The 72,089-nt window shown below is 48.7% G+C and overlaps 1 protein-coding gene across 1 annotated transcript; it reads left to right on the top strand.

The window, feature by feature from the left end:
- The first annotated feature begins 17,019 nt into the window (after nt 1-17,019).
- On the top strand, nt 17,020-50,164 carry LOC139268005 (netrin-G1-like). The gene is made up of 5 exons (XM_070885970.1): nt 17,020-17,262; nt 38,972-39,615; nt 43,596-43,772; nt 48,833-48,855; nt 49,859-50,164. The coding sequence occupies exons 1-5, from the start codon at nt 17,020-17,022 to the stop codon at nt 50,086-50,088; spliced, it is 1,317 nt and encodes a 438-aa protein (XP_070742071.1). The 3' UTR covers nt 50,089-50,164.
- The last annotated feature ends 21,925 nt before the right edge of the window (nt 50,165-72,089 follow it).

Consider the following 72,089-nt stretch of genomic DNA (forward strand, 5'->3'; position numbering starts at 1 on the left):
GGGACAGTGTATAGGGAGCTTTACTCTGTATCTAACCCATGCTGTACCTGCCCTGGGAGTGTTTGATAGGATAGTGTAGAGGGAGCGTTACTCTGTATTTAACCCGTGCTGTACATGTCCTGGGAATGTGTGATGGGACAGTGTAGAGGGAGCTTTGCTCTGTATCTAACCCGTGCTGTACCTGCCCTGGGAGTGTGTGATGTGGACACTGGGTGATGATATGGGGAAGTGTTCCTGTCCCAGCACCAACATTAGCAACAAAAGCAACAACAACTTGTATTTATATAGCACCTTTAACGTAGTGAAATATCACAAGGCGCTTCACAGAAGTATTATGAGACAAAAGATTTGACCTCAAGACACATAAGGAGAAATTAGCGCAGGTAACTAAAAGCTTGGTCAAAGAGGTAGGTTTTAAGGAGCGTCTTGAAGGAGGAAAGAGAGGGAGAGAGGCGGAGAGGTTTAGGCAGTGAGTTCCAGAGTTTAGGATGCAGGCAACAGAGGCTCGGCTACCAATGGTTGAGCGATTATAATCAGGGATGCTCAAGAGGGCAGAATTGGAGGAACGCAGATATCTCAGGGATGTTGTGGGGCTGGAGGAGATTACTGAGATAGGGAGGGACGAGGCCATGAAGGGATTGGCAAACAAAGATGAGAATTTTTAAATCGAAGTGTTGCTTCGGAAGCCAATGTAGGTCAGCGAGCACAGTGGTGAGGGTGAGTGGGACTTGGTGTGATTTGGGACACGGGTAGCCGAGTTTTGCATCACCTCTAGTTTACATAGGGTAGAATGTGGAAGGCTAGCCAGAAATGCTTTAGAATAGTCAAGTCTAGAAGTCATCATCATCATAGGCAGTTTCTCGAATCGAGGATGACTTGCTTCCACGTAAAAAGTTCACGGGTGTTTCAGTGAAGGATCTAAATTTCCAGCTCTCAAACTAAATCTTGAAGGGTGGAAGATGTCTATGCATGGATTTTTTTAATGTATGGTGGCCGTTGCACACCAGCCACCACACGGGCTTGACAGAGCTAGCTCTTGGTCCAGTGGCAAGGATTAACCAAGACGACTGGAGGCCAGCTGTGCTGCATGGACCTAGTGCGCATACAAATCGCAGTGTGGGCTGGCCCATGCTGCCCCTGGGCCCTCAGCTCTTCTGGGCTCCGAACTCACGCCTCTCCTGGGCCCCAATCACGTCCTTCTTAATCTCTCGCTGCTCCTTCGCCCCAACCTCATCGCTCCTGCTGTACCTGCCCACGCTCCAATCACCGACCTGGATCTTGGTGATGTCCCTCTTCACTGCCTTTGCTCTCCTGCTCCAGCACTGTAAAGTCCTGTCCCCTCAGTACAGATTCACACGAGGCATGTAGTGAAGTCAAGGTCACTCTGGACCTGCACCTTTATTTCAGAGCTCTGGAATGCTGCACTTGCCTGAGACCTGCCCTTATATACCTGTCTCTTGCAAGTGCACCCCTGGTGGTAAGGTATGCTGGTGGTTACAGGTCATATCTTATTACAGTCATGTATAGCTTGTTAGGATACAGTTATATATAATAATGTAAAATACATGACATCACCCTCCCCCAAGGTCTTATTGTCTTTATAGGCTCAGTCTCTCAGGTGATCTACGCTCTCGCGTGGAGCGTCTTAGTTGTGGTTTAGTTGTTTGCCTTGGTGTCTGTTTTTCTTTGGGTGTGGTTGCTGGTATCTCGCCTGGGCTGTCTGTTTCGATTGGTGTGATTGTTGTTGACTCGCCTGGGCTGTCTGTTGGGATTGCCCTTTCCTCAGGTTGTTCCCTCTCTGTCCACCAGGTGTGGTGCGAGTTCCACATTGTAGTCTGCCTCTGGTTCCGCAGTGTTGTTGGTAAATCTGCTTTTGACTTGGTCTACATGCCTCCGGCAGGTTTTGTCATTGTCCATTTGTACTACCAGTAGCCTGTTTCCTTCCTTGCCCGTTACTGTCCCTGCAAGCCATTTGGGACCCCTGCCATAGTTTAGTACAAACACTTTGTCTCCTATCTCATTCCATCTCCCCCTCGAATTTCTGTCATGGTACTCAGTCAGCTTATGGTGCTTTGCCTCAACGATTTTGTGCATGTCTGGGAGGATTAATGAGAGCCTTGTTTTTAAAGTCCTTTTCATCAACAGTTGCGTGGGGGGAATCCCAGTCAATGAGTGCGGACGAGATCTGTATGCCAGCAGCAGTCGCGACAGGCGACCCTGCAGCGTGGGACCTTGGATTTTAAGCATGCCTTGTTTAATGATTTGCACTGCTCTCTCCGCCTGGCCGTTGGAGGCCGGCTTGAATGGTGCCGTCTTGACGTGATTTATGCAGTGGTCAATTATAAAGTCTTGGAATTCTGCGCTGGTGAAGCACGGACCATTGTCACTGACCAATATGTCAGGGATTCCGTGCATTGCAAACATGGTGGCGAGGCTCTCTACAGTGGTGGAGGTTGTGCTCGAGTTTAAAATGGTGCATTCGATCCACTTTGAAAATGCATCTACAACTACGAGGAACATTTTGCCCATGAATGGGCCCGCATAGTCTACGTGCACCCGCGACCACGGTTTAGTAGGCCAGGGGCTCAGTGGAGGCTCCCTGGGGGCATTGCTGAGTTGGGCACAAATGGTGCACCTTCGGACGCAGAGCTCCAGGTCCGCGTCAATACCAGGCCACCAGACGTGGGATGTGGCTACGGCCTTCATGAGAACGATCCCCGGGTGCTCACGGTGGAGCTCCCGGACAAATGCCTCTCTGCCTCGCAGAGACATGACCATTCGGCTGCCCCACATCAGGCAGTCTACTTCTAGTGATAGCTCATGCATGCGCCTGTGAAAGGGTTTTAATTCCTCGGGGCAGGCATCGCGAGTCTCTGCCCAGTCACCGGTTAGGACACATCTTTTTACTAAGGATAACGGGGGGTCGCTGGCCGTCCAGGCTCTGATTTGGCGAGCCATCATGGGCGAACCTGTGGACTCAAAAGCATTGATTGCCATGACTATCTCACAGTCCTGTTCATCAGACCCTTCCGTGGTCGCCAGGGGTAGCCTGCTCTGCGCGTCGGCACAGTTGTCTGTGCCTGGTCTGTGCCTTATGGTATAGTCGTAGGACGCCAGCATGCGTGCCCACCGTTGAATTCACGCCGAGGCGTTGGCGTTTATTGCCTTGCTCTCGGATAGGAGGGACGTGCGGGGCTTGTGGTCGGTTTCTAACGCGAACTTCGCCCCGAAAAGGTATTGGTGCATCTTTTTGACACCGTACACGCACGCGAGCGCCTCCTTCTCTACCATTCCGTAACTGCGCTCCGCCCGCGAAAGTGACCTGGAGGCATAAGCTATGGGTTGTAATTTGCCCGCACTATTGACATGTTGCAAAACGCACCTGACCCCATACGCTGACGCATCGCATGTGAGAACTAGCTTTTTACCTGGGTCAAAGAAACTCAAAACACTGTTGGAACACAGATGGTTGCGTGCCTTATTGAAGGCGCGTTCCTGGGCGTCCCTCCAAAACCAATCGCACCCCTTTCTGAGTAGCACGTGGAGAGGCTCCAGCAGCGTACTTAAGTTCTGCATAAAGTTCCCAAAGTTATTGAGTAACCCGAGAAAGGCGCACAGTTCTGAGACATTCCGGGGCCTGGGTGCCAGGCGAATTGCTTCTGTTTTGGACTCTGTTGGGCGGATTCCATCAGCGGCAATCCTTCTGCCCAAAAATTCAACCTTGGGTGTGAGAAACAGGCACTTGGATTTCTTGACTCGTAGGCCGACCTGATCCAACCGCTTTAGTACTTCCACCAAATTACGGAGATGGGCGTCGGTGTCCCTGCCCTTGATGAGTATGTCGTCTTGAAATACAACCGTCCCCGGGATGGACTTGAGCAGACTCTCTATGTTGCGCTGGAATATGGTAGCTGCCAACCTGATGCCGAATGGTCATCGATTGTACATGAAAAGGCCTCCATGTGTGTTGATGGTGGTGAGTAGCTTGGATTCCTCGGTCAATTCTTGCATCATATACGCAGACGTGAGGTCTAATTTTGAGAAAAATTTACCTCCAGCCAATGTGGCAAATAAGTCCTCCGCTCTGGGCAGCGGGTACTGGTCCTGTAGGGAGACTCTGTTTATGGTAGATCTGTAGTCCCCACAGATTCGTACGGATCCATCAGGCTTCATAACTGGGACGAAGGGACTTGCCCAGTCGCTAAATTCCACAGGTGATATAATGCCTTCCCGCAGAAGCCTGTCTAGTTCTTGTTCAATCTTTTCCCTCATCACGTAGGGTACAGCTCTGGCCTTGTGATGGACCGGTCTAGCATCCTGTGTGATGTAGATTTTGACTTTGGCCCCTTTGAAAGTGCCCACGCCTGGCTGAACGAGATGTTCAAATCGCTTTATAACTGTTGAGCAGGAGGTCCGTTCCTCTAATGACATGGCATGGACATCATCCCATTTCCAGTTTAGTTTTGCCAGCCAGCTTCTCCCCAGCAGTGTTGGGGGGTCTCCGGGGACAATCCACAGGGGAAGTCGGTTCACTGTCCCTTTGTGTGTGACAGCGAGCATGGCGTTGCCGAGGACTGGTACGATTTCTTTGGTATAGGTCCTTAGTGTGGTGTCGACCCTTGTGAGTTATGGTCTGTCTCTTTTATGCAGCCACAGTTGTTCAAACTATTGGGCGCCCATGAGAGATTGACTCGCTCCCATATCCAGCTCCATGTTGACAGATATCCCATTGAGTAGTACCCTCATCATTATAGGAGGAGTCCTGTTGTAGGAGCAGCGGCCATTGATCGTGTTGACCCGATGTACATCGGTGTCCCGGGTACTGTCCCCACCATCTTCTTGTCCGCTTTCCGACCCATCCGATTCGTATACCAGCCAAGCTGCCGTTTTTTTGCACATGCGGGCCAAATGCCCTGTATATTCACAATTTCTGCAAACAACCTGCTGAAATCGACATCCCCTTGATGAGTGCCCACCCCCACACCTCCAGCACAGACCTGTTCCATTGTTCAAAGATTTTCCTAAAAATGAGCTGCGTCTGGCTGATCTCTCTTGAGCTTCTCTCAATTTGTAGTTGATTGCTCGCATTGTGGGTTGATGAGATGTGAACGGCCGTTCCTGTGGCCCTTGATGGCTTCTGCCTGCTTTGAGAACCTGTTCTCCCAGTTTTGTCTGTGTGTGGGGGTAGCAGCTTGTTTAGTGCTGTGAACTTCTTGTTTCAATATTTTGTTAGTTGTCGTACCTGCATTGTAAATCAACCTCGTTTCTTCTTCCCCAACCAAGAATGTCTGTGCAACCAGTGCAGCTGCCTCTAAGGTCAGGTTCTTGGTCTCTATGAGCTTTCGGAATATGCCTGCGTGGCCTATTCCTTCAATGAAAAAGTCTCTCAGCATTTCTCTCCTCAGTTCATCGGAGAACTCACATAAACTAGCCAACCTCCGAAGTTCCGCCACGAAGTCGGGTATGCTCTGGCCCACACAGCGACTGTGGTTGTAGAACCTGTGTCTGGCCATGTGTAGGCTGCTCGCTGGCTTCAAGTCATCCCTTACCAGTGTGCTCAATTCTTCAAACGACTTGCTTGCTGGTTTCTCGGGTGCCAACAGATCCTTCATTAAAGCGTATGTTTTCGAGCCACAGCTGGTCAAGTGATGGGCTCTTCTCTTGTCTGCCTTATCGTCGCCTAACCAGTCTTTGGTTACAAAGCTTTGCTGGAGCCTTTCTATAAAGTCCTCCCAATTGTCTCCAGCATTGTATTTCTCATCTGATCCGTTGTTCGCCATTCTGTGGATTCTGTAATCCCGTAACCCGTCGCCACTGTAAAGTCCTGTCCCCTCAGAACAGATTCACACGAGGCATGTAGTGAAGTCAAGGTCACTCTGGACCTCCACCTTTATTTCACAACTCTGGAATGCTGCACTTGCCTGAGACCTGCCCTTATATACTTGTCTCTTGCAAGTGCACCCCTGGTGGTAAGATATGCTGGTCATATCTTATTACAGTCATGTATAGCATGTTAGGATACAGTTATATATAATAATGTAAGATACATGACAAGCACGTGCTGCTCCCTGGAGTCGTATACCACCATGCTGCTCCTTCCACTCCCCAGCCTGCTTTGATGGTGCTTGCAGGCCGGGGGCTGCTCAGCCTGCTGGGTAATAAAGGCATGGATGAGGGTTTCAGCAGCAGATGAGCTGAGACAAGGGTGGGGATGGGCGATGTTACAGAGGTGGAAATAGACAGTCTTAGTTATGTTCACCTTCACCTTCAGGAGCACAAAAGCAATGAAAATAGCTCCAGATTCTTGTCTGACAAAAATGCAACGTGACTTTATTCAAAGTCCCAGACCATAAATAATTCATTCCTTTATCCGCAAACATTCATTGCGTGAGAGCTCGGCTTGTGACTGGAGCTCTGCAGATTGATGGTAACCTGGTTACTGTCGGTCACTCTAATTACAGGGTGTCCGGGGGACACAGCCCAGTATCCCAGCATAGTCCCCATTCCCCTGTGGGACACAGCCCAGGTTCTGTATGTATAGGATTGATGTATACAGATATTAAAATTAGCACACACACACACACACACCCACACACACAGACACACACACACATACACACACACACATATACACACACTCATACACACACTCACATACACACACACTCACATAGAGACACACTCTCACACACACACACACACACACAAATGCACACTCACACACACGCACCCACACACACACCTACACACACTCACATACACATACACACACTCTCTCACACGCACACACACACACTCACATACACACACACTCCCACACATACACAGGCACACACACACATATCGACACACTCATACACACACACACACACTCACACGCCCACACACACACACACTCAGACACATGCCCTTGCACAAACTCACACACACGCCCACAGACACAAGCCCACATACACAACCACACATACACACTCCCACACATCATTACACACAGCATGTCTGTGGATCACACGCCCATATTGCTGTCCTTTTGCCCACACACACACAACCACACATGCCCACACACACACACAGCGTGTCTGTGGATCACAAGCCCATACTGCCGCCCTTGTGCCCACACACAGGACTCTGCCCCTCACTCATTCCCCTGTAACACTGCCGGGATCCAGCCTGAGGAAGGGGATTTGCAGGAAGAGTGTCTCAGGGTGAGTGAGGGGCTGCTGATTGATTGCAGGCTCCAGTTATTGATCAGTGTCTGTCTCCCAGCCACCTGCCCACAGGCAGTGTGTGCAAAGCTTTCACAGGCCAGCATTGACACTGAATGAAAGGGCTGCGCGGCCCCAATCTGCCCAGTGACCAGCTTCCCCTGTTGGCTCATTCAGTGCGGATGCTGCTGTGGATCCGGGGGCTGGACGTGTCGAGCTGTCGAGAGAAGGGAACCTTCGGCCGTCTCTCGTGAACACACGACTCTCAGAAACCAACCCCACTCAAACTGTGAGTTTGAAAGTGGGGCTGGGTCGGTGCAATCAGTCCCTGAAATAATCCGTGCAGGAAATAACCTTCAGAAATAGGCGGAGAGTGAGAGAGAAATCGGGGGCTCCGGGCAGGTGGGTCTAGATATTGCAGCCCAAGACCATCAATTTATTACAGTGTGTGGACAGAGTACAGCCCACATCAACAACAACAACAACCTGCATTTATATAGCGCCTTTAACGAGTAAAACCTCCCAAGATACTGCACAGGACACGGTAATTGTTGTACATTGTTCCTTTGAGTAGAATTTCGAAGCTCTGTTTATATTTGGATCGATTTCTTTGTCCTCAGATATCTTTTAAATCTAATCTGAGGATCAGTTTACAGAACTCTCTAAATACCAATCAATGCCCAGTTATTGCTGGTGTTGTTCTGGGGTTTATCAAACGGACACGTTAATTGTTGTACATTGTTCCTTGGGAGCAGAGTGTGGAGCAGAGTTTGGGAGAGAATTCCTTTGGCCGTTTCTAACCGCACGGCCGAGGGTTTGATCGAGTCGATGGTCCAGCCAGCGATCCCAAGCAGCTGGATGTGGGCGTGTGGCGACGCTCTGATCCCGATTCACGGCCTGAGGATTTGCTGCTGCAACAATTGAGATGCCTGAAGGACAGAAGTTTATTGGGCGAGTCTCTGCGATCGGGACACTGGGCGTGTTGGTCACTGAGGCTTCGGAGCGGCAAATGTGCGGATGATCCCAGATTGGGAGGTGTGGGGAGTGGTTCAGGTCCAAGGGCCCGGCACAGGGACATTATGGGATGGCCAATGGGTGGGCCCGGCACAGGGACATTATGGGATGGGCAATGGGTGGGACAGGGACACAGGGACATTATGAGATGGCCAATGGGTGGGCCCGGAACAGGGACATTATGGGATGGCCAATGGGCTGGACAGGGGCATAGGGACATTATGGGATGGACAGGGGGCACAGAATGATATTATGGGATGGGAAATGGGCTGGACAAGGGCACAGGAATATTATGGGATGGGGAATGGGTGGAACAGGGACAGAGGGAATTCAATGTCAGTCAGTATGAGGTGATATATTTGGATTAAATTAACAAGAGCAGTGATTATCCTGTAAATGGGAGTGAGCTCGGGGCTGAGGGAGCAGAGGAATTTGAGGGACAGGGTCACAGGTCATTAAAGGCAGCACCTCAGGGTGATAATGCTGTGAAAAAAGTTAATGGCTTTCTAGGTTTTATCTCGAGGGAGAGAATATAAAAGCCGAGAGGTAACGATGAGTTTGTCTAAACCCTCAGTAACTGTCAGTTCGAGCACTGTGTGCAGTATTGGGCTCCACGCTATAGGGAGTGTAGTGAGGCTTTAGAGAGGGAACAGCACAGATTCACTCGGGTGTTGCCTGGTGTGAGGGAATACAAATATGGAGAAAGACTTGGAAAATGGGTCTCTTTTTCTCTCCCTGTGTCTCTGTCGATCTCTCTGTATCTCTGTCTGTTTTCTCTCCCTCTCTTTGTCTGTTTCTGTATCTGTCTCTGTTTCTCAGTCTCTCCATATCTGTCTCTGTTTTTCTGTTTCTGTATCTCAGTATCTGTACCTGTCTATTTATCTACTTCTCTCTATCTCTCCCTTTCTCTTTCCTTCTCTCTATCTCTCTGGGGTGAATGAGACGGGATCTTACAGAGCTTTATATGATACTAAGTGGAATGGAAAAGGCGAATCTCCCTGTCACTATGTGAAGTTAAGCGGTGACTGCAGGACAAGGAGACACAGGGACAGACTGGGAAAAGGCAGGTTCAGGACTGGTGTCAGGAGACATTTCACACCGACAGTGACCGATATGTGAAATGGGCCCGAGGCAGGGAGTGGGATTGAAACCTCTGGGACCATTCACAAGGGTCAGTGGGAGGCTGTGATGGGTGGGGGCTGGGGGAGTTGTAGCATTTATTGGAAAGTGGGACTGGATGGAAACGTTATAAGGACACCCTCAGAGCATCCCTGGTAAAGTGCGACATCACCACCACTGACACCTGGGAGACCCTGGCCGAAGATCGCCCGAGGTGGAGAAAGTGCATCTGGGAGGGTGTTGAGCTCTTCGAGTCTCAACACAAAGAGCGTGAAGAGGCCAAGCGCAGGTAATGGAAGGAGCGCACGGCAAACCGATCCCTTCCCTCGATGAATGTCTGTCCCACCTGTAACAGGGTCTGTGGCTCTCATATTAGACTGTTCAGCCATCAAAGAACTCACTTAGGGAGTGGAAGCAAGTCTTCCTCGATTCCGAGGGACTGCCAATGATGATGACATTTTACTCGAGCGGTCTTTAGGACCGTGCGGAATGCTGAGCTGGGACGTTCCCAGTCTGAGCCCCAGGATTGAGATTTCATTTTTCTCTCTGTGAATCTCGGGATCTCTGTTTCTCTCTCTCTCTCTCTCTCTCTCGTTTTCTTTCCCCTTTTCTCTTTCTCTATTTCTCGCTCTCTCCCAATCAAATTTTCTCTTATGTTTCTCATTCCCTTTACTCACTTCTATCCATTTCTCCTTTCTCTTTTGCACTCTTCCCTCTCTCTGTTTCTCTCTCTCTCTCCCTCCCTTCCTCTCCGCCTGTCTCCCTACCTCCCTCCCTCTCCCCTTCTCTCACTACCCCTCTTTCTTCTCTATCTCCCTCTCTGTTTCTCCCTCCCTTCCTCTCCCCCTGTCTCCTTCCCTACCTCTCCCTCCCTCTCTCACTCCCTCCTCTTTATCTCCCTCCCTCATCCCCTCTCTCTCTCCCTCCCCTGAGTGCGGATTCTGAGCTAAACTCCTCGGGTCCATTGAAGAGGCTCCTGGACTTGTTGCTGAGCAATGCGGAGCTGGCTCCGGGATCTCGCCCCGTCCGGAGCTCGCTGATCTCCCCCAGAGTGAGTCAGACTCTGTCCCGGGATCTCCCGGGATCGCCTTGCTGTTTCCAGCAGCGATTGGCGGCTTGGCCCGGGGATCAGACAGGTTCCTGTGTGTATTGTATCGGGTGCTGTGAATTGTAAAGGGGGGCTGTGAATTATATAGGAGGGCTTTAATTATAGAGGAGGGCTGTATGCATTCTATAGGATGAGTGATCGCATTGTACAACAGATTGCATTTATATAGCGCCTTCAACGTAGTAAAACGTCCGAAGGCGCTTCACAGGAGCGTAAATTGACAAACTTTGACACCGAGACACGTAAGGAGAGATTAGGACTGATGATCAATAGTTCGGTCAAAGAGGTAGGTTTTAAGGAGCGTATTAAACGAGGAGAGAGAGGTAGCGAGGTTTAGGGAGGGAATAGCAGAGTTTAGGGCCGAGGCAGCCGAAGTCACGGCCACCAATGGTGGAGTGAAGGAACTGGGGGAATGGACAAGAGGCCAGAATTGGAGGAGCGTAGAGATCTCGGTGGGTGTCGGGCTGGAGGGGAATCCAATGATAGGGAGGTGCGAGGCCATGGAGGGATTTGAAAACAGGGAGCCAAAGTGGGTCAGTGGGTACAAGGGTGATGGGTGAACGGGACTTGGTGCGAGTTTTGGATGAGCTCATGTTTATGTAGGGTGGAGATGTGAGGCCAGCCAGGAGAACATTGGAATAGTCGAGTCTGGAGGTAACAAAGGCATGGATGAGGGTTTCAGCAGCAGATGAGCTGAGACAGGCGCGGAGACGGGCGATGTTACGGAGATGGAAGTCGACAGTCTTGTTATTGGCGAGTCTATGGGGTCGGAAGCTCGTCTCGGGGTAAAATACAACACCAAAGTTGTGAACAGCCTGGTTCAGCATCAGACAGTTGGCAGGGAGAGGGATGGAGTCGGTGAATAGGGAACGGAGTTTGTGGGGACCGACGATAATGGATTTCGTCTTCTCGATATTTAGTTGGAGGAAATGTATCCTCATCCAGTTCTGGATGTTTATATACGAGGATTACATGCATTGTATAGGGGGATGTGTACATTGTATAGGGGTGTGTGTACATTGTATAGGGTGTGTGCATTGTATAGGGGGTATGTACATTGTATAGGGGGTGTGTACATTGTATAGAGGGATATGTGCATTTTATAGGTGGATGTGTGAATTGTATAGGGGATGTATGCATTGTATAGTGGGTTGTGTGTATTGTACAGAGATGTGTACATTGTATAGAGGGATGTGTGTGTTGTATGGGAGGCTGTGAGCAGTGCAGGGTGAGTTACACTGCTTCCTGCAATCTGCCAATCACCAACACTCCCAGAGTCACATTCCCATTCACCCTGGGATGGAGCGGCTGGAACACTGAACAGTGCCCCCTGCCACTCGGGCCCAGTCTCACACCCTGGACCACTCCCAGTGATGGGGACAATTGGTTCTCACTGAGCCTCTCTTCACTCACTCATTCCCACATTGTCGGACTTTAGAAATGATCGGAGATGTAGAAGGAACTTTCTTTATTTCATGGTTAATGGAGAAATAATCCTGCACACACAAACACTGGGATTGGATGAGCCTTCAATCAGCACTGATGGAAATGAGTTTTTGATGAAGAGCCTGACCCTGAACTTGTTCTGTTTCCTCGCCGTGTGTTTAATGCTCCTATCTGGCATCAGATTCATTTTCCCCCACATTTCATTTAATGTTAAATCAGAGAGTGTCCAGAGCGAGGGCATCACACCAGCCCACATCCCAGAACCACACACTGGGCAAGATTCAAACTCCCCTCAGCTCTGAGCTCTATAAATTCAAACACAACTCGCCAGTTCCCAAGGTGTCATTATTTATATTGCTCTGCAGCTTGTGAAGATAATGTGATCACTGAAAATAATCTCCCCTTAACTAGGCAGAAAACATTACCATCTCATCAAACTCTAGTGATGTCTGACTGTGAGAACATCCAGCCCTACAACACTCCAAGATCTCTGCACTCCTCTAATTCTGGCCTCTAATCCATCCCCTACTCCCTTCAACCCACCATTGGCGGCCGTGCCTTCAGCTGCCTGGCACTAATCTCTGGAATTCCCTCCCTAAACCTCTCCGTCTCTCCCAACTCCTGCGTTAAGACTCTCCTTAAAACCTACGTCTTTGACCAAGCATTTGGTCACCTGTCCTAATATCTCCATATGTGGCTCGGGGTCAATTTTTGCTACTGTCAGGAACCTTGATTTACACATAAGAACATAAGAAACAGGAGCAGGAGTCGGCCATTTGGCCCCTCGAGCCTGCTCCGCTATTCAATGAGATCGTTGCTGATCTGATCTTGGCCAAAACTCCACTTTCTTGCCCACTCCCCATAATCCTTCACTCCTCTATTGTTGAAACATCTGTCTATCTCCACCTTAAATATATTCAATGACCCAACATCCACAGCTCTCTGGGGCAGAGAATTCCAAAGATTCACCACCCTTTGAGAAGAAATTCCTCCTCATCTCCATTTTAAATATGTGACTCCTTATTCTGAAACTATGCCCCTAGTTCTAGATTCCCCTACTAGGGGAAACATCCCCTCTGCATCTATTTGTCAAGCCCCATCAGAATCTTATACGTTTCAATAAGTTTACTTGTCATTCTTCTAAACTCCAGTGAGAATAGGCCCAACTTGCTCAACATTTCTTCATAAGAAAACCCCTTCATCTCATGAATTAACCTAGTGAACCTTCTCTGAACTGCCTACAATGTAAGTATATCCCCCCTTAAATACAGAGACCAAAACGGTACGCAGTACTCCAGGTGTGGTCTCACCAACACCCTGTACAGTCGTAGCAGGACTTACCTACTTTTATTCTCCATCTCCTTGCAATAAAGGCCAACATTCCATTTGCCTTCCTAATTACTTGCGGTACCTGCATGCTAACTTTTGTGTTTCATGTACAAGGACCCCCAGATCCCTTCCTACCAAAATGGATGACCTCACATTTTCCCACCTTCATCTGCCAAATCTTTGCCCACTCACTTAACCTATATCCCGTTGTACATTGTTTTTGTCCTCTTCACAACTTGCTTTCCCACCTATCTTTGTGTCATCAGCAAATTTGCCTAAATTACACTCGGTCCCTTCATCCAAGTCATTAATATAGATTGTAAGTAGTTGTGGCCCTCCGCTTGATATAGTTTGCCAACCCAAAAATGACCCATTTATCCCAATTCTCTGTTTTCTGTTAGTTAACCAATTCTCTATTCATGCTAATATATTACCCCTAACAACATGAGCTCTTATCTCGTGCAGTAACCTTTTATGTGACACCTTATCGAATGCCCTCTGGAAATCCAAATACACTGGTTCCTCTTTATCCACCCTGCTCGTTACATCCTCAAAGAATTCCAGCAAATTTGTTGAACATAATTTCCCTTTCATAAAACGATGCCGACTCTGCTTGATTGTATTTTGATTTTCTAAGTGTCCTGCTACTACTTCATTAATAATGGACTCCAGAATTTTCCAAATGACAGATGTTAGACTAATTGGTCTATAGTTTGCTACATTCTGTCTCCCTCCTTTCTTGAATAGGGGTGTTACATTTGCACTTTTCCAATCTGCTGGATTTCTCCAGAATCCAGGGAATTTTGGTAGATTACAACCAATGCACCCACTATCTCTGCTGTCACCTCTTTTAAGACCCTAGGATGGAGGCCATTGGGTCCAGGGGACTTGTCTACCTTTAGTCCCATTAGTTTGCCTAATACTTTTTCTCTAGTGGTAGTGAATATTTTAAGGTCGCCCTCCCTATAGCCCTGTTATTATCCATTATTATTGGCATGCTTTTATTGTCTTCGACCATGAAGACTGATACAAAATATTTGTTCAAAGTCTCTGCCACTTCCCTATTTCCCAATATTAATACCTCAGACTCATTCTCTAAGGGACCAATGTTTACTTTAGCTAACCACTTCCTTTTTATATACCTGTTGAAATGCTTACTGTCTGTTTTTATATTTCTTGCTAGTTGACTCTCGTAATCTATCTTCTCTCTCTTTAATACTTTTTTTGTTGTCCATTGCTGGTTTCTAAAAATTTCCCAATCTTCTGGCCTCCCACTAATCTCTGCAACATTGTATGCCTTTGTTTTAAATTTGACATCATCCTTTACTTCCTTCGTTAGCCACGGATGGTTCATCCTTCTCTTACAGTCTTTCTTTCTCACTGGAGTTTATTTTTGCTGAGAGATATGCAATTTCTCTTAAAATGTCTCCTACTTTTACTGTCATAAAAGCACTTTATAATTGCAGGTAGTTGTGGGGGGGGTGTCTGGAGATGGTGAGCGTGTGTTGTTGTGACTGGAGATGGTGTGTGTGTGTTGGGGGTGTGACTGGAGATGGTGAGTGTGTGTTGGGGGTGTGACTGGAGATGGTGACTGTGTGTTGGGGTGTGACTGGAGATGGTGAGTGTGTGTTGGGGGTGTGACTGGAGATAGTGAGTGTGTATTGGGGGTGTGACTGGAAATGATGAGTGTGTGTTGGGGGTGTGACTGGAGATGGTGAACCTGTGTTGCGGGTGTGACTGGAGATGGTGAGTGTGTGTTGAGGGTGTGACTGGAGATAGTGAATGTGTGTTGGGGGTGTGACTGGGGATGATGAGTGTGTGTTGGTGTGACAGGAGATGTGAGTGTGTGTTGGAGGTGTGACTGGAGATAGTGAGTGTGTGTTGGGGGTGTGACTGGGGATGATGAGTGTGTGTTGGTGTGACAGGAGATGTGAGTGTGTGTTGGGGGTGTGACTGGGGATGATGAGTGTGTGTTGGTGTGACTGGAGATGGTGAGTGTGTGTTGAGGGTTTGAGCAGGAGGAATGACGTCGGGCCCAGAAGATGACTGTGGATTGTGATGCTCGAGCTGAAGGGGAACAGCCTTACCGGGGAGGAATTGAGACATTCAGAGGCTATTCCTGCTCGCAGTGTAGCAGTTTATAAAACCACATAGTATTTATTATAAAAACTGGGTTATAAATATCCCCGTTAATAGTCTGTATATCAATCACAGCCAGAGTAACACCTTGTGTCATAAAACCGGCCGTGGGAGAGTCAGCAAACCCAGCATGCGTCAGTGTTTAAAGGTCAACGTTTTACACTTAGAATGAGAATAATTTTGCTTCTCCAGTGTGAGCTGCATCTGAGATTGAGGTGAGATGATGGAGGAAGGAGAATAGATTTTGCTTTTGCAGTTCCTCCCCTTCTCCTGCAGGAGCTGACTCAATCCCACTCCAGAGACACAAGCCCAGAATCCAGGCTTACACTCCCGGAGCATTTCTGAGGGAATGCTGCACTGTCAGAGGGGCAGTATTGAGGGAGTGCTGCACTGTCGGAGGGTTAGTACTGAGGGAGTGCTGCACTGTCGGAGGATCAGTACTGAGGGGGTGCTGCACTGTCGGAGGATCAGTACTGAGGGAGTGCTGCACTGTCGGAGTGTCAGTACTGAGGGAGTGCTGCACTGTCGGAGGGTCAGTACTGAGGGAGTGCTGCATTGTTGGAAGGGCAGTACTGAGGGAGCGCAATCCTGTCGGAGGGGCAGTACTAAGGCAGTTCTGCACTATTGGAGGGGAAGCACTGAGGGAGCACAACACTCTTGGAGGGGCAGTACCGAGAGAGCACTGCACTGTCGGAGGGATAGTACTGAGGGAGTGCTGCAGTGTCGAAGGGGCAGTACTGAGGGAGCACTGCACTGTCAGAGGGGCAATACTGAGGGAGCACTGCACTGTCGGAAGGGTAGTACTGAGGGAGTGCTGCATTGTTGGAGGGTCAGTACTAAGGGAGCGCTGCACTGTTGGAAGGGCAGAACTGAAGGAGCGCCGTACTGTCGGAGGGGCAGTACTCAGGCAGTACTGCACTGTCGGAGGGGCAGAAGTGAGGGAGTGCTGCACTGTCGGAGGGGCAGTAATGAGGGAGCGCTGCAGTTTCAGAGGGGCAGGACTAAGGGAGTGAAGCACTATTGGAAGGGCAGTACTGCGGGAGCACTGCAATGTTGGAGGAACAGTACTGAGAGAATGCCGCATTGTCAGAGGGCATTTATATAATTTGTGATCTTAACTTGGGCCATCGAGGCAGCTCATATCGTCTGATGTGATTCCCAACTGGTAATTATTTCTGTGTAACACTGCAACCAATGGGAAGCGGAGTTGGAGGGTGTGGGTCGAAGGTCGAAGGGCAGGAGCAGCACCTGTTCTGAAATGCATTGATTTTATTTCTCCCCGAACAGGGAACTGATGCCAGAAGGAAGAGATGATCGATGGGAAACAGACTCTGGTCAGGAGACAGTCATCTCATTGGGTCCCAGTACTGACTGATCAGCCAATCAGAGCATCTGTCTGACACAGTGAACAGCTGGGGGAAACAGCTGGAGTCCCAACACCTGGAACACCTGCACCGACACTGGGAAAACAGCTGGAATTCTAACACCCATAACATCAGCACAAACACTGGGAAAACAGCTGGAATCCCAACACCTGGAACATCTGCAAGCAGCGAGATGGTCCCTGTCTGAGCGGGGTACAGTCGGAGCGGAGACCCCCTGGAATCACCCCCAGAAGGACCAAGATGGCCGCTCTCTGAGCGGGGTGCAGTTGGAGCAATGCATCTGTCTGGTTTGTTGCCCCTTCAGGCCCTTTGGGCGGCCCTGTCTCTCGCCGCGCAGCACTTCCCGTCCTGGGGTCACTATGAGCTGTGTAAGGCTCAGCTTCACTGGGACCAGGGGATGAGTTGGGATTACATGGCCTGCCAGCCCGAGGCTGTCCTGCTCACCAGGTTCCTGAAGGTCAGCTTGAATCCCGCCGACAGTACGTGTGGAGAGACCCCCGAGATGTACTGCTCACTGGTGAGTAGAAGCCTTTCTGAGACAGCCTCTGTTGTGTGTGGTGATGTGAATGGACGCTCACTGAACGGCCTTTATCAAAGTCAATTCCATCCAAACTCCTACATTTGCTTCATTAACAGAGGCATCGAGTACAAAAGCAAGGGAGTTATGGTGAACCTTTATGAATCACTGGTTAGGCCCCAGCTGGAGTATTGTGTACAATTCTGGGCAGCGCACTTTAGGAAGGATGTCAAGGCATTGGAGAGGGTGCAGAGGGGATTTACCAGAATGGTACCCGGGATGTGGAACGACAGTTATGTGGAGAGACTGGAGAATTGCATTGTTGAGGGTTTCAGCAGCAGTTGAGGCAGGGGCAGGGACGGACGATGTGACTGAGGTGTAAGTAGGTGGACTTGGTGAAGGAGGAGATATGGGGATGGAATAACAGTCTGATAAGTTGCACTTAGTGGAACTGTGAGGCGATGTAACACCGCTGGACTGAACAGGAAAGGTCAGGACACTTAACCCCCAAAATTCACTGCTTCCCAGTGTCACACTGTAAGGAGGGCAGTGTTTGTAAAATTAGACACGGTAATAGATGTGAAGAAAGAGGTTGAATGTTTACAAACACCCCTGGAGCCCTGACCCTGTGTCTGAGCCCTGTCCCATATCCCCAGTGGGGAATATGTCCCATTGTGTCTGAGCCCTGTCCCATATCCCCAGTGGGGAATATATCCCATTGTGTCTGAGCCCTGTCCCATATCCCCAGTGGGGAATATGTCATTGAGATGTAAATTCAGGCCTGTTCTAAATATTAGTGATCCTCTCGATGAGTTAATTGTCTCCTCAGGATAACTGGTTCAGACATCACTGTTCGAAGGAAAACTCCTGGTTTAATAATCAGCTGTCTGTTTCAGCAATAATTGAAATGTATAATTTTTTGCAGAACATGCAGTTTATCGGAGGGAATTATTCTCCAGCTCAATTAGTGATCTGTTATAAAAACAATTTGAGTCTTTGAGGTAAACCTTCCAGCTGTTGCATATTGCTCTGCGTGTGTGTGAAACACTGCCCGGACCCAGTGAGACCAGACTAGGTGTTACTGTGTCAATCTCACACCTCAGGACGTCCCAAAGCTTCACAGCCAATGAAGGGCTGTGTGAAGTGGCAATCATTTTTCTTTCACTGATAGAAACGCGCTGAATTTATGTGCCTTTATCCCATAGTTTGCATAGTTTAATATGGAGCAGTTTTTGACACGTGTACTCGCTCCTTCTTTCCCAATCTGCTCCATCTCCGGAACTTCTGTTCCCTGATTCTGTATTCACTGTGAGTGGGTGAGTGAGATGGAAAGACTCCAGGGTGAGAATGGATTCAGACTGTGGCTGTAACCTTGGTGCAAATACACTAACTCCTGCTCAGAAGCTGCAGATTTTAAAATTCACATCCTCATGTTCAAATCCCTCCATGGCCTCACCCCACTCCTCCAACCCTGCACCCCTTCCTATCCCTGTAATCCCCCTCCCACGCTACTCCCCTCCCTATCTCTGTAACCCCCTCCTGCCCTACACCCCTCTCTAACTCTGTAAACACCTCCCACCCTACACCCCTCCCTATCTCTGTAAACTCCTCCAGCCTTACACCCCTCCCTATCCCTGTAACCCCCTCCCACCCTATACCCCTCCCTATCCCTGTAACCCCCTCCAACCCTATTCCCTCCCTATCCCTGTAACCCGCTCCAGCCCTACACCCCTCCCTATCTCTGTAATCCCCTCCCACCCTACAGCCCTCCGTATCTCTGTAATCTCCTCCCACCCTACGCCCCTCCCTATCCCTGTAACCTCCTCCCAACCTACACCCCTCCCTATCCCTGTAACATCCTCCCACCCTACACACCTCCCTATCTCTATAACCCCCTCCCACCCTACACCCCTCCCCATCCCTGTAACCTCCTCCCACCCTACACCGCTCCCTATCTCTGTAACTCCCTCCCACCCTACACCGCTCACTATCTCTGCAACTCCCTCCCACCCTACACCCCTCCCAATCCCTGTAACCCGCTCCAGCCCTACAACCCTCCAAGATCTTAATTGCTCCACCATTGGTGGCTGTGCCTTCAGCTGCCAAGGCCCGAAGGTCTGGGATTCCCTCCCTAAACCTCGCCGCATTCCAACTCTCTCCTCCATTTAGACCCTCCTTAAAACCTCCCTTGACCAAGCTTTTGGTTGCCTGCCCTAATATCTCCTTCTGTGGCTAGTTGGCAGTTTGTGTCTGATTCACGCTCCTGTGAAGCACCTTGCGGCGTTTTACTACGTTAAAGGCGCTATATAAATGCCAGTTGTTGTTATTGCAGCGATGTGATGTACCGGGATATGTTGGAGCAGTGGTTTTGTTACCGGATCAATAATCCAGAGAACGTGAGTTCAAATCCCACCATGGGGAAGTTTGGAAAATTGAAATAAAACCTGGGCATTTCCAAAAGGCATTCGATAAGGTGCCACACAAAAGGTTACTGCAGAAGATAAAGGTACGTGGAGTCGGAGGAAATGTATTAGCATGGATAGAGAATTGGCTGGCTAACAGAAAGCAGAGAGTCGGGATAAATGGGTCGTTTTCGGGACGGAAATCGGTGGTTAGTGGTGTGCCACAGGGATCGATGCTGGGACCACAACTGTTTACAATATACATAGATGACCTGGAAGAGGGGACAGAGTGTAGTATAACAAAATTTGCAGATGACACAAAGATTAGTGGGAAAGCGGGTTGTGTAGATGACACAGAGAAGCTGCAAAGAGATTTAGATAGGTTAAGCGAATGGGCTAAGGTTTGGCAGATGGAATACAATGTCGGAAAATGTGAGGTCATCCACCTTGGAAAAACAAAGCAACTAAAGGGATTATTATTTGAATAGGGAGAAATTAAACATGCTGCGGTGCAGAGGGATCTGGGGGTCCTTGTGCATGAATCCCAAAAAGTTAGTTTGCAGGTGCAGCAGGTAATCAGGAAGGTGAATGGAATGTTGGCCTTCATTGCGAGAGGGATGGAGTACAAAAGCAGGGAGGTCCTTCTGCAACTGTATAGGGTATTGGTGAGGCCGCACCTGGAGTACTGCATGCAGTTTTGGTCACCTTACTTAAGGAAGGATATACTAGCTTTGGATGGGATACAGAGATGATTCATTAGGCTGATTCCGGAGATGAGGGGGTTACTTTATGATGATAGATTGAGTAGATTGGGTCTTTACTCATTGTAATTCAGAAGGATGAGGGGTGATCTTATAGAAACATTTAAAATAATGAAAGGGATAGACAAGATAGAGGCAGAGAGGTTGTTTCCACTGGTCGGGGAGACTAGAACTAGGGGGCACAGCCTCAAAATACGGGGGAGCCAATTTAAAACCGAGTTGAGGAATTTCTTCTCCCAGAGGGTTGTGAACCTGTGGAATTCTCTGCCCAAGGAAGCAGTTGAGGCTAGCTCATTGAATATATTCAAATCACAGATAGATAGATTTTTAACCAATAAGGGAATTAAGGGTTATGGGGAGTGGGCTGGTAAGTGTAGCTGAGTCCACGGCCAGATCAGCCATGATCTTGTTGAATGGCGGAACAGGCCCGAGGAGCTAGATGGCCTACTTCTGTTCCTAATTCTTATGTTCTTATGTTCTTATGTTCAGTAAAAGTGACCATGAAGCTGTCGGATTGTGGTAAAACCCAACTTGTTCACTGATGTCCTTTAGGGAAGGAAAGCTGCCTTCTTTACCCAGTCTGGGCCTATATGTGACTCCAGCCCGTGAGGACAGGGCCTATTTAATCCGCGTTCAGGGTTTAAATCTTGGCTGTTTGATCTGTTGCTCTGAGCTGTCCAATCAGACGGATCACAGATCCAGTGATGGGCGAGTTTCTCTGCGCAGTGTTGGGTATGGAGAAAGAGTCAGACTGAACACTATGAGCTCAAAGTGTAGTGTGACCGTAGTCTTTTATTGCAGGTCTCCAGAATGCCTCTCCAACCTGTGAAGCCTTCTTAAATACCTGTTCTCCCAAGGGACTATGGGATCCTTTGGGACTCCAGGGGTTGAGCCCTCTGGTGGCTGTACAGACTAAATACTAGTATACATATATAATAAAACTCCCCTCCCCCAAAGTCAATAGTGTAACTATTTACAATGTGAGTCGATCTGGGGCCCTTCTTGCCCTGGTTGATTGTCTCGGTGTGAAAGCTGGTGTTGTTGAATCATTTGTTGGGCCTTCGCTGGGCTGCTGTGCAGCTGGCCTTGCTGGGCTGCCTCGTGTGTTGGGCCCTGCTGGCCTGCTGTGGATGATGAGTTCTGCTTCGTGGTCAACCATGGTGCCGGTTGCCACTGGTGTGTATGTTGGAGGATCAAAAAAGGTAGGGTCCAAGGTGGGTTGCTCAGGATAGTCCGTGAATCTGAGTTTTATTTGGTCCAAGTGTTTCCGGTGAATGAGTCCATTTGAAAGTTCGAAACACCCTGCTCCCCTCTTTGGCCATGACAGTGCCGGGAAGCCACTTGGGACCTTGTCCATAATTCAATACAAACACAGGATCATTGATTTCAATCTCGCGAGACACATTTGCGCTATCATGGTATTCACTTTTTTGAAGCCGCCTGCTCTCTACCTGTTCATGTAGATCAGGGTGAACTAACGAGAACCTTGTCTTAAGTGCTCTTTTCATGAGCATTTTGGCAGGTGGGATCCCAGTGAGTGAGTGGGGTCTCGTGCGGTAGCTAAGCAGGACTCGGGACAGGCGAGTCTGAGTGAGCCTTCAGTTACCCTCTTCAAGCCTTGCTTGATGGTTTGCACTGTTCTCTCTGCCTGACCATTGGGCGCTGGTTTAAACGGGGCAGATGTGACATGTTTGATCCCGTTAAGGGTCATGAATTCTTTGAACTCAGCACTGGTAAAACATGGCCCATTGTCGCTCACAAGGACATCGGGTAGGCCGTGTGTGGCAAATATGGCCCACAGGCTTTCAGTAGTGGCAGCGGACGTGCTAGCCGACATTATCACACATTCAATCCACTTGGATCAATTTACCCAAGAACGGGCCTGCATAGTCGACGTGTACCCTAGACCACGGTTTGGAGGGCCAAGACCATAAACTTAGCAGCGCCTCCCTGGGTACATTGCTTAACTGCGAGCATGCATTACATCTGTGAACGCAGGACTCTAAGTCACATCGATACCGGGCCACCACACATGGGATCTGGCTATAGCTTTCATCATTACGATGCCTGGGTGGGAACTGTGGAGGTCATTGATGAAGGTGTCTCTGCCCTTCTTGGGGACCACTACTCGATTGCCCCACAGAAGGCAGTCTGCCTGTGTAGACATTTCATCTTTGCGCCACTGGAATGGCTTTATCTCTTCCTGCATTTCCACTGGGACACTGGACCAGCTCCCGTGAAGCACACAGCTTTTGACTGGAGATAATAAGGGGACCTGGCTTGTCCATGTTTTGATCTGCTGGGCAGTGACGGGTGATTGCTCACTCTCAAATGCTTCCATAACCATGGCTAGACTGCGGGCTGCGCCATTTCCATCCTCGTGGTGGGCAATGGCAGCCGACTGACAGCATCGGCGCAGTTTTCTGTGCCTGGCCTGTGGCGGATGGTGTAGTTGTATGCAGACAACATGAGCGCTCACCTCTGGATATGGGCCAATGCGTTGGTAATTATCCCTTTAGTCTCGGAAAACAGGGATATAAGTGGCTTATGGTCAGTTTCCAATTCGAATTTTAGCCCAAACAGGTATTGATGCATTTTCTTTACCCCATAGACACACGCTAACGCTTCTTTTTCAATCATATTGTAGTCTCTCTTGGCCTTAGACAGACTCCTGGATGCATAAGCAACTGGTTGCAGTTTCCCAAAATCATTAGCTTGTTGCAATACACACCCGACACCATATGACGATGCATCACATGCTAGTACCAAAAGCTTACATGGATCATACAACACAAGCAATTTGTTTGAGCATAACAATTTTCTCGCTTTTACAAAGACATTTTCTTGGCTTTTGCCCCAAACCCATTTGCCCCTTTTTGCAGTAAGACATATAGTGGTTCTAGCAGTGTGCTGAGACCCGGTAAGAAGTTAGCAAAGTAGTTCAAGAGTCCCAGAAACGATCGCAGCTCCGTCACGTTCTGTGGCCTCGGTGTGTTCTCGATTGCCTCCGTCTTCGCGTTGGTGGGCCTGATGCCGTCCGCCTCAATCCTCCTTCCCAGGAACTCCACTTCAGGCATTTTAACCTGAGCTCCACGTGGTTGAGTCGACTAATAACCTCCTCCAGGATCTGCAGATGCTCAACTGTGTTTGAACTGTGGCCAAGATGTCATCCTGGAAGACCACGGTGTGTGGGACCGACTTCACTAAGCTTTCCATGTTTCTCTAGAATATCGCCGCCGCCGACCGGATTCCAAACGGGCATCTGTTATAAACAAAAAGACTTTTGTGCGTATTGATGTAGGTGAGGGCCTTCGATGATTTCCCCAGTTCCTGTGTCATGTAGGCTGAAGTCAGATCCAGCTGAGTGAACGTTTTTTCTCCTGCCAGCGTTGCAAAGAGGTCGTCGGCCTTTGATAGTGGGTATTGGTCCTGCAGGGAGAAATGATTGATAGTTACTTTATAATCACCACAGATTCTGAGAGTGCCATCTCCCTTGAGGACTGGGACGACAGGACTGGCCCATTCGTTGAACTCGATCGGGAAAATGATGCCCTCTCTTTGCAGCCGGTCTAGCTCAATCTCTACACTTTCTCTCATCATGTACGGTACTGCTCTCGCCTTGTGATGGATGGGTCGTGCCCCCGGAATTAGATGGATCTGCACTTTTGCTCCTTGGAATTTCCCAATGCCTGGTGCGATCAGCGAAACAAATTTGTTTAAGACCTGGGCACACGAAGTGTCGTCAGCGGGCGATAGCGCTCAGACGTCATCCCAGTTCCAGCGTATCTTTACTAGCCAGCTCCTACCGAGCAGCGTGGGACCATCGCCTGGTACCACCCATCGTGAAAGCTTGTGTACCGCTCCATCGTAGAAGACCTTTACAGTAGCACTGCTGATGACAGGAATCAGTTCTTTCGTGTAAGTTCTTAGTTTCATGCGAACTCGAGTTAAGACTAACCTTGAGGCCTTGTTGCACTACAACCTTTCGCAAGTCTTTTTGCCCATGATGGACTGGCTCGCGCCCGTGTCCAGCTCCATTGACACCGGGACTCCATTTAGTTCAACATTCAGCATTATCGGGGGAAAATTCGTGGTGAATGTGTGCACCCCAAGTACCTCTGCCTCCTCGATCTGAGGCTCTGGTTCATCATTATCCTCCGTGGATCTGTGCTCCTCTGCAACATGGTGGTTTACAGGTTTAACAGGCTTTGCAGCTCGCCTGCACACTCGTTGGAGGTGTCCTATTGTTCCACAGCCCTTGCATTCATACTCTTTGTATCGACATGAATGGAAACAATGATCACCCATGGAGCACCAACAAGGTGTTAAAAGCTTTGCATTCGTCACCCTTGATGGTGGACTCTGAGACATCTGCGGACATGTAGCTGCAGATATGTGTGATCTGCCCTGTACGTTACGATTCAAAAACAACATCATTTTTTTCACAGTACTTGTAGCAGCACTTGTGTGTTGAGAGATTTGCTTCGTATTGTCACTGGTGGCAATGAACTCCTGGGCTAACACTATGGCTTTACTTAGGTTGGGGTCTCTACGGTCAAAAGCTTGCGAGGTATAGTTTCATGGCCAATGCCAAATATGACAAAGTCTCTGAGCATGTGCTCCAAATGTCCTTCAAATTCGCAATGTCCTGCAAGGCGTCTCAGCTCGGCGACATAACTCACCACTTTGTGTAGAACTGGTACCTCGCCATCAGTACGCTTTCCTTCGGGTTCAAATGCTCTTGGACCAGTGTGCACAAATCGTCATACGATTTCTCCGTGGGTTTCGGTGGAGTGAGCAGATTCTTCAAGAGGCCATACGTTGATGCCCTACAGACGGTGAGGAGGATCGCCCTTCATTTGGCAGCACTCTCTTCCCCATCTAGCTCGTTGGCCATGAATTATTGGTCGAGTCGCTCCACAAAAGTTTCTCAATCATCTCCCTCCGAGAATTTCTCCAGGTGCCCACTGTTCTCTGCATCTTTGGGTTCGCTATCTGTATCTCGTCGCCAGTTGTTGTGTATGGAGAAAGAGTCAGACTGAATACTGTGAGCTCAAAGTGTAGTGTGACCTTAGTCTTTTATTGCAGGTCTCCTGAGTGCTTCTCCAGCCTGTGAAGCCTCCTTAAGTACCTGTGCTCCCAAGGGATTATTGGATCCCTTGGGACTGCAGTGGATGAGCCCTCTGGTGGCTGCACAGAGTAAATAGAAGTCCACATATAAAACAGTCAGATTCAGGCAATGCGCAATATTTATATAAAAGGCTGCGGCTTCACAGAGTCTGACTCACAGCCTCTGTTCCATGTCCCCCAATATCACTCATTTTACCCAAGTCTCTCACCAGCAGCATGTCGGGGAATGAGACCAGCCTGGTTATAGCTCACACAGGGACAGGAGGAGGACATTCAGCCACTCGAGCCTGGTTATGGTTCACACAGGGACAGGGGAGGGTCATTCAGCCCCTCGAGCCAGGTTACAGCTCACACAGGGACAGGAGGAGGCCGTTCAGCTCCTCGAGCCTGGTTATAGCTCACACAGGGACAGGAGGAGGCCATTCAGCCCCTCAAGCCTGGTTATATCTGACAGGGACAGGGGGAGGCCATTCAGCCCCTCGAGCCTGGTCATAGCTCATACAGGGACAGGAGGAGCCCATTCAGCCCCTTGAGCCTGGGTTTAGCTCACACAGGGACAGGGGGAGCCATTCAGCCCCTCAAGCCTGGTTATAGCTCACACAGGGACAGGAGGAGGCCATTCAGCCCCTCGAGCCTGGTTATAGCTCACACAGGGACAGGAGGAGCCCATTCAGCCCCTTGAGCCTGGGTTTAGCTCACACAGCGACACAAGGAGGCCATTTAGCCCCCCCAGCCTGTCCCATCATTCATAGGGACACAGAGACAGGAGGAGGCCATTCAGCCCCACTTGCCTGTTCTACTATTTAATCAGATCAGGGATGATCTGTACCTCAACCCCACTTACCAGTCTTGGCTCCAAATCCCTCGATACCCGTACCAACAATAATCTGTCGATCTCAGTCCTGAAAGTTCCAATTGACCACCAGCCACATGATCAATATTTCAGGGTGCCCAGGACATGACTAAATATATTCAAAAAGGAGTTAGATGTTACTACTAGGGGGATCAAGGGGTATGGCAAGAAAGCAGGAATGGGGTACTGAAGTTGTATGTTCAGCCATGAACTCATTGAATGGGGGTGCAGGCTCGAAGGGCCGAATGGCCTACTCCTGCACCTATTTTCTATGTTTCTATGACGCTCACTGACTGTTGACCAGCTTAAGCTGTGGCCTTGGTTACTATTTACATCACTCACAGTCTCTGCCCAGAGAGCCTTTGAATAATTACTGTAAAGCTTGTATTCCAGAGAAGAAAACATGATAGAATCAGACAGCACAGGAGGCCATTCGGCCCATCGTGCCTGTGCCGGCTCTGTGAAAGAGAGATCCAATTAGTCCCACTCCCTGCACTTTCCCCATAGCCCTGCTCCCTTTAAATTCAGTCAATCTCAATGGATTTGAAGGAGAATGTGATTAAACGGAAATCCTTGTCTCAGCGAATTCACTACATGTGTTGTGAGGTTCACTCGAACTGTCGAATTAAAGGGAGGATCATCACGACTTCTGTAGAAACACAGTCTGGGCCTAGCTCGGCTAAAAGTCTGACAGCCAATTATTTCTGAATCCGAGCACCAATTATGGAAATCCCAGCGAGTCGTGACAGCAGGTGAATGTTAACGTGGAGTTTCTGGGTAACTTGTGCAAGCTAAGTGTGAACTGATTCTAAACTGGTGCCTGGGGATTGTGTCTGATCCTCTCGGGATGGTTAACATCTGTATCTGTTCCCCCGCCAGCTGTTCTCATAATCTCACAGCACAGCAGGAAGCCATTCAGCCCATTGTGCCTGTGTCGGTTCTGTGAAAGAGCGATCCAATTAGTCCCACTCCCTGCTCTTTCCCCACAGCCCTGCACATTTATCCTTTTCAATATATTGTTCCCTGTTTTAAGGGAGTTCAGTTTCAGAAGATTCAAATAGCTCTTCAAAGAGCCGGCACAGGCACGATGGGCCGAATGGCCTCCTTCTGTGCTGTGAATTCTGTGATATTTCCTCTGTTTATTTTAAGCAGGTTGGAACAGCAGACGGGATTTCAGTCTGAACGAGCCAAACATTCGATCTGTAATATCGCATTCTGTTCTATTGGGTCTGGGACTAAGACGGGAAATTGAGGGCCCGGGAGAGGCGACAGTAAATGGATTAAACCTGAGGCTATAGACTTTATCCCCATGAATCCTGTCCCTGACCAATATCTCACTCACTGCCCACTGTCCCCAGTAAACCGGCTGCAAATTAAACTTTCCCAGTCTCTTTATTCCTGGATCAGAGCTCCCTCACTGCGCTGCTCTCTCTGACAATGTTCTGCTCACTTTAGCAGCTTAGACAGGAGAATGTTTGAAGAATGATTTACTGTTGTTGTGACGATGGTTCACTGACCCCTGACCCTGTCACCAACGGATGGATTTTTCTATCGAGTAGTTTGAATGATGAGGAGTCTCGGTTCCGTCTCCTGTTATTCTCTGTTTCCCGTTCTCTGTATTGCCCATGCGCAAATTTAATTATAACCACAGATAGAGGCAGACAAGCAAGGTCGAGAGTTCAAGTACCACTCCAGAGACTAAAGCACATAATCCAGGCCGACACTCCCAGTGCAGTTCTGAGGGAGCGCTGCACTGTTGGAGGGGCAGTACTGAGGGAGCACGACAATGTCGGAGGCACAGAACTGAGGGAGCAGCATCTGGGGCAGTACCGAGGGAGCGTTACACTGTTGGAGGGGCAGTACTGAGGGAGTGCTGCACTGTCGGAGGGCAGTACTGAGGGAGTGCTGCACTGTCGGAGAAACATAGAAACATAGAAAATAGGTGCAGGAGTAGGCCATTCAGCCCTTCTAGCCTGCACCACCATTCAATGAGTTCATGGCTGAACATGCAACTTCAGTACCCCCTTTCTGCTTTCTCGCCATACCCCTTGATCCCCCAAGTAGTAAGGACTTCATCTAACTCCCTTTTGAATATATTTAGTGAATTGGCCTCAACTACTTTCTGTGGTAGAGAATTCCACAGGTTCACCACTCTCTGGGTGAAGAAGTTTCTCCTCATCTCGGTCCTAAATGGCTTACCCCTTATCCTTAGACTGTGACCCCTGGTTCTGGACTTCCCCAACATTGGGAACATTCTTTCTGCATCTAATCTGTCTAAACCCGTCAGAATTTTTAACATTTCTATGAGGTCCCCTCTCATTCTTCTGAACTCCAGTGAATACAAGCCCAGTTGATCCAGTCTTTCTTGATAGGTCAGTCCCACCATCCCAGGAATCAGTCTGGTGAATCTTCGCTGCACTCCCTCAATAGCAAGAATGTCCTTCCTCAAGTTAGGAGACCAAAACTGTACACAATACTCCAGGTGTGGCCTCACCAAAGCCCTGTACAACTGTAGTAACACCTCCCTGCCCCTGTACTCAAATCCCCTCGCTATGAAGGCCAACATGCCATTTGCTTTCTTAACCGCCTGCTGTACCTGCATGCCAACCTTCAATGACTGATGTACCATGACACCCAGCTCTCGTTGCACCTCCCCTTTTCCTAATCTGTCACCATTCAGATAATAGTCTGTCTCTCTGTTTTTACCTCCAAAGTGGATAACCTCACATTTATCCACATTATACTTCATCTGCCATGCATTTGCCCACTCATCTAACCTATCCAAGTCACTCTGCAGCCTCATAGCATCCTCCTCGCAGCTCACACTGCCACCCAACTTAGTGTCATCCGCAAATTTGGAGATACTACATTTAAACCCCCCGTCTAAATCATTAATGTACAATGTAAACAGCTGGGGCCTCAGCACAGAACCTTGCGGTACCCCACTAGTCACTGCCTGCCATTCTGAAAAGTACCCATTTACTCCTACTCTTTGCTTCCTGTCTGACAACCAGTTCTCAATCCACGTCAGTACACTACCCCCAATCCCATGTGCTTTAACTTTGCACATTAATCTCTTGTGTGGGACCTTGTCGAAAGCCTTCTGAAAGTCCAAATATACCACATCAACTGGTTCTCCCTTGTCCACTTTACTGGAAACATCCTCAAAAAATTCCAGAAGATTTGTCAAGCATGATTCCCCTTTCACAAATCCATGCTGACTTGGACCTATCATGTCACCTTTTTCCAAATGCGCTGCTATGACATCCTTAATAATTGATACCATCATTTTACCCACTACTGAGGTCAGGCTGACCGGTCTACAATTCCCTGTTTTCTCTCTCCCTCCTTTTTTAAAAAGTGGGGTTACATTGGCTACCCTCCACTCCATAGGAACTGATCCAGAGTCAATGGAATGTTGGAAAATGACTGTCAATGCACCCGCTATTTCCAAGGCCACCTCCTTAAGTACTCTGGGATGCAGTCCATCAGGCCCTGGGGATTTATCGGCCTTCAATCCCATCAATTTCCCCAACACAATTTCCCGACTAATAAAGATTTCCCTCATTTCCTCCTCCTTACTAGACCCACTGACCCCTTTTATATCCGGAAGGTTGTTTGTGTCCTCCTTAGTGAATACCGAACCAAAGTACTTGTTCAATTGGTCTGCCATTTCTTTATTCCCCGTTATGACTTCCCCTGATTCTGAATGCAAGGGACCTACGTTTGTCTTTACTAACCTTTTTCTCTTTACATATCTGTAGAAACTTTTGCAATCCGCCTTAATGCTCCCTGCAAGCTTCTTCTCGTACTCCATTTTCCCTGCCCTCATCAAACCCTTTGTCCTCCTCTGCTGAGTTCTAAATTTCTCCCAGTCCCCGGGTTCGCTGCTATTTCTGGCCAATTTGTATGCCACTTCCTTGGCTTTAATCCTATCCCTGATTTCCCTTGATAGCCACGGTTGAGCCACCTTCCCTTTTTTATTTTTACGCCAGACAGGAATGTACAATTGTTGTAGTTCATCCATGCGGTCTCTAAATGTCTGCCATTGCCCATTCACGGTCAACCCCTTAAGTATCATTCGCCAATCTATCCTAGCCAATTCACGCCTCATACCTTCAAAGTTACCCTTCTTTAATTTCTGGACCATGGTCTCTGAATTAACTGTTTCATTCTCCATCCTAATGCAGAATTCCACCATATTATGGTCACTCTTCCCCAAGGGGCCTCGCACAATGAGATTGCTAATTAATCCTCTCTCATTACACAACACCCAGTCTAAGATGGCCTCCCCCCTAGTTGGTTCCTCGACATATTGGTCTAGAAAACCATCCCTTATGCACTCCAGGAAATCTTCCTCCACCGTATTGCTTCCAGTTTGGCTAGCCCAATCTATGTGCATATTAAAGTCACCCATTATAACTGCTGCACCTTTATTGCATGCACCCCTAATTTCCTGTTTGATGCCCTCCCCAACATCACTACTACAGTTTGGAGGTCTGTACACAACTTCCACTAACGTTTTTTGCCCTTTGGTGTTCTGCAGCTCTACCCATATAGATTCCACATCATCCAAGCTAATGTCTTTCCTAACTATTGCATTAATCTCCTCTTTAACCAGCAATGCTACCCCACCTCCTTTTCCTTTTATTCTATCCTTCCTGATGTTGAATACCCATGGATGTTGACTTCCCAGCTCTGATCATCCTGGAGCCACGTCTCCGTAATCCCAATCACATCATATTTGTTAACATCTATTTGCACAGTTAATTCATCCACCTTATTGCGAATACTCCTTGCATTAAGACACAAAGCCTTCAGGCTTGTTTTTTTAACACCCTTTGTCCTTTTAAAATTTTGCTGTACAGTGACCTTTTTTGTTCTTTGCCTTGGGTTTCTCTGCCCTCCACTTTTCCTCATCTCCTCTCTGTCTTTTGCTTTTGCCTCCTTTTTGTTTCCCTCTGTCTCCCTGCATTGGTTCCCAACCTCTTGCTATATTAGTTTAAATCCTCCCCAGCAGCACTAGCAAACACTCCCCCGAGGACATTGGTTCCAGTCCTGCCGAGGTGCAGACCGTCTGGTTTGTACTGGTCCCACCTCCCCCAGAACCGGTTCCAATGCCCCAGGAATTTGAATCCCTCCCTGCTGCACCACTGTCGGAGGGGCAGTATTGAGGGAGTGCTGCACTGTCACAGAATTCAGTCTTTCCTCTCTTCCTCTCCCTCTCACATTGCGTGGGCTCAGTCACCAGAAATCCGGTGTATTTTGAGGGTGGAGTTTAATTCTTGCTGCGAGCTCCAATTTGATTCCCCCTCACAGTAACCTGCTCAATGACGGAGCTGAAATGAGCCTGGGATTACAGTGTGTATTTAAATCTGGTTTGTCAGACAGTCGGTGGGTTCCCTGAACACCTGCTCACAGCCCTGTTTCCCCGTGAGGCTGGGGCACTGGGGAAATTAGTTTGGGGAAAAGGCCCTTTATTGGCGACCTTCCATTAGCAGGAGGTCACCCATTGGGGACGGACGGTTTACAATTGGAAGCTCAGTGTTTAATGAACGATGGCTGTGGTCTATAAGGACCGATCGGCACAGGCCTGTCAGTAATGTGGGATTACACCACTGCCTGTTGAAGGTTTGCTGGAGATTCTCATTCTTTCCCCAGTCTGGTTTCCGTTCTCTGAAACCTCCCTCTGGGCTTCTCATTGCTGAAATGTTTAGACACAAACACCAGGTGCAGAGGTCTGGATTCCATTAACTTGAGCAAACATTCATTTCTGCCGGCTCACATTCTTTATAATTAAATTCAAAAGCATTGAATCCCAGCGAGCTCCCTGGGAAGATGTTAACTTAAAACCGCCGTTCCATTATTAAATTCATTCTGGGGATGTGGGCATTGCTGGTATGGCTGGTATTTATTGCCGGTCCCCAGTTGCCCGGAGAAGGTGGGGGTCGGTTCTTGAACTAGGAGTGTCGGCCTAGATTATGTGCTCAAATCTCTGTCGGTGTGACTCGAACCTTCGACCTTCTGACTGGGAGGTGAGAGTGTAGGGTCAGCGTCTGGTGAAGGGGAGACTGGCGATGCTGGAGTGATGAATGGGGATTAAAGTTGCTGATTGTGTTGCGTGTTCTCGCCGTGTGACTATACCCTGTGTGTGATGGGTTGTTGGGAGCAGCGTTGTGCAGTGTGTTCAATCACCGACTTCTGTTCCCTCATTAATTCCCACCGCCTGTCGACAGCAGCTCCGGAATCCTGTGCTGTCAGCCCCGCTCCCTCTGCCTTGTCCCCATGAGCTGCCGTCTGCTTCACCGATTTGTGTGAAGGAGAATGGAGGCAGAAACGTCACCATTCCACGGACAGTTTTGTTAATATTTCCCCATCACAGACAGAGTCCCAGAAACCAAACAATGCGGATAAATGTCAGGGCGGCTCCAGCACACGAGGGAAGATATCCTGGAGCGTCACTAACAGGGGAGCTCGCCCAGCATTTATCTCACAGGCTGCTGACATGTCAGATCCATCTGCTAATGTTGCTGTGCATGCTGGCAGTGTTGGGCAAGGCAGTTGGCTCTGAAATCGACACTGACAGCAGGCAGTGCGAATCTGGGAATCACAGGATCCGATCCGTTAATGATCACCCGCGAGATTGGGAGCGAATCAGTTTCATCTAATATCCCACGGATTATTATGTCCTCAGCTACCAGGCCCCAAGCTCTGAAATTCCATCCCAAAACCTCTCTGCCTCTCTCTCCTTTAAGACACTCCTTAAAACCTTAAAACCTTTTTCTTTGCCGTGGGAGAATGGATCTTTGGGCTGTGGGGAGATGGACCTGCTCCCTGAGCTGTGGGCCATGAGGAGATGGACCTTCTCCCTGAACCACTGTGGGCCATGGGGAGTTGGACCTCTTACTGACCCACATTATTGATGACTGATTCCTGGGATGAGGTGAATGTCCTATGAGGAGAGATTGAGGAGTCTACGCCTATTCCATAGAGTTTAGAAGACTGAGAGGTGATCTCATTCAAACGTACTAAATTCTTCCAGGTGTTTACAGAAAGATGCAGGAAGGATGTTTCCCCTGGCTGCGGAGTCTAGAACCAGGGGTCACAGTCTCAGAATAAGGGGTCAGCCATTTAGGACTGAGATGAGGAGAAATGTCTTCATTCAAAGGGTTGTGAATATTTGGAATTCTCTACCCCAGAGAGCTGTGCAGGCTCAGTCATTGAGTATATTAAAGCCATTGATAGATCTTTGTAGACTAAGGGAATTAAGGGATATGGGGATACTGGAGTTGAGGTAGATGATGAGCTATGAACTTATTGAATGGCGGAGCAGGCTCAAGGGGCCGAATGGCGTACTCCAGCTCCTATTTCTTATGTAAACAAGCCATCACTCAAAATAGTGGAGTTGATGATAAAAGTCAGCGATCCGTCACAATAATGAGCAGGATGTCCATGTGCTGTTGGGGTTTGTCAATGAGTTGGTGTAAAAGTCTCGGGGTTTGGAGCTGATTAATTGTCTCTTTAACCCTCAGACAGTATCAAGTATCGGGGTGAATCTCTGACCCCTTTTATCATCTCGCTGCCTCTGTCCTGTCGCCATTCCTGGAGAACCTTTCAGCTCAGCACTGGCCCACTAAATGCTGCTCATTGTATTCTTGGCCCAATCATTCCCCTCCTAACTGAGCAACTCTGCTCGACAATTAACCCCAACAAAGGGCCTGATTACTGGGTGATGGGAAGTGACAGCAGCCTGCGGGGTGTACTTTATGGAGCCACTAACATCTGTACTCAATAATACACTGATTCACATCATTAACCAGGGACTGAACCGTGCTGATAGCGAGGGCTTTAGTTAGTGATAACACCAAGCCCTTAGTCACACCACACAGTGTTAATCCCCGACAGCAACACTTAAAGCCCGGAAATAAATGTCAAGGGCTGAGTGGATTTGTAGAAGTAACAATGATTCATAAGATGCTCCATTTACACTCCAGTGTCACAGGAGTAGTTTCTGTAATATATGATCCCTATATTGAAATATCTTCCCTTCCCGCGTTGATGCAGCCACACACAGCAGGAGCCTGCTGTGTGTCTCTCTCCCTGGGCTGCATGGTGATGTTTCATTACTGCTTCAACAACAATAACTGGCATTTATATAGCGCCTTTAATGTAGTAAATCCTCCCAAGGCGCTACACAGGAGTGTAAATCAGACACAGCGAGCCACATAAGGAGATATTAGGACAGGTGACCAAAAGCTTGATCAAAGAAATAAGTTTTAGGGAGCATCTTAAAAGAGGAAAGAGAAGTGGAGAGTTTTAGGGAGGGAATTCCAGAGCTTAGGACCTCGGGAGCTGAATGGTGAAGCGGTTAAAATCAGAGATGCGCAAGAGGCCAGAATCACCGAATCAGAAAACGGTTACAGCACGGAAGGCCATTCGGCCCATCAAGCACTTCAGCTAGTCCCACTCCCCCGCCTTTTCCCCGAAGCCCTGCAAACGTTTTCCTTTCGGGTATTTGTCCAGTTCCCTTTTGAAAGCTGTGATTGAGTCTGTCTCCACCATCCTTTCAGGCCGTGCAATCCAGATCCTAAACACTCGCTGTGTAAAAAAGTTTTTTCTTATGTTGCCTTTGGTTCTTATCCACATAACTGAAATTCTATCGCTGTGTCCATCGTTGCTTCACCGCGGAAGGTGGATGACCTGAAGTGACCCTGAGGGAGCCCTGCCTCTTCCGACTGCTCCCTCACAAACCAGCCTGAGGTGAAGCATCATTAGGCCCCGAGGCTGGGCAAGGGTCTGACACACAGAGCCCAGGGTTATGGCCTGAGCACAAATAAGGGATTGTTTTACCAACAGATGATAAAAAGACAAATTCCCCTCAATCATTGCGCCCACAAAACTCCCGTCCTTTCTCTCTCTCTAACTCAAACACACAGCTGAGGCTCATTGTCCCATCTCTGGAGGTCACAGGTTGGAGTTTCTCACACTGAACATGAACTTTGGGAAATCGAAACAAGGAAAAGGTCCAGGATGTCGACATGTCAGAAATCTGTCCCAATGTCAGCTCCCTTGTCTCTTTACAGCCCATTATATTTTGCTCAAACAGATTGACGAGGAAGATTCCAGAACTGAGAGGTTCTAACTCTGGGGAAAGGCTGAACAGTCTGGGGCTCGTTCCTGATCCCAGGGATGGGGGGCTTCCGTTACAGGGAGAGACCGGAGAAGCTGGGATTGTTCCCCTCAGAGCAGAGAAGGTTCAGGGCAGATTTAATAGAGTTGGTCAAAATCATGGCGGGTAGTGATAGAGACAATAAGGAGAAACTGTGCCCAGTGGCAGGAGGGTCGGTAACCAGAGGGCACAGATTGAGGGTAATTGGGAAAACATTCCCAGTGACGGGGAATCTCTCCCAGTGACGGGAAATCTCTCCCAGTGACGGGGAATCTCACCCAGTGACGGGAATCTCTCCCAGCGACGGGGAATCTCACTATCTCTCCCAGTGAGGGGAATCTCTCCCAGTGATGGGGAATCTCTCCCAGTGTTGGGGAATTTCTCCCAGTGATGGGGAATCTCTCCCAGGGAGGATGAGGTGAGATTCTTGCAGTTGTTTCCAAACCTTGAGCAGTTTAATAATTCATGTCTGTAAATATTTCAGTGGCGTGAAGCTATTTTTAGTGCGATATAATTACCCCGTTGTCTACTTGTCCGCGCACAGTGCAGTGCACTGGAGCGTGCACAGCTTTATTATCATCCCTGAGAAATGTAGAATGCGTGGTTATTCCTGGATTAGGGAGTCGAGGGAGCTTTACTCTGTGTCTAAGATGTGCTGTACCTATCCTGGGAGTGTTTGATGGGACAGTGTAGAGGGATCTTTACTCTGTATCTAACCCATGCTGTACCTGCCCTGGGAGTGTTTGATGGGACAGTATAGAGAGAGGTTTACTCTGTATCTAACAGGTTCTGTACCTGCCCTGGGAGTGGTTGAAGGTACAGTGGAGAGGAAGCTTATTCTGTATCGAACCCGTGCTGTACCTGTACATTCAGAATCAGGCGAATTTATAATGGGGAACAAATAAATGGCAGACCAATTGAACAAATACTTTGGTTCTGTCTTCACTAAGGAAGACACAAATAACCTTCCAGAAATACTAGGGGACCGTGGGTCTAGCGAGAGGGGGGAACTAAAGGAAATCCTTATTAGTCAGCAAGTTGTGTTGGGAAAATTGCTGGGATTGTAGGCCGATAAATCCCCAAGGCCTGATAGTCCGCATCCCAGAGTACTTAAGGAAGTGGCCCTAGAAATAGTGGATGCATTGGTGGTCATTTTCCAACATTCTATCGACTCTGGATCAGTTCCTATGGACTCGAGGGTAGCTAATGTAACCCCACTTTTTAAAAAATGAGGGAGAGAGAAAACAGGGAATTATTAACCAGTCAGCCTGACATCAGTGATGGGGAAAATGTTGGAATCAATTATTAAAGATATAATAGCAGTGCATTTGGAAAGCAGTGACAGGATCGGTCCAAGTCTGCATGGGTTTATGAAAGGGAAATCATGCTTGACAAATCTTCAAGAAATTTTTGAGGATGTAACTAGTAGAGTGGACAAGGGGGAGCCAATGGATGTGGTATATTTAGAATTTCAAAACATTTTTGACAAGGTCCCACACAAGAGATTGGTGTGCAAAGTTAAAGCACATGGTTTTGGGGGGTAATGTATTGACGTGGATAGAGAACTGGTTGGCAGACAGGAAGCAAAGAGTAGGAATAAACGGGTCCTTTTCAGAATGTCAGGCAGTGACTAGTGGGGTACCGCAAGGTTCAGAGCTGGGATCCCAGCTATTTACAATATACATTTATGATTTAGACGAAGGAATTGAATGCAATATCTCCAAGTTTGCAGATGACATCAAGCTGGGTGGCAGTGTGAGCTATGAGGAGGATGCTAACAGGCTGCAGAGTGACTGGAAAGGTTAGGCGAGTGGGCAAATACATGGCAGATGTGGTAGAATGTAGATAAATGTGAGGTTATCCACTTTGGTGGTAAAAACAGGAAGGCAGATTATTATCTGAATGGTGACAGATTAATAAAAGGGGAGGTGCAACGAGACCTGGGTGTCATGGTACATCAGTCATTGAAAGTTGGCATACAGGTAGAGCAGGCGGCGAAGAAGGCAAATGGCATGTTGGCCTTCATAGCGAGAGGATTTGAGTAGAGGAGCAGGGAGGTATTGCTACAGTTTTACAGGGCCTTGGTGAGGCCATACCTTGAATATTGCGTGCAGTTTTGGTCTCCTAATCTGCGGAAGGACGTTCTTGCTATTGAGGGAGTGCAGCGAAGGTTCACCAGACTAATTCCTGGGATGACAGGACTGACATATGAAGAAAGACTGGATCGATTAGGCTTATATTCAATGGAATTTAGAAGAATGAGAGGGGATCTCATAGAAGCATATAAAATTCTGACGGGATTGGACAGGTTCGATGCAGGAAGAATGTTCCCGATGTTGGGGAAGTCACAGTCTCAGGATAAGGGATAATCCATTTTGGACTGAGATGAGGAGAAACTTCTTCACTCGGAGAGTTGTGAGTATGTGGAATTCTCGACCACAGAAAGTTGTTGAGGCCAGTTTGTCAGATATATTCAAAAGGGAGTTAGATGTGGCCCTTACGGCTAAAGGGATCAAGAGGTATGGAGAGAAAGCAAGAATGGATTACTGAAGTGCTTGATCAGCCATGATCATATTGAATGGTGGTGCAGGCTCGATGGGCCGAATGGCCTACTCCTGCACCTATTTTCTTTGTTTTTTTGTTTCTGCCCTGGGAGTGTTTGCTGACAGTGTAGAGGGAGTTTTACTCTGTATCGAACCCTGCTGTACCTGCCCTGGGATTGTTTGCTGAGACAGTATAGAGGGAGCTTTACTCTGTATCTAACCCATGCTGTACCTGCCCTGGGAGTGTTTGGTGGCACAGTGTAGAGGGAGCTTTACTCAGTATCTAACTCGTGCTGTACCTGCCCTGGGAGTGTTTGATGGGACAGTGTAGAGGGAGCTTTACTCTGTATCTAACTCGTGCTGTACCTGCCCTGGGAGTGTTTGATGGGACAGTGTAGAGGGAGCTTTACTCTGTATCTAACCTGTGCTGTACCTGCCCTGGGAGTGTTTGATGGCACATTGTAGAGAGAGCTTTACTCAGTATCTAACCCGTGCTGTACCTGCCCTGAGAGTGTTTGATGGGACAGTGTAGAGGGAGCTTTACTCTGTATCTAACCCGTGCTGTACCTGCCCTGGGAGTGTTTGCTGGGACAGTGTGCAGCGAGCTTTACTCTGTATCTAACCCGTGCTGTAACTGCTCTGGGAGTGTTTGATGGGACAGTGTAGAGGAAGCTTTACTCTGTATCTAACCCGTGCTATACCTGCCCTGGGAGTGTTTGATGGGACAGTGTAGAGGAAGCTTTACTCTGTATCTAACCCGTGCTGTACCTGCCCTGGGAGTGTATGATGGGACTGTGTAGAGGGAGCTTTACTCTGTATCTAACCCATGTTGTTCCTGTCTCGGTTTCCAGGACAACCCGTACATGTGCAACAACGAGTGTGATGCTCACACGCCCGAGCTCGCACACCCGCCCGAGCTGATGCTGGATGCCGAGGGGAGGATTCCAAACACCTTTTGGCAAAGCGTCTCCTGGAGGAGTTTCCCCGAGCCCCTCCTGATCAACATCACTCTGTCCTGGGGCAAGACCATCGAGCTGACCGAGGACATGGTCATTACCTTCGAGTCGGGCCGGCCGGAGCAGATGGTCCTGGAGAAGTCTCTGGACCATGGCCGGACGTGGCAGCCCTACCAGTTCTACGCGGCCGACTGCCTCACCTCCTTTGGGATGGAGCCGAGAAGGGCCCGGGATCTGAGCCCAGCCTCGGCGCTGGACATCATCTGCACAGAGGAGTACTCCAGGGGCTACGTGTGGAAGGTGGACAAGATGGTGCGCTTGGAGATCCAGGAGCGTTTCGCCCTGTTCGGGGGGCCCCGTCTCCGCGATATGGCCTCACTGTACGGCCAGCTGGACACCACCAAGGACCTGAGGGACTTCTTCACCCTGACCGACCTGCGGGTCAGGCTGCTCCAGCCGGCCACTGGGGCCACCAGTGTTGACCAGCACAACCTCTCAAAATACTTCTACGCCATCTCCAACCTGGACATTCGCGGCCGGTGAGAGCTCCTCGCCCCTTCTGATCAGAGTCGCTGATCCCACACTTCACACCCAGGGGGAGCTGTGTCAGGTCAACATCTGGGGCACTCAGAGGCCAACATCTGGGGGGCACTGACAGCGCAACATCTGGGGGCACTCACATGACATCATTTGGGGGCACTCACAAGGCAACATCTGGGGCACTCACAGGCCAACATCTGGGGCACGCACAGGGCAACATGCGGGGCACTCACAGAGCCAACATCTGGGGACACTCACAGGGCCAACATCTGGAGCACTCATTGGGCAACATCTGGGGTGTACTCTATCAGGGATAACAGTTGGCATACCAATCTTAATTAACATATGGAGAGCAGTCTATCAGGGCCAACATCTAATTACGAGGAGAGATCACACAAACAAGGATTGTATTCACGAGAATTTAGAAGGTGATTTGATCGAAGGTTTCAATTTATTAAAGGGAACTGAAAAAGTAGATAGAGAGAAACTATTTCCACTAATTCCACTGGTTGGTTATTCTAGGACTCGGGCAAAGTCTGAAAATTAGAGCCAGTCCTGTCAGGAGTGATGTTGGGAAACGGTTTTACACAAAGCGTGATAGAAGTTTGGAATTCTCTACCGCAAACGGCAGTTGATGCTAGATCAATTGTTAATTTTAAATCTGAGATTGATAGATTTTAGATAACCAGAGATATTAAGGGATATGGGGCAAAGGCGGGTATATAGAGTTAGGTCACAGATCAGCCATGATCACATTGAATGACAGAGCAGGCTCGAGGGGCTGAATGGCCTCCTCCTGTTCCTATGTGAGTGCTGGGTAACTGGGAGGTTTTACAGCGATAGATGGGGATCCCTCCCCCGACCCACTCGGCATGGTCAGCTGCCCCTGTGTCGGGTGTTTGAGCTTCCCTGAATGGCTGTGTGACAGTGTGCACAGACCAGCACTGTGCCAGCTCCCCCTGCCCCTGGTGATGGGCTCGGTAGCGAGCTTTCACAGTCCTGCTGGCTGGCTGGCGATGAGTCAGCGAGTTCCTGCTCAGTGTTCAGCCAATCGAGCAGCACGGAACGAGCAGAATCTGTCCCTTTACTCTCAACACTGCCGAGCTCCAGTCTCATCAGGAGTCAGAGACTCCGAGAATCAGACCGCATAGGAGGAGGCCATTCGGCCCATCGGGCCTGTGCTGGCTCTGTGAAAGAGCTCTCCAATTAGTCCCACTCCCCGCTCTTTCCCCATTGCCCTGCAAATCTTTCCCTTCAAGTATTTATCTAATTCCTTATCCAGCTCGCTGCAGAAATAAACTCTCCTCATCTCCCTCTGGTCGTTTTGCCAATGACCTTCAATCTGTGCCCTCTGGTTCCCGACCCTCCGACCACGGGAAACAGTGTCCCCCTATTTACTCTATCAAAGCCCTTCCTGGTTTGATGAATGATTGTGACTGAATGCTCTCTTCGTGTTCAATCTATATTCAGTCTGGCTCAGTGAGTTACCTTTGGCCCATCACACAATATCCTGGCCTCTGAGCCATTCCCTCATTATTCTACATTCAGCTTCTGGGAGGCTCGCTCCAGCTTTTAGTCCCGGAGAATCTTCAGACACTAATTGGAGACCAGGAGCAGTAAAATGTTTACGCTGCCGTTAATGTGACTCCAAGGAACTGTCTGGGTTTCTGCTTAGTTCAGCAAACAGAGCCCAGAACTGCCAATTTGCTGAATGTGCAACGTACAATGTGCAGATTGTGAAGCTTCACCTTCGCAGTGAGTTAAACAGCAGCTCGATGCTGTTAGCACAGAGTCACCGAGACCAGCGTTCTCACGCTTCACGGCAGAGAGACCGTCACAGCATGTTGGGCCTTTCCAAATCACATTTACTGAAAAACAACAACTGGCATTTATATAGCGCCTTTAACGGAGTGAAACGTCCCAAGGCGCTTCACAGGAGCATAAATCAGACACAATTAACACCGAGCCACAGAAGGAGATATTAGGACTGGAGACCAAAAGCTTGGTCAAGGATGTTGGTTTAAGGAGCGTCTTAGAGGAGGGAGAGGCAGAGAGGTTTAGGGAGGGAAATATTGCTGTTTGTGGGAGCTTGCTGTGCGCACATTGACTGCTGAGTTTCCAACATTACAAAACTGACTACACTCCAAAAGTGCTTCATTGGCTGTGAAACGCTTTGGGACGTCCTGAGGAGGTGAAATGCTCTGTAGAAATACAAGTTCATTCTGTTTTAGAATGAAGGACCAGAGAAAGATGAAATGTGAGAGATTGAGGAGGGGGCAGGAGAAAGGTCTTCACACAGAGCATGGTGAGGCTGAGGAGTTGGCGATTGGGGGAGGGGGAGGAGCCGGGGCAGAGTTCCCGCTGTGTGGGGTGGGGGTAAACTCCACCCTTTCATCTTTTGGAATGTGGGATTGTACAGGAGTAAAGTCGATCAGCGAATCTATCCACTGCTCCCAAATCTCACACTGTGCTTCCTCTTTATATCCTCAATCACTGAGATCCACTTCTGTCAGTTTTCCTGTCCCATTTCCTGGGGATTTTGTGGAAAAGTTGAGTAATTTGTTGTGCAAGCCACTCATTCTCTCACTTAATGTTGCTCCTTCACCTGATCTGAACCTGTAGCTCACGGTGAACTAACACTGGAACCACGACAGGGATTTCAATCTTCAAATGAATGAATGAGAGTTTATAAACAGCCAGCAAAAGAGGTGACCCTTAATGGTTGAGTGTTTAGTGTAAGAGAGTTAATATTGAATGATTCCTCAATCATCAATGACGGGTCATTTACACCTGGAATCCCGGCTGCTCCTCGCCCAGCGGGGATCGAATAGTTTCACTTTAAACCTTGGAAGAGATTCCCAGGTTAAACTCTTTCTGAGCAAACCCTGGGGACAATCCGGCCGCTTTAGTGTTTGGGTGAAAATGGGGAAAATGGGGACTGAGCCAGGAGAAGAGGGAAGGTGGAGATTATCAGTCTTTCAGTCTTCATCTTCAGTCTCCGCTCCGAGTGTCTCCTCCTCATGTGTCCCGGTCTCAAATTCTGCCTGATTTACGCTGCTGCGAAGCATCTTCGGACGTTGTACTATGTCAAAGGTGCATATAAATGCAAGTTGTTGTAGTTGTCATTTGTTGTTGTTGCTGACCTACATTGGCTCCTGGTCCGCAAACGCCTCGATTTTAAAATTCTCGTCCTTATCTTCAAATCTCTCCATGGCCTGCCCCTCCCTATCTCTGTAACTTGCTCCAGCCCTACACCACTCCAAGATCTCCACGCTCATCCAATTCTGGCCTCTTGCACGTCCCCCGATTTCCATCGCCCCACCATTGGCGGCCGTGCCTTCAGCTGCCTGAGCCCCAAACACCAGAATTCCTTCCCTCAACCCCTCCGCTTCTCTCTCCTCCTTTAAGACACTCCTTAAAACTTACCTTGTTGACCAAGCTTCTGGTCACCTGCCCTAATAACTCCTTATGTGTCTGGGTGTCACTTTTTGTCTGATTTATGTTCTAGTGAAGTACCTTGGGACATTTTACTACGTTAAAGGTGCTATATGCAGGTTGTTGTTGTAGTTGGTTGTTTTTGTTGTTAAGAATGTACTTACATTTCTATAGCACCTTTCACGCCCTCAGGACGTCCCAAGGTGCTTTACAGCCAATGATCTATTTTGCTGGGAGATGCTGAGGGTTTTGAGAGGTGCTACATAAATGCAAACTCTTTGTTTGAGGGGCCTGGAACGCTGGAGCTGATCAGAAACTCTCTCCTAACTTGTTCTTGTTGCTGCCCAGAATCTGATCGTCAATCAGCGGAAACACACCCAGAAACTGTCCTGCCGCCTGGTTTGAAATGCAATAATTGGGAGAAAAATGTTGGTGTTTGCAGAGTGAAGCTGGGAAAGGGAGAGCGACTCCCGGAGCGGGCAGTCCCCAGTCTAACCCAGCTGCTCAGCTTATTTGAAACCAGCTTGCCCTTGTTTTTTGCCAGGTGTAAGTGCAATCTTCACGCCAACAACTGTATCTGGGAGAAGGGGAAGCTGAGTTGCGAGTGCGAGCACAACACGACGGGGCCGGACTGCGGGAGATGCAAGAAAGGCTTTCAAGGCCGAGTGTGGAGAGCGGGCTCGTACCTCCCAATCCCCAAAGGGACGGCCAATATCTGTGAGTAACCAGAGCTGCTCCGGCCCGGCCCAGTGCCGGCGCTAGATTCCCTTCACATTTCCTTGTCCCGAGAGCAATATCCAGATAGTGACACAACTGCGCAGTGGGAGAGGGGTCTCTGTGAAGACTGATGCCCTTACATTTTAACCCTGCGTACTTACACACTAATCGCACATAGTGGGAGCATACCCACGCAATAACCTCACGCTCACCTTACGGGAGCACTTCAGCAACTCTACCTGGTCTCACGTAGGGCTGGTGTGAGTGCTCAGAGGATGCAGCGTGCAGATCCCCGATGTGTTTTTTGTTCGTGAGTTTCAGTGACGTCGATCTCATGAACACTTCGTGTGACGGGTTGTATTAGTGTGTTTGTTGATAAAGATTGTTAATCTGAGGTCCCTCTAACTCTCATTGTTTCCGTTTCCTCTCCAGGCCTCTCTGACATCGTCGTGAGTGGCCGTAAGTAGGACCTATGCTCTCTGACTTGTGACCTATGACCTGCTGACCCAGAGCCCATTTCTGTATCGGGAACAAACCGCTCCCTCAAACCTCCTTCATCGCCCACTGATGGAGGGACAGGTGTAGGTGTGAACAGGGAGTGAGTGTGAACAGGGAGTGAGTGTGAACAGGGAGAGGGGTGAACAGGGGCTGAGTATGAACACGGGCTGAGTGTGAACAGGTGTGGGTGTGAGCAGGGCTGGGATCAGGAGGCTGTGTGTCCGTGTATCTATGGAGTAAAGTATAATCTCCTCGAGCGGGGCAGCAGATACGAAGCAGGGAAGATGTAATATATACGACGTACATCTTAGCTGAGAGGAAAGTGCTTCTTAACTCTGTCTCAGTGAGAACGTTCAGTGGGAAGTGGAGGGAAGACTTGTAGAAAGCCGATTGGTTGCTGAGGTCGAGATGAATGAGGACCTGTTGTAATCCCGTTATTCCAGATACAGGAATGGGAACTGGGTGTGTGTCTCGGCCTCAGTCTGTTCGCCTTTATCCCCGGATTTTGCATCAACTTGTTCCCGTTTATTTAACACTTCACATGCTGTCCGTGTCATTCCAAACCATCCGCCACCTTGAATTCCAAAACCAACACCCAGAGTGACTGGAGGCAGAGTGACCATAACTCCCCATACTGACCGGGAGTGACCAAACTACCCATACTGACTGGGAGTGACCATAACTCCCCATACTGACCGAGAGTGACCATAACTCCCCATGCTGACCAGGAGCAGTGTGATCATAACTCCCCATACTGACCGGGAGTGACCATAACTCCCCATGCTGACCAGGAGCAGTGTGACCATAACTCCCCACACTGACCGGGAGTGATCATAACTCCCCACACTGACCGGGAGTGACCATAACTCCCCATACTGACCGGGAGCAAGGTGACCATGACTCCCCACACTGACCGGGAGCGACCATAACTCTCCACACTGACCGGGAGTGACCATAACTCCCCACACTGACTGAGACAGTGCTTCTATGAAACCCCTCCCTATCTCTGTAACCCACTCCCACCCTACACCCCTCCCTATCTCTGTAACCTCCAGTCCCACACCCCTTCCTATCTCTGTAACCCCTCCCACCCTACACCCCTCCCTATCACTGCAAACCCTCCCACCCTACACCCCTCCCTATTTCTGTAACCCCCTCCCACCCCACACCGCTCCCTACCCCTGTAATCCCCTCCCACCCTTCACCCCCTCCCTCTCTCAATAACCCCCTCTCACACTACACCCCTCCCTATCCCTGTAACCTCCTCCAGCCCAACAATCCTCTCTAACATTCTAATCTCCTCCTGCCCTACACCCTCCAAGATCTCTGCGTTCCTCCAATTCTGGCTCTTGTCGATCCCTCGCTCCTATCGCCCACCATTGACGGCCATGTCTTCAGCTGCCGAGACCCTAAGCTCTGGAATTCCCTCCCTAATCCTCTCTACCTCTCTCTCCTCCTTTAAGACGCTCCTTAGAACCTACCTAATTGACCGAACTTTTGGTCCCCTGTCCCAATATCGCCTCCCGTGTCTCGGTGTCAGTCTCTGTCTGATTGGTGGTGAGGCGGAGATGGAAATGTTTGCTTGCTTGTCTCTCGGACCCTCTTGCAGTCCTGGACAGTCTCCTCTCAATGTGTGTGTGCACGTTACAGATGTTCTGTTCAGCCCGCGCCTTGTTCTCCAGCTGTGATCAATAATTGCTGATTTCCCCCGACACATGCAGTTGACCCAAAGCTCGATCACACACGGCCAAGAATCTCATCACTAGAGGTCGTGAACCCAGAGCAAGGTAGGAGCTTGCCATTAAAGTGACTAGCTCAGAGCAGGAAGGGAAAGCAAGGATTGCATTTATATAGTGCTTCCTCAGTACTGCCCCGCCGACAGTACAGCACTGCCTCAGTACTGCCCCTCCAACAGTGCAGCACTCCCTCTGTAATGTCCCTCCGACAGTGCAGCACTCCCTCAGTACTGCCCCACCAACTGTGCAGCACTCCCACAGTACTGCGCCTCTGACAGTGCTGCGCTCCCTCAGTACTGCCCCTCCGACAGTGCAGCGCTCCCTCAGTACTGCATCTCTGATAGTGCAGCAAAACCCTCAGTACTGCACTATGAGTGTTGGTCTGGAATATGGGCTCGAGTCTGTGGAGTGGGATTTGAACCCACCTTCTGACTCCAAGGCGAGAGTGCTGCCCACTGTGCCACAATTGAAAGGCCCCTAACTTGGCAGTACTGTATAAACCCTGGCACAGGACTCCACAAACCCGGGATTGGGACCATCCATTGCCATCTGCCGAGTCAATGCAAACCGTAACTAGCCTGACGTCTGCTGTTCTCCCCTCACTGCTAAACGCCTCAGTGTTCCCTCCCTCCCATTCCAGCCGTTTCCTCCGAAACTCTCATTGTTGCAGCATGTGACACTCTCGCAGTCTGCGACCCATCTGTGACCCGTCTACTTCCCGTCTACTCCTGTCTACACTCTCGGTCTTTCCCTTGCCAGCCTGCGAATGCTACGGCCAGTCGAACTGGTACAGTTACCTCGAGCTGCTCACCAGCGCTATTTGCGTGAGCTGTCAGCACAACACTCGAGTCCGGCACTGCCAGTTATGCCGGTTGGGCTACCACCGAAACCCTTCAGCACAGCTGGACCACCACAACGTTTGTCTAGGTCAGTTCCTGGTACATTCTCTGCTCTCACCTCCTTCCTTCCCCCTTCTGCTTTCAGTCAAATACAAGATAAAGAAACAAAGAAAATACCTTCGATAGGGCTGAGCAAAAGGGCATCCGAAATCAGCTCCCCTTTCCCCAGTGACTAGGCCCCGACCCAACCTTTCCCCAGTGACTAGGCCCCGACCCAACCTTTCTCCTGTGACGAGGCCCCGACGTGAGGCCTGGTCCAGGCATCCCCTAGCGATGAGGCCTGGTCCAGGCATCCCCTAGCGATGAGGCCTGGTCCAGGCTTCCCCTAGCGATGAGGCCTAGTCAACGATTTTACTGGCGATGAAGCCTGGCCCTTGCTTTGTTGAGATAAATCAAAAGCCCTGTGGTTTGATGATATAATCATTGCCTCCCTGTTTCCAGTGTTTTTCAGGAACGTGTATGTTGTTTGTACTCTCAGTAAACGACCATCCTGCATCGTAGCAGCTTCGCTCGTCTATGCTCAATGTTGCCCCTCCCCCCCCCCCTCACTGTCCACCAACAATCCTCTCTCTCCATTTCCTCATCTCCTCCCATTCTCCACACACACAATTACACAGAATATACGGCACAGAAACGGGCCATTCGGACCAACAGGTCCATGTGATGTTTATGCTCCACTCGAGCCTCCTCCCACCCCTCTTCATCTCACCCTATCACTATATCCTTCTATTCCTTTCTCTTCATGTGTTTATCCAGCTTCCCCTTAAATGTATCTCTGCTATTTGCCTCAACCACTCCTTGTGGTAGCAAGTTCCACATTCTCACCGCTCTCTGGGTAAAGAAGTTTCTCCTGAATTCCCTCTTAGATTTATTAATGAATATCTTATATTTATGGTCCCTAGTTCTGGTCTCTCCCACACAAGTGGAAACATCTCCTCTACGTCTACCCTATCAAAACCTTTCATGATCTTAAAGACCTGTATTCGGTCACCCCTCAATATCACTTTCCCAGAGAAAAGAGCCCCAGCCTGTTCAGCCTTTCCTGACAGGTATAACCTCTCAGTTCTGGTATCATCCTTGTAAATCTTTCTTTGTACCTTCTCCAGTGCCTCTATATCTTTCTTATAATATGGAGACCAGAACTGTGCACAGTGCTCCAAGTGTAGTCTAACCAAGATTTGATACAAGTTTAACATCACTTCTGTGCTTGTGAATTCTATTGTGTAGTGATGTGTTTGCTTTTTCTGGCCTTGTTAACCTGCGTTAATTCTGTGCAGTTGCCCCAGGGAGTGGAACACGGGCCATGTGCAGTCAGTGTGTGGAGGATTGAAGCTGTTTGTAAAGTGTTGGAGACTTGTTCCACCCCCACAGTCTGAGCCTCCCTTGTCCCGGCTCGCACTCATTCCTGTCGCTGAGGTTGTGTCGCTGTGTTTTATTGGGAACAGCCATGTGCAGTGTGTGTCTTGTCTTGTTTCTGCAGATTGTGAGTGTCATCCTGATGGCTCGCTCCACCATCGCTGTAATGACACGGGATATTGTGAGTGTAAGAAGGGGGCGACAGGGCCCAAGTGTGACAAGTGCCTGCCCGGATATTACTGGCACAGAGGCTGTCGAGGTAAGTAACCATTCCAGCACCAGCCCCTCCCCTCACTCGGCCCCGGCTTCTGTGTGTCAGGGTCAGCAGAGTATCCAATAGCAGAGATACCGTGGGGCGAAACACAGAGGATTTTAGTGAGTGAACCCTCCTGGAATCTCCCATCACCTGCCACACAATTAGTGGCACTGTTCCTCACAAAGGGAGGTCTGGAGTTCAGTGAGGGGCGTTTCGTAGAATCAAACAGCACAGGAGGAGGCCATTTGTCCCATTGTGTCTGTGCTGGCTCTGTAAAAGATCTATCCGATTAGTCCCACTCCCCGCTCTTTCCCCATAGCCCTGCTAATTTTTCCCTTTCAAGTATTTATCCAATTTCCTTTTGAAAGTTACTATTGAATCTGCTCCCACCGCCCTTTCAGGCAGCGCATTTCAGATCACAACAACTCGCTGCGTAAAAAAAATTCCAAATATATTTACTACATTACCTTTATCGACCCTTTCTGGTACTTCTTCATAGAATTGAATAAGGTTGGCCAAGCATGACCTTCCCTTTTGGAATCCGTGCTGACTACTCTTTATTATATTTTCAGTGTCTAGATGTTTTTCTATTACATCTTTGAGTAAAGATTCCATTATCTTTCCGACCACCGACGTTAAGCTAATTGGTCTATAGTTCCCTGGACTTGTTCTATCTCCTTTTTTATATATAGGAATCATATTAACTGTCCGTCAATCCTCTGGCACTATCCCTTTTCTAATGAATCTTTATATATATGTAACAATGCTTCTGCAATCTCTTCCCAACTTGATTTAAAATGCGTGGATGCAATCCATCTGGACCAGGGGTTTTATCGTCTCTAAGTTTGATCAGTTTATCATTTATCTCACCCTTTCTATCTTAAATCTCTTTATAACTTTTTAATCTCTTCTTCTAATGTCATGTCCACCATGTTAGTGTCCCTGGTAAATGCTGAGGCAAAGTAATTATTGAATATTTCTGCCATTTCGCTGTCATGACCTGTGAGTTTATCGTGTGTGTCCCTCAGTGGCCCTCTCCCGATCCTTATTCTCCTTTTGTTATTTATGTGTCTGTCGAATACTTTACTGTTGCTTTTGATATTCCGTGATCATTGAATTCTCTACCTCCTCTTTCCTAATTGTTTCTTCACTTCCTTCCTCACCTCTCCGTTTTCCCTTTTGGAACCCGGGCTGACTATTCTTTGTTATATTCTCGGTTTCTGGATGTTTCTCTAATAAAATGTTACTGTGACAGTGCGAGCCTGGGAGCGGCGATGGTTGGAACAATCTGTAACCGGGGGAGATTTTCAATGAGCTGACCTTTCTTTTCTCTGGCCTCTTGCAGCGGGCGTGTGCGATAACTTGCTGACGCGGTGTGAGAACGGAGGAGTGTGTGAGGACAATGGGAGGTGTGTGTGCCCCGCTCCCTACACTGGGCTCCTGTGTGAGAAAGGCCAGTGTGGGGAGGGAGTGGGAGGGTGTGTCTCCCAATCCCCGCGGGACCCCACCTTACACCAGGTGCTGCTGTCGCTGACTGTGCTGCTAACCGCCGCTAACGGCCGCCCGCCGCTCTGACCGGCCTCCAGCGCCATGGCCGCTCACGGGAAGCTGAGAAGAGTGCAGGAGAATCCAGCGTTTACTGCATCGTCGGTAAAACACGCTCTCCTCCCCCACCCCCGCCCCCCGGGAAAGGCAAACTGGAACCGAGGCCGGAGCCCACCCAGCCCGACTGGATCTGAGAGCCCGGAAGGAATGGGCAGTCAGTGGGGACTGAACTCTCGCACTCTCCGCGGGGCCGAGGCAGCTGCTAATATTCATTCTGTAATCGCCAGCCGCTCGGCCCATGTCCAGCTTTGGGACAAAGACAGAAAGAAAGGACTTGCATTTCTACAGCGCCTGTCACCACCTCAGGACGGCCCAAAGCGCCTCACAGACAATGGAGGACTTTTTCAACAAGCAGCGATGTGAAAATGGCCAGACAATCTGTTCTAGTGATGTTAGTGCAGGATAAATATTGGCCAGGACACCGGGGAGAACTCCCCTGCTCTTCTTCTAATAGTGAAATGGGATCTTTTACACCCACCTGACAGAGCAGACGGGGCCTCGGTTTAACGTCTCATCCAAAAGGCAGCACTCCGTCAGTGCAGTGTTCCCTCACTCACTCCCTCACATGTTACACTCCATCACTCTCATTTCATCCACTCCCTCGCTCCCCTCCTCACTCACTATCCCCCCTCTCCATCCCTCTCACCCCCTCTCTCTCCCTCCCCCCCTCTCTCTCTCCCTCCGTGTTTTACTCAGTCCTTCAGCCTCCCTCCCCCTCCATCTCTCCCTCAAGCTTACTCATTCTGTCCCTCCTTCCCTCTCCCTCAATCCATCCCTTCCTCACTCACTCCCTCCAACTCTTACCTCTCCCTCCCTCTGTCTCTCTCTATCTCTCTCCCTCCCTCTTTCACTCACTCCCTCCCTCCCTCCCTCTCCCCTTCCTTCCCAGTCCCCTTCCCTCTCTCCCTCCCTTACTCACTCTCTCTATCACTCATTCTAGCTCTCCCTCCCTCTCTCCCTTCCTCTCTCCCTTCCTCATCCCCTTCTCCCTCCATCCTTCTCTCCGTGTCTTACTCAATCCTTCAACCTCCCTTTCTCTACATCCCTCCCTCTCACTCACTCATTCTATCCCTCCACCCCTCTCCCTCACTCTGTCCCTCCATCCCTCACTCCCACCAACTCCTAACCTCTCTCTCCCTCCCTTTATCACTCACTCCCTCCATCTCCCCTTCCGTCCCTCTCCCCTCCCTTATTCACTCCCTCTCTCTCTCATTCACTCCCTCTCCCTCCATCTCTCCCTCACTCTCTCCCTCCCTCGCTCCCTCTCCCACACACTTTCCCTTCCTCTCACCGTCACTTCCGCCCTCACTCCCCCTCCCTCCCTGAGAGGGTTACTGAGTGGGGACCAGGCCTCTCGCTCGGTGTATCGTGACCTGAGGGAATGTGAGGGGGGCTTTGAGCGGCCTACAGCCTGGGCTTCAGTGAGCATTGCAGTGATCCTGGTCGCTGGGTTTTTGTGTAATTGCTTCCCCCGAGTTCCTCCTTCTGAAATCCTGCTACTATCCTGGTCTATCCACGGGGGGTGCACCAGTCCCATGTGGGAATAATCCTGAGCAGCGATCGGTGCGTCAGCACGTTTATTGATCTTTTATTGAGATGAAGTTATTTTCTTGCAATCCCACAAGTTGCGATGTAGTTTGTGTATGAATCGCTGTTTGTGTTGGTGGATATATCTGTCACTGTGGAACTCCCAGCGATGGGAGCAATGAGACCATTTTCTGGGTCAGATTTTCCTGGGCACAGATTTCTCTGATGCAGTAAATTGCAGTTACAAAGAATCGGAGTTTCTAGCTCAGGGAAGTGTCCCAAGATCCAGCAAAGGACTCATCCCTTTACACTGGACAACAATAAATGCTCCTGCAGCAAGTGTCCTGGGTCAGGCTCCCGGTCTGGGCTGTGTGTTGGAGGGGCAGGGGGGGAGGGGTTGGGTGGTGGGGGGAGAGGTGGAGGGGGGAGGGGGCATTGGGTGGGGAGGGAGGGGGGAGGTGAGCTTTGTAGGGGGTGGGAGGATGGACAGGGGGCTTGAGGGGGAGGGAGAATAGGGGGAGGAGGTACGGGAGAGGGAGGGGAAAAGGGAGGGAGGGGAAAAGGGAGGGAGGGGGAACAGGAGGGGAAGAGGAGAGTGTGCAGGGGTAGGGGACGAGCTGAGAAGAAGGATTTCAGTAGGAAAAGGGGATGAGGACAGGGGTTCAACTGGAAGAGGAGGTACAACGGCCAACAGGAGATGGAGGTTTTCCTCGGGGGTTTCGGCCGGTGTGTTTGAAGATTCCAGGAGACCGTTCAATGGAGGTGGGGATGGCAGCCCAGCCTTCCCATAATTCCATGCGGCAGAGAAAAGGCCCTATTGACAGCTTGGGATTGCTGCACTCTCTGAAATTGAGCCATCTGACCCCGGACAGGAATGGGGAAGGACAGCACTAGGGTGGCAACCATGGCTGTGACAGCTTCCTATGCGTGAAATTGGCTGCCGCATTTCCTACATTATAACTGTGACTACAATTCAAATGTATTTCATTGGCTGTAAACGAATATGTGAGAGGACAAACAGTACAGTGCAGCATTCCCTCAGTACTGTACGGGTTTAAAACACCAGGGGGTAGGAATTGTACCCCACCCGAAACACCGTTTCCATGTTTTTTTACTGCAGCTGTGGTCAGGTTGCCTCTTGCGTGACATTCGGCTCCTTGGATTTTTTTGTTTTGATCCGGAAATCAGTTATAATGGGGGCGGTGACAACACCTGAGGGACAGAAACATGGCGGTGACAACAACTGAGGGGTGGAAGTTGGGGCGGGGGGGGGGGGTGGGGAGTGGCTACCGCAATGACATCATCACGCGCTGCATCACCGCGACTTTCCCCTTCACTTAAAGGGGAAAGGCTCCGCGCTTTTAAAACTTCGGCCCACTGGGCCACCGGGGAGGGCTCCGGCCGGGCCGGGCCAGGCTTGCCTTTTGGTGGCCCGGTCAAACCCGTGATGACGTGCTTAACACCGATCGGCAGCAGCAGAGCGGTAAGGGGGGGAATGGGAGCACCACCGGGAAACCTCGGGAGGGCAATTGGGCTATCAGCCGCCGTTCCATGAAAAGTCAGCGGCCACTTCACTCCGCAGCGTGGCCGCTGATTTTCGGGGGTTACAGCCCTTAAGGAAAGAGGCAATTGTGGCCCCCAAGATTTAAGAAAACTGAGATTTTACAACACAATGGCTGATTTAAAACCTGTTAATTCTCTTAGATAACCGGACTACATATACTATGGGACTAGCTTCATCAATGATAATATATAGTCCCATGTACGGGGGTTCAAACATTCCCACGCTGCATCGTTTTGTTCCATTTCCTGGAATCCCACCTCCCACTCCTGAGGTTTACTCGGGGCTGGGTGTAGTCGGGTAAGGTGGTGTGCCCTCCCGATATCCCTCAGGCACAATCCACTAACCCCTTTAAACAACATTGCTAATTCCATCCCTTCCTCCCGATGGTCACCTACCTAAAACAAAAGAAACAGGGAATCCATTGTGACTCTGATTAAGAGCCATGGGGCTCGATTTTCCACTTTTATTGCTTGCATAATGCCCACTTAACATCCATTTTACCGCTGAAATGACATATAACGCCCAGATACTGCCCATTTAGCCACAAAATGGAAACTGATGGGCATTTTTCAGACGCTTATCGGGGAGCGTTACTTTCCCCATGTGCATAACGCCAGGAAAAAATAATACCGCCTGCCCACTTTTTTGGGGCAGAATCATCAGAATGTGTAAAATCTACACCCATAATATCGTCCAGCATTACTTTCTGCACCTAATTAACGCCAAGATTCAATAATATCGACTGCCTACTGCTTTTTTTTGTCGCAAAGATCATATTTGCCAAAACTAACGGCCAGGAGATCGCCTAGCGTCACTTTCACCACCTCGCGCACATTTCGCCCACAATATCGCTCGCCAAAACACTGCTAAGAAAAAGTGGAACTGTTCTGAATGAATCACAGCGGTGTGGGTGACATTTTTAAAAACACAGGTCGCTTCATTGAAAAGATGGCTTCAACTTCGGGGAAGTTTGGATTGACTCTGGAGTTCTTCTCGGATAAAATGACCATCTCAACAGACAGATTTTCAGACTCTGACCTATTGGGGGTTTCAGTATCCCAGTGTCTCAGTGTGCCAGTGTCCCAATGTTTTAGTGAGGAAATTATTGCTTCAGATCAATCGCTATCATACTTTCATTGCAATGGGGCCTTCCATTTCTCAGCATGCATCGATTAATACACAGATCCTGCATAGGGCAAATGGCTCAATGTGTGATGCACTTCATTATTTGCCCAATTGAAGATGTGTAAGAATGAGGAGGAGGTCCAGATCATACACAACCTGCACTTATAGGGAAAAGAGGTCTTACCTCGATGTGTCCAAGCACACCTGCCTTCGGAGACTGCGCTTCCACAAGGTGGTGATAAATGAAATATGTGAGCTCATCAGGCCACATATGCAGCCTGCCATCAGGACATCAGTGTTGGTCAGGTCAAGGTCACTGCAGCACTGTCTTTCTAGGTGTCTGGTTCCTTTTGGGCCTCCGCCGTCGAGATTTCCCCTCTGTCTCACCATGCCACCCATCGCTGCATTAGGCAGGTCATGGAGGTGCTGTACACACGAAGGATGGACTTTATCAGCTTCCCCATGACCACAGAGGCTCAGACTGACAGGGCTGGAGCATTTTACTGAATTGCTAAGTTCCCCTGGGTGCAGGGAGCAATACAGTGCACTCACATCGCCATGCGGCCACCTTCTCAGGACCCAGAGGGTTTTCGTAACAGAAAAGGATTTCACTCCCTGAAGGTCCAACTGGTTGTCGACCACAGCCAGATCATAATGGCAGTGAATGTCAAATGTCCAGGCAGCTTCGATGAGGCTCACATCCTGCGTGAGAGCGTTGTCTCTGACATGTTTAAGAGTCAGCCACAAGGACAAGGCCGGATGCTTGGTGATAACTGATACGGCCTCGCCACCTGGCTGATGACCCCTCTGTGTGACACCCACACCGAGGCCGAGAAGCGATATAACCAGGGACACACGCAATGTGGTCCAGAAAACAATAACTGTGCTAAAGCAGCGCTTCAGATGCCAGGACCACTCAGGAGGGGAGCTACAATACAGCCCTGAGCAAGTAGCTCAATATGTGGTCGTGTGCTCCATGCTGCACAACCTGGCTATCAGCGGGGGACAAGAATTGCCAGAAGGAACTGATGCCCCACCTCAGGAGAGAGAGGAAGAGGACGACGAGGGCCAGGACACTGACCAAGGGCCAGACAATCAGGCTGTCTATGCAACCACGCCCACAACCCCCTCCAGACTGCAGGAAAGGGCTACATAGCTGCAAGACTCTGATGTGAGAAGCTGATGTCTGAATGATTTTCCTGAAGGAATATTGCTGTGTGTGTGCAGCTCACCACCATCAATGGTGGCCATCAGCTTGGTGCCAGTTAAAGTTTACGTTGATTGAAGTTAAGTTTTATTTAACCCTTTCATATTAAGGAATCAGCAGTGTGTAACAGTTCAGCTATCTGAAACAATGCGCAACAAGGTTATGTTCAATAAAACATTTTTTATACCAACATTGGTCTAAAATCATTAGTATCATGGGCAAAAACACCCCACATCTCACTTTTTCCACCATTGACATCAATCAAATGATCAACATGTCCAGCAACACAAAATACAAATGCAAAGCAGGAGGGTGGTCCCCTCCCTGCTGACATTACAAGAAATTGCACACACCCAGATGGAGATATAACACAGCCATCACCTGCGGACATGCACCTCACTTTCCTTCCGCCTTCCCTTTCTTCTCCCCACCTCTACCCCTTACCCTCCTCGCTGCACGCTGCCTGGCCAAAGAAGTCCTCAGGTGGGGCCTCATTGGGGGGGGGGGGGAAAGAAGGCAGAGGCAGTGGTTGCATGCGTATGGGAGCAGGGGATGCCTCGGGGAGAACATTCTCTGATCCAGAAGCAGGATCTGGTCCTGTCTCTCATCTGTCATTCACAGTGATGATGCGGAACATAGGGGTCGAGTGCAGCACTCCGGAACTGCTGGGAGGCTTATGCCAGCAGTGTTCCTGGCTATCATCTCCAGGGCCTCCTCCATCCACAGTACGTACTCAGTCATGGTGGCCAGCTGTCAGGACATGCCCTTCAATGTATCGAGGAGCTGGTCACCAATGTCTACAGTCCTCCTGGACAACTGTATGATCTCTCCACTCTCATGCTGTGCTCGTGGCTGAGACCTGCTGCATCCACGATACCTCCGTGGGTTCGGCGCTGTCCTGGGGACAAATGGTGTGCCCTGTGGCGAGGTGCTTGGGGCCCGTACCTCCAGAGTGGAGGCAGGAATGACCCGAGGAGCACTAGATGGCCTTGGACTTCTGGAGCATGACGATGCAGGTTCCTCGAAGTCCGCGCTCTCATCCATAGAGAACAGACCCAGCGGACTGATGGGTGAGAATCAGAGATCCTCAGCACCAGATGTAGGATCGTCCGGTGAGTCCGGCCCCACACCCTCACCTTCCAGGCTTGGTGGTCTAGTGCTGCTGGCTGAGCTGCAAAACACAAATGAGGTTATTAGAGGAGAAGGGGGTGCTAGAGTCACAAGGCGATTCCAGCGATACACACATCATATGCATGACAAAAGCACCACCGCCCTCGAAATCATCGCAGACATCACATTTCATGACCATCAACACATGGTGCACTGCAATGATTTTCATTCAGCCAGCATTATTTCGAGGACAATTTTAGAAATCATCTATCCTATATGATTGTTCAGATATGAGTTGGTGTCCGGGTGACTTTACATCATGCAATGGTGTAAACTTTACTCACGTCGCTTCACTTCAGGGTCTGCAAATGCATTCGTGGCTGTCCGGGTGTGCTTCCCCATGAGTGTGAGCACCTGCTCCTCCATCTCTATAATGTCACTGGGGACTGGTGACCCCCCACCCGTTCGCCTCTGCATGGACCTCATCATCGATAGCTTCTTCTGTAAAAGGTGACAGGATGACATGGCATAAGATCATTGTGTGATAATACTTGCTCTTGTGGATCCCACAAGGTCATTCCAGTGTTTGCGGTATTGGTTGCCCTCATGCACCTCGTTGGTCGCCGATGAGACCACCTTGGCTATCTCGGCCCATATCTTCTGGTAGGCCTTTTGAGGTGGGCTTCCCATGCCCTACCTGGGTAAAATCACTCCAGCGTGTTTCGACCTCCTGCAGGAGGGAGACATTAGCCTCGTCCGAGAACCACCTCGCTCTTTTGCGCCCTCCAATCTCAGTGCTCTCACCAGCATCAGTCTCCACAGCATGCTGTGAAGCCTCCTCCTCTCCCTCCATTATAGGGCAAATTACAGCAACTATCTGGCTGGTAACAGCTAATTTTTGTTCCCCTATTTGCTCTAAAGCTCTAAACTCTCCCTCCTCCCAAAACAGCCACACCACACCCACACACGCCTTTTGTCACTCTCAGCTCCCTCTCTCCTCTTCTGCGCATGTCATGATGACCTTTGACCTCCTGAATCGCGGGAATCGAGCATTGCCACGCCATTGTTAAGGATGGTGAAGCTTTATGGCAGAAGGTCAGAGAGGTTTAATGCTACCGCCCATTTCATATCGCTCGCGATAACGCTCAATTTTAAGACTAGGGGCTTTGAGAATGGCGACAAGCCGGCGATCTGAAAACCCATTTTTACCACCCATGCCGGAAATAACGCCCATTTTTGGGCGATCTGCACTAAAGTGTAAAATCTAGCTCTAAGGGCTTAATTTGTAACATGATCATACAATTCCTTCTACCCAATGGGGCAAATATTCTATTAAATTAAGAAAATTTCCAATATCTTTATAATTTCAATCAGCAATTCAAAAGGTGTCGCATACTGAATTAAAACAGAGTTCACAGCTGCTTGTGAAAAGAGTTAACTTCCTTCTTCAAAAGCTGACAAAAACAGACTTCAGTCAATCAATGTCAACTTCAGTCACACATCTTGCAAATTATCAAGTTAAAAAAAGGGCTAGACTTTCCATTAGGTGGCCGTTGCCCCCAAAAACGGGCCTTGTTCCGGCGATGTAGGATGTCTCAGCCTTACTGATCGCTGGTACATGCCCCATTTTTTTTTGCAATTTTCCACTCGGCCTTAGGCCGGCGATGTGGAATGTGCGATCTGATTTTTTGGCGATGTCGCCTTCGCCCACTGAACGAGGAAGACAAAAGCTTCCCTAGCAGTGGCCTTCTGCACATGTGAGAGATTTTTTTTTCCGGCCAACTGGTTTTACCGCATTTCAGGAGGTCAGGGGTCATCACACATGCTCAGAAGGCAGAGGGAGAGGTAGGGAGAGAGAGAGAGATTGAGAGAGCAAGAAGCAGGAAGGTTAGACTCAATATATTTGCAGCAATTTCAATTGAAAAATCAAATTTAAATCTAAATAGTTGTATCTAAATAATTGTATACTTTTATATCCATTCTGAAAATTACTTTGGAGACTGAATCAGAGAGGAAAAGGGCTAAACCATTTAGTAATGAGGCAAACGAGGCCCTTGCCAATGAGGTGCATGCAAGGTGGGCCAATTTGACACAGGGTCTGCATGGGAAACCGCCACCCCATGTCTACCGAAAAATTTGGGTGAAGATTGCAGCCATGGTTTCATCTGCATCCCATGAGGCGACGGGGGCTGACCGGTGCAGTAAACACTGGAATAGCTTGGTGGCTGCAGCAAGAGTAAGTTGCATTTTATATTTTATATTTTACTGATGCATGCACATTTTTATTGGAACAATGAATCTCCTGCACTTAATCTAATTCTTGAATGTATTAGTCAAACCATGTTAACAGTCATTTGCTTTTGCACATCTCTGTGCTTTTAGCACTTGCTAAGACCATTCCTATAAACATTCAGTAGCATTGATCGTTTCCTTCCTAGTCACACATTGGTCAGAATTTTAAAAAAAAACTATCAGTAATTGATGTGATTGCCTCATGTCCGGAACTAAAAGCTTTTCACATAATTTACACCAACCAGAATTTCACCATGGCCATAATAAAAGTCTTGCTTTTAATAGGATAATTAACCTCAATAACTTCAATCTTTAACTAACCAATGTCACTTGGACAAAGAGAGAGGAGCGACGGCCACACAAACAAACAGTGCACATGCTTTTCTAAAACTTTAATATTCACACTGAAACATCAAAGAAAAACACTAGCAGTAGAAAAGAGATAAGATCTTCCCTTTCTTCCTTTTAGTTCAATCATAACTATTAATCCATTTTTCCTTAAACCAATTTTCAATTTCTGATGCTTCCTACTGAATCCCATTCTGTTTACATTCAGAAAATCGCAATCCATATCTGCAACCAAATCTGTTGCCCCCTGCAGTTTTGAGAACTTTTCTCTGCTATATGCTTACAATTGCCATGGCTTGCGTTTCCACTGAACATCCCACTTTTTAAAACTATTTTCTGCTTTTTCTTAAGCAATCACCATAGCAACTAACTTCGAATCGTACCTCTTGCAGAACAAAGGAACTTCTCTACATTCCATACGTTACTTTTTCCACAGGGAAAAGAGTGAGTGAAGCTAAAACTAACATAACAAACATTCTTTTAAAGACAGACTTTCATGCAAACAAAAATTCTTCCACTCCCCAAAAATCTGCTTTTTTTTCCGTCTTTTAAACAATCGGCATTGCACGTTCCCGGATCATGAAATATAGCAAACACAATGCTTCACTGAATCGCTAACTTATCCTCAAACCCTTTGAAATTCTTTTTGGATTCTGCATGGTCCTTCTGCCCATTCTGTTTCACAACCTTTCAACCTTTCTCTGCACCATTTTAATATCATCCAACGTCTGCTCAGGATTGCCCCTTACCTCCAGCTTCGGTAAATCTTGAACCACATCTTTTAGCTGGGCCGTGTTATAGGGGACCACATAATCTTTTTGCAATGCCGCTGTTTGGCCATCCTGTTCAGGCGGCACAAACCTTTGTTCCCACATGGGGTTCCTTGGCGCTGGGTCTGCAGGCAGCTCAGCTGGAGGCCTTACATTCCCATACTGGGTCCCGTCATCAGACCCCCACCCCCACCTTTCCTCCACCTCTTGTTCCTTATCAGGGTTCATGAGACAAATAATTTCCCTTTTTATGGCCATTTTTTTTCCTAGTTTCTGAATCTTCTGTACATAAGAACATAAAAAGTAGAAGCAGCAGTAGGCCATTTGGCCCCTTGAACCTGCTTTGTCATTTAAGAAGACCATGGCTGATCGGATCATGGACTCAACTCCACTTCCCTGCCGCCTCCCCATAACCCTTTATTCCCTTATCGCTCAAAAATTTATCTATCTCCAGCATAAATATATTGTATAACCCAGCATCCACAGCTCTCTGGGGCAGAGAATTCCATAGATTTACAACCCTCTGAGAGAAGAAATTCCTCCTCATCTCAGTTTTATATGGGCAGCCCCTTATTCTGAGACTGTGTCCCCTAGTTTTAGTTTCCCCTATGAGTGTAAATATCCTCTCTGCATTCACCTTGTCGAGTGCCCTCATTATCTTACATGTTTTTATAAGATCACCTCTCATTCTTCTGAATGCCAATGTGTATAGGCCCAAACTACTCAACCTATCTTCATAAGTCAACCTCCTTATCTCCGGAATCAACCTAGTGAATCTTCTCTGAACAGCCTCCAATGCAAGTATACCCTTCGTTAAATACAGAGACCAAAACTATTTAGTACTCTAGGTGTGGCCTCACCAATACCTTGTACAGTTATAGCAGGACTTCTCTGCTTTTATACTCTATCCACCTTGCAATAAAGGCCAACATTCCATTTGCCTTCCTGATTACTTGCTATATCTGCAAACTAACTTTTTGTGTTTCATCCATGAGGACCCCAATGGCCCGCTGTACTGCAGCACTTTGCAATTTTTCTCCATTTAAATTATTTTCTGCCAAAGTAGATTACCTCACATTTTCCCAAATTATACTCCATCTACCAAATTTTTGCCCACTCACTTAGCCTGTCTATATCCCTTTGCAGATTCTTTGTGTCCTCCTCACAATTTGCTTTCCCACCCATCTTTATATCATCAGCAAACTTGGCTACATTACACTCAGTCCCCTCATCAAAGTCATTGATATAGATTGTAAATAGTTGAGGAAGCAACACCGATCCCTGCGGCACCCCACTAGTCACTGTTTGCCAACCGGAAAATGACCCATTTATCCCGACTCTCTGTTTTGTGTTAGTTAGCCAATCCTCTATCCATGCTAATATATTACCTCAACCCTGTGAACTTTTAACTTAGAAACATAGAAATCTACAGTGCAGAAGGAGGCCATTTCGGCCCATCGTGTCCGTGCCAGCCGACAAAGAGCCACACGGCTCTCGGTCAGCAGCCCCAAAGGTTACATATAAAGCTATGAACAATGAAAATGGTGGAAAGATAAAGGGCATCCGGCCCAACCAGTCCGCTCCACACAACTTCAACACTCCTTACACCGCGACAGTCTACACTTCCCCCACCCGCAACCGCAGCCATGTGATCTCCTGTGAGTGGCAATAAACCAGATAAAAAACCCAGGCCAATTGGGGGGAAAAAATCTGGGAGAATTCCGCTCCGACCCATCCAGATGATCAAAACTAGTCCAGGAGATTACCCTGGCTGGCTGTATTCGATTCCCTGCAGTACTTACTATTGTGTTCCTAACACAGATGAGGCTGCACACAGGGAGGGTAAAGTAACAGTGACCTCAGTCTTTAATAAGACACTCCAGAGTGAGGAACAGGCCTTAGGGTCTGGCTTATATTCAGTGCTCCCAAGGGATGCTGGGATCCCTTGGGGCTTCAGGGGATGAGCTCCCTGGTGGCGGAACATGGGAGTGCATGCTTTACAGATACACAACACTTACCATCACATCTGCACCAGCCAACAAGAGGTTATCCAGTCTAATACCATTTACCAGCTCTAGGTCCATAACCCTGCAGGTTACGGCACTTCAAGTGCCCATCCAAGCACCTTTTAAATGTGGGGAGCGTTTCTGCCTCTACCACCCTTCCAGGCAGTGAGTTCTAGACCCCCACAACCCTCTGTTTGAAGAAGCCTCCCCTCAACTCCCCTCTGAACCTTCCACCAACTACCTTAAAACTATGCCCCTTCATAATTTACCGCTAACCAAGGGAAATAGGCCCTTGTGATCCATTATGTCCAGGCCCCTCAAAATTTTGTACACCTCATTGAGGTCTCCTCTCAGCCTCCTCTGTTCCAATGAGAACAAACCCAGCCTATCCAATCTGCCCTCATAGCTAAGATTCTCCATTCCAGGCAGCATCCCAGTAAATCTCCTCTGCACTCCCTCTCATGCAATCGTGTCCTTCCTATAATACGGTGACCAGAACTGCACACAGTACTCCAGCTGTGGCCTAAGCAGAGTATTGTACAATTTAAGCATAACCTCCCTACTCTTGTATTCTGTACATCTTGTGCAGTAACCTTTTATGTGGAACCTTATCGAATACCTTCTGGAAATCCAAATACACCATATACACTGGTTCCCCCTTATCCACCCTGCTCGTTACTTCCTCAAAGAACTCCAGCAAATTTGTCAAACATGATTTCCCTTTCATAACATCATGCTGACTCTGCTTGATTGAATCCTGCTTTTCCAGATGTCCCGCTGCTGCTAACTGGTCTATAGTTTCTTGCTTTTTGTCTGCCTCCTTTTTTAAACAGGGGCATTACATTTGCGGTTTTCCAATCCACTGGGACCGCCCCAGAATCCAGGGAATTTTGGTAGATTACAACCATTGCACCCACTATCTCTGCAGCCACTTCTTTTCAGGCCCTGGGATGTAAACCATCAGGTCCAGGGGACCAGTCCGCCTTTGGTCCCATTATTTTACCGAGTACTACTTCATCAGTGATAGTGATTATATTAAGTTCTTCCCTCCCTATAGCCCCTTGATTATCCACTATTGGGATGTTTTTAGCATCTTCTACCTTGAAGACTGATCGAAAATATTTGTTCAACATCTCTGCCATTTCCCTGCTCTCTATTATTAATTCCCCAGTCTCATCTTCTAGGGGACCAACATTTACTTTATCCACTCTTTTCTTTTTTATGTACCTGTAGAAACTTCTATGCTCTAAGTTAGACAATTTACATACGATTAAACCAAATCCAGCTTTTTGCAATAACTATGCACACCCCATAAGTTACTTAGTCATGTACACCCTCTCACAAGATTAATGGCTATTGGCTTATGTATAGCCCATCGAGTGATGAATTCAACCTAACCATACCCCTCAAATCGTTCTTCTTGCTGGCTTACCAAATGTTCGCTCACGACATCCGATTTTTAGAGAAAGGCAATTCCTTTGTCTTGAAGTTTTCACAACAACCTGGGCCCACATGATAGCCGGGTGTCCGATTGTGTTTGGCCAGAGATAACTTGACCCTTTCGCTGATTGGCCAACTCTGATGTACTTCAACATGCCTCTTCCGGTTTGAATTCCAAACTGTTTGTAGTGTGGCATGTCCCATCCCCCAAACTTTCTTCAGACAGGTTACAGATGCATTTTCCATCTCCCATAAGCCTTCAGCACTGACCCTCCAACAGTGCAGCACTCCCTCAGTCCTGCCCCTCCGACAGTGCAGTTCTCCCTCAGTACTGCTCCTCTGACAGTGCAGCACTCCCTCGGTACTGCCATTCCGACAGTGCAGCGCTCCCGCAGTACTGCCCCTCCGACAGTGCAGCACCTCCTCAGTATTGTGCTCCAAATGTGAGCCCGGATTCTGTGTTCGAGTCTCTGGAGTGGGACTTGAACCTATGATCTTCTGACCCACAGGTGAGTTTGCTGCCCACTGAGCCATAACTGACACCTGACAATAGGAGCAAGAAAAGGAGTCATTCCAATTGTATGTGAAGCATAAAATATGGTGAAAGTGCAGTTGAACTCTGAACTTGGACCTTGACTGACCACGACTGAGAAATTATTCACTTTGCTCGGAGTTTATTTACATAGAGGGTTCGAAGCTTTTACAAGAAAATAGAAGAGAGATTGTGTCCTGACAATATTTCAGTCAATGCTGCTCTAGACAGGGACATTAGTCATCATTTATTTCTTGTTCCAGAGAATCTCTTCCTGACCTCTTGGGAACTCCTGCAGAATATTTCCTGGTTTCAAGGAATTACCGTCAAAGCTTCTTTATCTTACATTTCAGATATTACATTGTGAAAAGTCACTCGCCGCGTTCAGAATGGTTCCGCTGGGCCCTTTTATTTCAGTTTAATGCTCCGCACTTGCTCAACAGGTTGTTTGAAGATTTATCGGCAGATTTAAAATTTGCTTGTTGCTGATTACAGACAATGATTTGCTCTTTATATTTGAGCCATTCCACACGGACTGGAACTGGAGCCCAGTGTTGGGCAAATTATTTCCTTTCTGTTTATGGTTTTGAAAGAAAGACTTAAAGAAAGACTTATATTTATATAGCACCTTTCACGACCACCAGATGTCTCAAAGTGCTTTGCAACCAATGAAGTGCTTTTGGAGTGTAATCACTGTTGTAATGTGGGAAACACGGCAGCCAATTTGCACACAGCAAGCTCCCACAAACAGCAATGTGATAATGACCAGAAAATTTGTTTGTGCTATGCTAATGGAGAAATAAATATTGGCCAGGAAACCGTGGAGAACTCCCCTGCTCTTCTTCTAATTACTGCCAGGGGATCTTTATGTCCACCTGTGAGGGCAGATGGGGCCTCGGTTTAACGTGGCTTCCAAAAGATGGCACCTTCGACAGTGCAGCCCACCCTCAGCACTGCACTGGAGTGCCAGCCTAGATTTTTGTGGTCAAGTCCCTGGAGTGGGATTTGAAGAGCTTGCTCTGTTGTGTGGCTTTGCATCAACAGCTTTTGTGTTGCAACTCGCAGCAAGTCCCCTTCACCCATCACCCCTGTGCTCGCTGACCTACATTGGCCCCAGTCCCGTTCACCCATCCCCCCTGTGCTTGCTGACCTACATTGGCCTCAGTCTTGTTCACCCAACACCCCTATGCTCGCTGACCTACATTGGCCCGAGTCTCATTCACCCAACACCCCTGTGCTCGCTGACTTACATTGGTTCCCCCAGTCCCGTTCACCCACCCACCCTTGTGCTCGCTGACCGACACTGCCGCCTGGTCTGGCAATGCCTTGAATTTAAATTTCTCATCCTTTTGTTCAAATCCCTCCATGACCTTGCCCCTCTCTATCTCTGTAATTTCCTCCAGCACAGATCTCTGTGCACTCTTCGAAATTTGCAGATGGCACAAAACTTGGAATTATATTGAACAGTGTGAAGGATAGTGATAGACTTCAAGAGGACATAGACAGGCTGGTGAAATGGGTGGATACGTGGCAGATGAAATTTAATGTGGCAAAGTTTGAAGTGATGCATTTTGGGAGAAAGACTGAGGAGAGGACATATGAATGAAATGGTACAATCCTAAATAGAAACATAGAAAATAGGTGCAGGAGTAGGCCATTCGGCCCTTCAAGCCTGCACCACCATTCAATAAGATCATGGCTGATCATTCACCTCATTAACCTTTTCCTGCTTTCTCTCCATACCCCTTGATCCCTTTAGCCGTAAGGGCCATATCTAACTCCCTTTTGAATATATCCAATGAAATGGGGTGCATGAACAGTGAGACCTGGAGATATGTATTCATAAATCATTGAAGGTAGCAAGGCAGGTTGAGAAAGCCATTAAAAAGTCTTACGGGATCCTGGGCTTCATAAATAGAGGTATAAAAGAGTACAAAAGTGTGGAAATGATGATGAACCTGTATAAAACACAGGTTTGGCCCCAACAGGAGTATTGTGTCCATTCTGGGCACCACACTATCGGAAGGATGTGAAGGTCTTCGAGACGCTGCAGAAAAGATTTACGAGATTGATTCCAGGAATGAGGGATTTCAGTTACGTTGATAGACTGGACAAACTGGGGTTGTTCTCCTTGGAGTCGAGAAGATTGAGAGGAGATTTGATAGAGGTGATCAAAATCATGAGGGTCTGGACAGGTTAGAGAGAGAGAAACTGTTCCCATTGGCAGACGAGTCAAGAACCAGAGGACGCAGATTTAAGGTGATTGGCAGAAAAACCAGAGGCGACACAAGAAAAAAACTTGTTTTCGCAGCGATTGGTTAAGATCTGGAATAAGTGGTTAAGACTCAATTTTATCTTTCAAAGGGAGGTTGGATAAGTGTCTGAAGGAAATAACATTTCAGGGCTACAGGAAAGGGCAAGAGAGTGGTACTAGCTGAGATTCAGCACGTGTTCGATGGGCTGAATGGCCGTCTTCTGTGCTGTAACCATTCTATGATTCTAAGTCCGACAATAATCTCCTGTTTCACTTTCTCTGAATGTAGATGACAGATTTTCACAGTTGACACCTGTAACAAACTCCATCACATTCACCAAGTTCCGCTCGGGATTGTTAGAATTGAAAATTTAAAATTCCTGAAATTAGGAACTGGATGAAGGGGTTTGAGACGAGTTTTTATTTCATTCATTTATTGTCTATCGCTAGTTGCCCTGAGAAGGTGAGGGTGAGCCTTCTGCTTGAACCGCTGCAGTCCGTGTGGTGAAGATGCTCCCACAGTGCTGTTCGGGAGTTCCAGGATTCTGAGCCAGCGACTTTGAAGGAACAGCGATATATTTCCAAATCAGGTTGGTGTGTGACTCGGAGGGGAACTTGGAGGTGATGGTGTTCCCAAGCACTTGCTAGCCTTGTCCTTCTAGGTGGTGGAGGTTGTGGGTTTGGGAAGTCTTGGTGAGTTGCTTGGTGAGATTATGGCACTGGTTATGTGAGAGATTATGTGAGAGACCCAACTCCCCAAACAGGTCACATTATTCACAAACTTTTCTGACAACTTTACAGTTTGACCCCAGCTGATTGATGGCAGTGATATTCGGGCAATAACAATGAATAACCTGGAGCCTTTGTACATGGGAAGGATGGGATGAATATTCTGGAGATTAACTACAGAATTAAGGGCTGGGTTTTGGTATTAGAGTCTAGAACCAGGGGTCACAGCCTCAGAATAAGGGGTTAGCCATTTAGAACGGAGATGAGGAGAAATATCTTCACTCAGAGGGTGGCGAATCTTTGGAATTCTCTATCCCAGAGGGCTGTGGAGGCTGAGTCGTTGAGTACATTCAAGACTGAGATCGATAGATTTTTGAATATTAAGGGAATCAAGGGATATGCAGTTCTGCAGGAAAGTGGAGTTGAGGTAGAAGATCAGCCATGGTCGTACTGAATGGACGAGGAGGCCTGAGAGTTCGATGATCTACTGCTGATTCTATTTCTTATATTCTTATGTTCCACTCCAGAGATCCATGCAAATAATCCAAGCAGGACACTCGCCGTGCAGTACTGAGGGAGTGCCGCACTGTCGGAGCGGCAGTACTGAGGGAGTGCTGCAATGTCGGAGGGGCAGTACTGAGCCAGTGCTGCACTGTCGGAGGGGCAGTACTGAGTGAACGCTTACTGTCGGAGGGGCAATACTGAGCCAGTGCTGCACTGTCGGAGGGGCAGTACTGAGTGAACGCTTACTGTCGGAGGGGCAATACTGAGGGAGTGCTGCACTGTCGGAGTTGCCATCTTTTGAGTGAGACATTAAACCAATTCCCCGTTTGCCCTCAAAGGATCCCTGGTGTCCTGGTGCCAATATTTATTCCTCAACCAACATCATTAAACCAGATTATTTGGTCATTTACCTCATTTTTTTTTTAGTCCTTGCTGTGCGCCAATTGCCTGCTGGGTTTCCTACATTACAACAATGACTACACTTTCAGAATATTTCATTGTCTGTGAAGTGCTATGGGACGTCCTGATGAATCTTTCATTGCTGGAGACTCCAGCTGATCCTGGAGGACTAGGGACCCAAGCCCAGGGCGGGTGGGCTGGGGAATCGGGGGTACGGGGTGTAACATTAACTATGGCCCCTGCTCACTGCATCAATATCTCCCCATCGCCATCACCCCTGAGACCCACACACACATCACTGGCTCAGATTCACAGTCAGATCAGTTCAGCACAAAGGATAATCCTCGGGAAAGATCCGGAACTCCTTTCAACATATATCTCAATGATTCATCGATCTGGCACTGAGATTTAAGCACTCAATGGTCCCGTCAGTAAATACCGCGGAGAGATCTCTGGAATCACTTGTTCAGAGTCTCCAGTGTGTTGAGCAATGATTGGAAGTGATGGGCGGATATCTGGAAATGAGCGAACAGTTTCACTGAAGGGATTCAGAGATCAGGAGATGTCACATTGCTGGCCCAGTTTAGCAATCTGCGGTTTGGAGATGGGGTGAATTATTATACACACGTTACAATCCCATTGACCGTTAAAGATAAATTGTTCTGATCTTTAAACACAGGGTAAAATACCCGGTAATGAATCATTTGGAGACGGTGACTGTTCATTTCAGCCCAGCTCAATCTGAGTTCAGGAATCTGTCAATCAATTTATTTTCAGCATTATCAGTAACTCACCTTCACCATCAATCTGGGCTCAGTCTCAGAAAGATGGATTGCTATCCTCTATCTCAATGGGTTTCCAGGTTTCAGAGCCACGAGTATTTAAACACAACCTGCTCACATCTCTCAGAAACGTTTCAAAGCTCTGTACACACAATAAATACAGTCTCTGCGGTTCAGGGAAAGGTGAAGTTTACTAAACACATTTAAAGGTTTGTTTATCAAAGTGAGGAGTGTTAGTTCAGGTAGAGTAAATTTTAGATTCGGAGTAAAGCATCGTCTTCAAATCCCTCCATGGCCTCGCCCTTCCCTGTCTCTGTAATCTCCGCCAATTCTGGCCTCTTGATTTTAATCACCTCGCCATTGGTGGCCGTGCCTTCAGCTGCCTGGGCCCCCTGCTCTGGAATTCCCTCCCTAAACCTCTCCATGTCTCTACCTCCCTCCACCTTTAACACGCTCCTTAAAACCTCCCTCTATGACCCAGCTGTTGTTCACCTGTCAGATTTCAACCTCTAAATTCCTGGCAGTGCCTCAATGTGATCCGTCAAGTGATGATTTGTGGGTTAATGAAGGAGCCTCTAGTGATGGAACCAGCCCTTTCTGTCAGGGGAGCACGGACCGGCCAAACCCAGACAGTGATGGAGAACGGACCGGCCAAACCCAGACAGTGATGGAGAACGGACCGGCCAAACCCAGACAGTGATTGAGAACAGGCCGGCCAAACCCAGACAGTGATGGAGAACGGACCGGCCAAACCCAGACAGTGATGGAGAATGGACCGGCCAAACCCAGACAGTGATGGAGAATGGACCGGCCAAACCCAGACAGTGATTGAGAACGGGCCGGCCAAACCCAGACAGTGATTGAGAACGGGCCGGCCAAACCCAGACAGTGATGGAAGAATGGACCAGCCAAACCCAGACAGTGATTGAGAACAGGCCGGCCAAACCCAGACAGTGATGGAGAACGGATTGGCCAAACCCAGACAGTGATTGAGAACGGGCCGGCCAAACCCAGACAGTGATGGAAGAATGGACCGGCCAAACCCAGAGAGTGATGGAAGAATGGACCAGCCAAACCCAGACAGTGATGGAGAACGGATCGGCCAAACCCAGACAGTGATTGAGAACGGGCCGGCCAAACCCAGGCAGTGATGGAGAACGGACCGGCCAAACCGAGACAGTGATGGAAGAATGGACCAGCCAAACCCAGAGAGTGATGGAAGAATGGACCAGCCAAACCCAGACAGTGATAGAGAACAGACAGGCCAAACCCAGACTGTGATATTTAAAGATTCAGCCCATATCGAGGGCACCGATTGGCTGCAATAGAAAGATTTTGCATTTCTATAGCGCCTTTCACCACATCAGAACATCCCAAAGTGCTTCACAGCCAATGAAGTGCAGTCACTGTTGTAATATTGGAAACACAGCAGTCAATTTGTGCACAGCAAGCTCCCACAAACAACAATGTGACAATGACCGCATCATTTGTTTTAGCTGTGGGTTGATGGATAAATATTGGTCGGGACACTGGGAAGAACTCCTCTGCTCTTCTTCATAATACTGGCAGTGGGATCTTTTAAGTTAAGCTGGGAGGGCAAATGGGGCCCCGGTTTAAAGTCTCATTCAAAAGACAGGGCCTGCAACAATGCAGCACGGACCCTCTGACAGTGCAGCATTCCCTCAGTATTGCCCCTCCGACAGTGCAACACTCCCTCAGTACTGCCCCTCCGACAGTTCAGCGCTCCCTCAGTATTGCCCCTCCGACAGTGCAACACTCCCTCAGTAATGCCCCTCCGACAGTTCAGCGTTCCCTCAGTACTGCCCCTCTGACAATGCAGCACTCCCTCAGTACTGCCCCTCCAACAATGCAGCACTCCCTCAGTACTGCCCCTCAGACAATGCATCACTGCCTCAGTACTGCACCTCCGATAGTGCAGCGCCCCCTCAGTACTGCCCCTCAGACAAAGCATCGCTCATTCAGTACTGCCCCTCCGAAAGTGCAGTGCTCCTTCACTATTGTCATCCTGACAGTGCGATGCTCCCTCAGTACTGCCCCTCTGACAGTGCAGCGCTCCTTCAGTACTGCTCCTCCATCAGTGCAGCACTCCCTCAGTACTGCCCCTCCCACAGTGCAGCACTCCCTCAGTACTATCCCTCTGACCGTCTCGCACCCCCTCAGTACTGCCTCCCTGCAATGCAGCGCTCCCGCAGTACTGGCACTCCAACTGTCCAGCACCCCATCAGTACTGTCCCTCTGACAGTGCAGCACTCTCTCAGTACTGCCCCTCCAACACTGACATCAGTCCTCAGTACTGCCCCTCTGACAGTGCAGCGCTCCCTCAGTAATGCATTGGGAGTGTCAGCCTAGATTTTTGTGCTCAAATCTCTGGACTGGAACTTGAACCCCGACCTTCTGACCCAGAGGCAAGAGTGCTGCCCACTGAGCCACGGTTCACATCTAAAGTTGAAATTTCCTTTAAAAAGCTCTTTGAGATTTCACCGAACCTGCTTCTCATCAGACAGAACCCTGAACAAACAATGACACCATCACACTCCCCAATGAAATATTTACTGCCTCTGCTGACAGGATGTCCAGTGAGAGTTAAAACAAATTGAAATAAACAGGTCGGAAAGATCAATAATTCAACGATGAGATCCTTATTTCTGACTGAAGCCAGCTGGAATATAAATCTCAGCCCCGGACACACGGGACAGGGAGAGTCTGTGGGAAGTATTTGGGTTTCTGGGTGTTCACTTTCCACTGACCTTTTTATCATTGTCGATGTTTATTTGTAAATGTCTCCCTCCTTCCTCCTTCATTGTTCCAACCATTCCCACTTCCCTTTCCCTCCCTCTCACTGGCCAACACTGACTGGATGGGAGGGTGGGCTTGTAACTCAGTCCCAGGCCTCTGACACAGCTGCTGCATCATCTGGGGAAGGGCCTTAGGCACAAACTACAACATCCTTTTAAGGAAGACAGAACTTGCAATGATATAAATGGTGCTCAGGGGATAGAAAGTTCTTGAATGTTGAAATATTTCCGTAAGCAACATTATTTTTCAAATTGTTATTTGTGTAAATGCAACAATCAGTTTGGAACATCAGTGACATCACGGGAAGTGACTGCAGTGCACCAATATGGCCGCACCAATGATGGCCCCTCCCCTTCCTCTCCGGGGTCACAGGGTCAGGTGACTCAATCTCCCAGAGAGCAGTGCGGCCCGAGCTGGCAATGGGCATTTCCCCACTGCACTGCATTGTGGGAAGGCGGGGCCACCATCGTCGCTTCGGTTCAAACCGTCTCCTGGAATCCGCAAACCACCCGCCCGAACCCACCAGGCACCGGCAGAGAAAGAGCCGGCGGGGGGAGGTCACACC

This window comes from Pristiophorus japonicus, chromosome 8 (genome assembly GCF_044704955.1).
Source record: "Pristiophorus japonicus isolate sPriJap1 chromosome 8, sPriJap1.hap1, whole genome shotgun sequence".
Classification (NCBI taxonomy): domain Eukaryota; kingdom Metazoa; phylum Chordata; class Chondrichthyes; family Pristiophoridae; genus Pristiophorus; species Pristiophorus japonicus.

Bases quoted from the DNA above. Each gene is read 5' to 3' on its own strand.
- LOC139268005 (XM_070885970.1), top strand. From the start codon at position 17,020: ATGCATCTGTCTGGTTTGTTGCCCCTTCAGGCCCTTTGGGCGGCCCTG. The intron at 17,263-38,971 runs GTGAGTAGAAGC...CTCGGTTTCCAG, and splicing joins CCGAGATGTACTGCTCACTG to GACAACCCGTACATGTGCAA. The intron at 48,856-49,858 runs GTATTTATCCAA...GGCCTCTTGCAG, and splicing joins TGCTAATTTTTCCCTTTCAA to CGGGCGTGTGCGATAACTTG.